At 51.9% G+C, this 68637-nt stretch overlaps 3 protein-coding genes across 11 annotated transcripts; 1 reads left to right on the top strand and 2 right to left on the bottom strand.

Annotated features, from left to right (window-relative positions):
* The first annotated feature begins 850 nt into the window (after window positions 1–850).
* Window positions 851–40615, top strand: ADORA1 (adenosine A1 receptor). 6 transcript variants are annotated; one of them, XM_074352048.1, is made up of 3 exons: window positions 851–1074; window positions 1937–2334; window positions 38656–40615. In XM_074352048.1, exons 2-3 carry the CDS (start codon window positions 1994–1996, stop codon window positions 39293–39295), a joined length of 981 nt encoding a protein of 326 aa, XP_074208149.1. In that variant the 5' UTR covers window positions 851–1074; window positions 1937–1993; the 3' UTR covers window positions 39296–40615. The 6 variants fall into 6 exon arrangements, with proteins under 6 accessions (XP_074208149.1, XP_045366068.1, XP_010944758.1 ...); XM_045510112.2 differs by having other exon boundaries at window positions 2021–2334; XM_045510102.2 differs by lacking the exon at window positions 851–1074 and adding an exon at window positions 1439–1594 and having other exon boundaries at window positions 2021–2334.
* Window positions 40616–40975: 360 nt separating this feature from the next.
* Window positions 40976–49380, bottom strand: MYBPH (myosin binding protein H). Of its 3 annotated transcripts, XM_010946491.3 has the most exons (11): window positions 49098–49379; window positions 48853–48987; window positions 47923–48090; window positions 45386–45474; window positions 44803–44998; window positions 44478–44617; window positions 43751–43910; window positions 42391–42527; window positions 42076–42262; window positions 41713–41763; window positions 40976–41214 (listed from the first exon to the last, which is right to left on the bottom strand). In XM_010946491.3, exons 1-10 carry the CDS (start codon window positions 49297–49299, stop codon window positions 41747–41749), a joined length of 1431 nt encoding a protein of 476 aa, XP_010944793.1. In that variant the 5' UTR covers window positions 49300–49379; the 3' UTR covers window positions 40976–41214; window positions 41713–41746. The 3 variants fall into 3 exon arrangements, 2 of the variants coding, with proteins under 2 accessions (XP_010944793.1, XP_045366040.1); XM_045510084.2 differs by lacking the exon at window positions 47923–48090; XR_012501923.1 differs by lacking the exons at window positions 40976–41214; window positions 41713–41763; window positions 42076–42262 and adding an exon at window positions 42937–43104 and having other exon boundaries at window positions 49098–49380.
* A 3059-nt stretch (window positions 49381–52439) lies between these two features.
* CHI3L1 (chitinase 3 like 1) lies at window positions 52440–59680 on the bottom strand. Of its 2 annotated transcripts, none has more exons than XM_010946510.3 (10): window positions 59606–59680; window positions 59230–59259; window positions 58122–58323; window positions 57549–57605; window positions 56654–56804; window positions 55740–55861; window positions 54574–54697; window positions 53798–53980; window positions 53225–53341; window positions 52440–53036 (listed from the first exon to the last, which is right to left on the bottom strand). In XM_010946510.3, exons 1-10 carry the CDS (start codon window positions 59637–59639, stop codon window positions 52896–52898), a joined length of 1161 nt encoding a protein of 386 aa, XP_010944812.2. In that variant the 5' UTR covers window positions 59640–59680; the 3' UTR covers window positions 52440–52895. The 2 variants fall into 2 exon arrangements, with proteins under 2 accessions (XP_010944812.2, XP_010944821.2); XM_010946519.3 differs by lacking the exon at window positions 59606–59680 and adding an exon at window positions 59469–59576.
* Between the last annotated feature and the right edge of the window lie 8957 nt (window positions 59681–68637).

Genomic DNA, 68637 nt, shown 5'->3' on the forward strand with positions numbered 1-68637 from the left:
CTTACACTGCAGCAGGAGACAGCTGAGCAAAGGATCAGGGTGGAGCAGAGTGGGGAGAGCTCCGTGCTGGGAGCCAGGAGCCTGTTTTCTCACTCTGTCTTGTTAGGATTTGTGTGGGGGCTTGTGAACGTCCCTTCCTTCCCCGAGTCTGCTTCTTTATCAATAACATGAGGAAATGAGATGGGAGACCTTATGGCTTAAGTACTGCTCTATGAAGAGGGAGAAGAAGGAAAGATGATGGGCACAAAGGGGGTGACACTGGTGGAGATGCCCTTGGGAAGCTGGGCCACTTCTCTGAGCCTCAGTGCTCTCATCTGTGAAGTGGAAATTACTAAGACTAAAAGGCAGTTATGAAATATACAGGAGAAAGGAATGTAATGAATGACTCAGGATAAGAGACGGCAAAGCGATGCAAAGCAATGTGTGCTGGAAGCTCCTAGGAATATTCAAGGGGCCGATTTCTTGGGAGAGCAGGGTTTCAGGATTGAGGGGTGGAGGAGGGTGCCAAGGCTTCAACTGACTATTGGAGGAAGCGGAGAAGGAGGGGCATCCTGGAGTCCTTCAGGTGAGATGCTTTGCTGTGACCCGTGGAGGGATCGCTGGAGGCCAGAACAGCCCTTCTGGGCACGTCACATTTTGGAAGGCAGAGAGTGAACCCAGGGAGGCTGCACCTCTGTCTGCTCCAGAGACTGGATTCACACATCAGACGTTGCGGAAAAGCTCACATTTTCCCGGCTTTTCTCAAGCAGAATCACCGCCTTTGTTTAGAGGAGGGGATGGGGGAGGAGACAGAGGGCCAGGAGGGAGGGGCCCGCGGGTGCAGCCGCCGCCCCCGCCCCCTCTGGGTGTGCGGAGCAGGATTGTCACTCAGCTCCCGCACCGGGGGCGACGGAGGTGCAGGGTGCCGGAGTAGAGTCCCAGCCAGCTGCCATCCCTCTGGACCTGACGGGCTGGTCCTGGATTCTCCAGGCATCCCCAGAGCGAGCGCCTGCTGAAGGCGTAGAGCGGGGAGGGCGCCTGGACAGACAGAGCCGTTCAGGTGGCTGGGAGCTCTGCCAGCTTTGGTGACCTTGGGTAAGTCTGTGCCTCAGTTCGCCTCCGGGACGTCTCGGTGGGGATGCAGCAAAGGGTTGAAAGAGGAAACCAGATTGCTCCCTTGGGGCGGGTGTGTGCGAGGGTCCCCGCAGAGCTGGACCGAGACCTGGGACTTCCAGAAAGCGGGCGCCAGCAGTGTGTCAGGTGGGCGGGCGCAGGGCACGTGTGGGCTGCACGCCGGGGAGGGGGACCCCGCGCCCTGGCCCGGTGCTGGGCTCAGTCCCCCAGACCCACGTCTGCCAGTCCGGTCCCAGGTGCGAAACAGGGGCACTACCTCTTTAAAAGCGTCCGGGCTGAGCCTCTGCCGCACCATGTGATTGCCTGAAAGGCCGGGCCGGGAGCGCTGCGGCGGGAGCCCAGAGGACCGAGAGCTGCCGCGCGCGGTGCCCAGAGCCCAGCCCTGCCTGGCGCGGCCTCGAGCCACCGGGCGGGCGGCACCAGGTGCCCGGAACTTTGGGCGCCGCCGCTGGGACCCCCCTAGCCACCGGCAGACAGGATGGTGAGCTCCCCGCATCCTGTTCTGTGGGCAGAGGTGGGCAGAGCCAGGCACGGGGGACCCCTGTGGGCTGTGTGTGTGCTGGGATCTGCCTCACACCTGATAAAAAAGCCAGCGGAGGAGCGAGTGCTGCTATTTTAAGTTGTTGAATGGATCCTCTGGGGATGATAAGGGGAGGGGACAAAGATTAGGCAGAGAAAGGGCCAGGGTACCCCACCAGCTTCGGCAGGCACTACATGTGCCAAGTGGGGCACCTCTCCAAAGGGCAGCTGGAGCTCCAGAGCTGCCTGGGCTCCCCTCCCCCTCCCAGGCAGGCCTTCCCAGCCCAGGCTTCCGTGACCACAGGTGCTTGCCTCCTGCCCCTTGGTGCCTGTCTGCTGATGTGCCCAGCCCGTGCCTACCATGCCGCCCTCCATCTCGGCCTTCCAGGCCGCCTATATTGGCATCGAGGTGCTCATCGCCCTGGTCTCCGTGCCTGGGAACGTGCTGGTGATCTGGGCAGTGAAGGTGAACCAGGCACTGCGGGATGCCACCTTCTGCTTCATCGTGTCACTGGCGGTGGCTGATGTGGCAGTGGGCGCTCTGGTCATCCCACTTGCCATCCTCATCAACATTGGGCCACAGACCTACTTCCACACCTGCCTCATGGTCGCCTGCCCTGTCCTCATCCTCACTCAGAGCTCCATCCTGGCCCTGCTGGCAATTGCTGTGGACCGCTACCTCCGTGTCAAGATCCCACTCAGGTGAGTCCAGAGCAGCTGAAGGTCCCCACTGCACCCCATCTTGGGTGGCCTGAAAGCCATCTAGAGAGGGTAAAAGGTAGAGCCTGAGACTCCAAGTGAGCCAGATATTCTCCGGGCCATTGTGCCCCAGCCCTCACTCTGCCATCCTGCCCTCTGCTCTGCAGGACTAGGCAGAACTGCAGTTGAAGCAGGACGGGGCTGGTTGGCTGGAGGAATGGGGTCCTGGGCATTGCCTGAACAGCGCTGAAACTGCTGTTGTTCTCCTGACGTGATCAGGGAACCTGAGGCTGCCTGTCCAGCCTAGAGTGGATTTGGTGGGGCCACTGAGACCAGAGCAGCGAGCCCTGGGTGGGAATGAGCTGAGCTCCACCAGTTGGAGGGAAGTGGGAGGGGCGGAGCAGATTGTTAGGCGGGGCTGAGGGCGTCACACCATGGGCAGGAGCGGTGCTCCTCCAGCCAGACCTGGGCAGGCTTCCTGAGGACACTCCTTAGCTCTTTTGTTCTCCAGACACCCTGTGCTAGCCAGCTCCGTGCTCCAGGGCTGTCCTGCTGAACCCAAGCAGTCTGATGACCTCTGCCCAGTTCCCACCTACGGGATCTCTGTTGCAGGCAGGAGGAGGGAGAAATACAGGCTCCCACTCTTAATGATTCTGTTCTGTTGCAAAAACCACAGTGTCTTCCCAGTCACAGCAGAGATGCTTATGCTGTGTCCAGGCAGCACCAGGGTGAGTGGCATAGGGGCAGTCCCCTCATGCAGGTGTCCAGTCCACACTGGGGCTCCTTCACTGGGTCTGCCAGGCCATAGTCTCATCACCAGGCAGTGCCTGGGCCACCAAGTGCCAGCAAATGCCTGGGCGCACTGCCAGGGCCAGCCTCACTGGGACAGTCTTGTGAGGCGTGCTTGCCTCCTCTTTAAATCTTCTCACCAGTAGATCCCCTTTCTCCTGGGGAGTTCTGGCCCCACTGGGGCATGGGGCCTCTGGCCCCACTGGGCATCTTGCCTGGGCAGGCCGAGTCACCCACGTTTCTCCTCTCTGCCTTACATTTGTGCACATTTAGTTTTTCAAAGCTTTTTAATGCACCCTCCCCTTCCCTTTCACCACGATCCTGCGAGCAATGTGAAGTAGGAGCTGGTAGAGGAGAAGCAGATCCAGAGAGTCTCCTAAAGCAGAGCCTTGATTCCACTGCCCTCTTCCTTCCGGATTCCCCCGTGTCCCGGCCCTGGATGCCAGTCTCTCCATCCTGTTTACCTCCCTCACAACTTCTAGGTTTCCCAGGGGAGGGGAGGTGAAGGCTGCTGGTAGGGGGAGAAGGGAAGGTAGGGGAGGCAGCCCAGAAGCCCTGTAACCTCAGCCACTGAGCGGCCTTCATGCTGCCATTAGTCCCGGGTCATGCCTGGGTTGTGCCGGTGAAGCCGGTTTCAGCCCATTAGAGTGGGCTGGGCCTCTGAGCCTGACCATTAGGCCACATTAGGAAATTCATGCAGATATGTGGATACAGGAAGGCTGCTTAAGAAATTCAGTCTCCTGAGTGTGTGCCAAGGCGAACCAAAGGCCTGGTTATGATGTAACAGAGACCATAGGCCCACAGAATGTGCCCTGCTTGCCCTGTGGGGATGGAGGTGGCTGTGCTGGCAGGACCTGGAGGCTCATTCCTCCAGAAGCCAGCTTCTGTTGCTCCTTGCTCCAGTCTGGAGGAGCTAGGGGTCTTGAGGAGCTGTCTCTGGAGGGCCAAGGGTGTGCGTAGGGGCTGAGAGAACAGGCCGGGGTTCACATCCTTGCTATGAATTCCTAGCTGTAGGTCCTTGAGAAAATCACTTATTAACCTCCTTCAGTTTTCATTTCCACATCAATAAAAGGAGACATTACTTTCTTTCTAGGATGATTGGAAGATTATAATAAACTCCTGCATAAAAGCACTTAGTAATGTATAATACACTTAGTACTTTATGTAAGCCATAAATAGTAGGTTTATGTTTGTAGTCTTATTATCATTATTAATGTATTGCTCAGAGAGGGTCTGAATATGCAAGTCCTGCACCCCCACCCTACGCATACTCATTCTCTCATGTAGCCACACATATGCCCACACACACGTGCACAGCCCCCGTGGGCACACACAACACACCACATTTCCAGGGACACTGTTAAATCGTATTTATACATGTTTTTTCTCCCTTGCTGGATTGTCATGCCTCAAGGGCAGTGACCACATTTTGTTTGTTTCTGCAAATTCTTCAGAATGCCTAGTGTAGTGTCTGGCACATAGCAGACCCTTGGTAAATGTTGATTGAATTGGATGAGTCTTCAGAGCTCACACAGCTGAGCCTCAGGCGGGCCTTCCAGGAGTCTAACTTCCATCCATCCTGCTGTGGCCGATGCCTTCCCAGCATTCTACATCAGCGGCCCCCATCAGCTCAGGCCACACGTTGGCAGTGCCTGCGAGAGGAGGCTTTCTCCTGAGTCAGAGAAAGGTTCCTGGGACCTAGTTCCAAAGCTGGACTCCTGGAGGCTGGGCTGAGGTGATGGGCCGCCCCAAGCCCTTGCTGGTCACTGCCCAGGTGGCCCCTCAGGGGGAACAGCATGCATTGCTCCCCTCTGGGCTGCCAGAGTCAGCAGGCTGCTGGGTCTGGGAGAACACCTTTCAGCCAGAGGTCCCCAGGTGCCTGGCTCCTGGCCTTGACAAGCCAGTCAGGGATGGATGCAGCCCTGGGCACCAGGGAGTAACACTGATGAAGCATTGGTGAGACATAGGTGGGGCCTTCAGTGACAGGAGTCTGCTGGGCCCCTCACCAAGCAAGGCATCCTTTGGTCAGTCAACCACAAATTTTACTTCCTTCCACTTGGCAGACAGCCAAGAGGAAAAAAAGGTTGACATCATGTAGCGTGATCCAGTTACCAAAAACCCAAAAGCTTAAACTGTTGGTTAGTTCCATGTATTTTGCAGGTTACTTGCACAGCACCTCTGCGTGTTTGGTAATTGACACCCTGTTCCCCTCAGTGTCTACTCCTAGGGAATCTCCAGTGTTCATTGCATCACACCTCTCGCCCTGGGTCTTCATGGTGGCACCTACTCCAGGGGACTCATTATGAGAAAGGGTGCCCACAGTGGGCTCCCTGACCAAAGCCCACCCTGTGGGAAAGAGACCCCTGAGTAAGATCTGTCTGTAGCCAGATGGGTTGGGGTGGGGTGAAGGGGTGATGGGTATCGGGGAGTCAGGTCCAGGTCTGTCTAACAGATGCCTTTAACCAGTGAGCCCGTGTGCGTTTTAAATCAGCCCCAAGAAGCTGAATGGAGGAGTTTCCTTAAGACTGTCAGTGGGGGTGATCTTCTCTGACTTCTGCCAGTGGTGTCTGCGCTCTGCTCCAGCCCACGCTTGGTGCCTCTCCCTCCCTCCTCACCTTCCCTCCAGTGGGCATTTGAGCCACTGGCAGCCCTGCCTCTGTCCACAGCTGGAGGCCTGCCCAACTGGGCTGCTGACCAGGGAAGCAGAGCAGGGCGTGGGCGAGGCTGGCCTGCTGGACCAGAGCTCTGGCTGGGAAAGAAATCTGGTAGATTAAGATGTGTTTGCTTTTAGGCATCAATTTGGCCCCCCCTTAAACCTCATCCCCCCCCCCCCCCGCCAACTAGCCTGGGCTTTCCTTGACAACTAAAGTACTGGTACCCCAGCAGGTGACCGTCTGTGGCCTCAGGGTCCCAGAACATTTGCTCTCTGGTGGTGCCGTCTGCTTCCAGCAGAGGTAGGCCGTCTCTAGCTCCTCTGTCTAAGGATGGAGTGGTCATCCGCCTGGGGTGTCTGAGACAGGAGTGGTAGCCAGCCCTGAAGCCCAGCTCCCTCGCACCTGCAGGAGAGGAAGCAGGCCCAGGGTTCCAGCATGATCAAGGCCACTCCGCCACAGGCCCTTTCCTTCTCCCAGTTCTGACTCTTGCTCCCTAGCCTCCGATGTAACACCCCTCCGGGAACAGAGCAGGGAAATGCCGCCTCCGGAGGTTAAGTCAGCAAATTAGTGATGGGCTTGGAGGGGGAAGTGATGGAAGGATGTCAGCTTTGTGATTAAAAAGGTAACTTCTTGGTTTGAATTAGGGACGGCTTTCAGGTGGCTTATGGTAAAGAGTGCACCGAGCAATCTGGGTTAGTGTCAGCGGTGAAATCTCCCGGTTGGCACTGGAATGGCTTCCAGGAAGCCTCCAAGGGCTTGAGGAGCAAGATACCAGGTGTGAGTGCTGCCTGGAAGCAGGGAAATGGCCCGGACACTGTCTGGAGAGCCCCTCTACTCAGAGATCATGGGGTGGGGCCGTAGAGGCTGTACCCCGACATTTGATATTTGTTTCTGAGTGTGAAAGCAGTCCAAGTTTATTGCTAAAAATTTGAGAAATATAGAAAAGAATAAAGATGGCAGAATCACCACTAATTCTATCGCCTGCAGATAACTACTGTTAACATTCTGGTGTTCCAGAAAAATTTTCCCAGATAGATAGATAAATTATTTTTACATAGTTGAATGCATCTATGATTTTTATATACCATTTTATAATACAACATAATTCACTCATGTTATATTATAAACATTTTCCCCCATGTCAATAAAAAATATTTCGTAAGGATTTTTATAATGGTATAATATTGGATTGTATTTTAAATTCATCTGTTAGGTCTGAGCTAAAACAGCCCCTTTTCAGGAGGCCTTCTGTGCCCCCCCTCCCCACCTGGACTAGGTTCATGTCCCGTGTTAAGTGCTCCAGTTGGATCTGTTTCTCCTTCCCCATCTCTCCTGGCCCAGGTGCATTTTTTTGGGCTTGGTGAACACTGAAAGGGCCAGGATCACACCTGCTCAGATACCTGCCCCCCAGGCCTGGCACAGAGTAGGCATGCTACAAACATTTTTTTTTTTTAAAGAAAAGATTACCATATTTTATTGACTCATACATCTTGACTGTTTAGAGTGTTACTAATTTTCAATTTTTATAAATAACACAGCAATGATTCCCACAATTAACATTAATTTGTAGGCTCAGGGCCAAGTCTGGATCTCTGGGTTGTGCCTCTTGGTAAACAGCACAGCTTCTATCTGTAAGGATTGTCTTATAAGGTTAAATATTTCCCAACTCCCTTTCCTCCAACTCTCCCTGCTCCTCCTGCCCAATTTCACCCGAACTGCAAACCCCAAGAGGTGCACCTGGCATCCCCCTGCCCATCTGCCCTGCTGGGCTAGGTAGGGCAGGGCTGTCTGGGCCCCAAGTCTAGTCCACACTGCCTCGTCTCTCTTCTCTGAGGCCTGAACATCCTATTTCTTTGCCTCTAAGTGAGGGGAGCAGTCCCCAGGGTAGGGAGCTTGGAGTGTGGGACTTCCTGATTGGCCCCACTTGGCAGGGTGAACACAGAACAGAGAGGAAGGCAGACACGCAGCTCCTTGAGCTGCATGAATTACCCCTTCAGCCTCAGCCTCCTTAACTCAAGCCCAAAGGAGGCTACCAGCCCCTTAGAACAAAGAAAATGCTGGCAGCCGGTGGTGGGAAGGGACAGGCAGAGGAGGGAGGGGGCTGAGCCTTGGCATTCATGTCCTTTTGGAAATACTGGCTTTGGGGGTGGGCAAGGAGATGGGGGCAGCTGGCAAGGGGCTTCCCTGCCCCCAAAGAAAAGGAGGTCGATCGGGCGTCTTGTCATGCAGTGCTCCTCACAGGTTTTTCTTCAGCAGGATTTAGTGGGGTTAGGGAGCTGGAGACATCTGTTTATCTATTTCATAAACTTGCTTTGAGCATTGATCGTGTCCCAGGCACTTTGTGGGGCCTGGGGATACAGAGATGGGCCGGCTGCTCTGGGCTCTGCCTCTGTCTGGGAGTTCTTAGCCACTGTTGAGATTGTGGATTCCTGCAGACCGAGGTGGCCAAGTATAAACCCCTAACCTGCCCCCGGTGGGAGAAAGGGTGGCCGGAGGTGCATCTGACACCTTATGGTACTTGGGCTGAGCAGCTGGCCCCAACTCCACACCCACTCTCTGCAGCCCTGGCTGTGTGGGAGAGGGCCTTTGGGACTGTCTTCTTGCCACCTGTCCCTTGGGAGAGGAGGGTAAGGAGTCACCCTGACTTGTCCCCACACAGGGCCCTAATATAGAAGATGCGTCCCTTCGGTCATGCAGCAGGACTCACTGAGTGCCTCCCACGTGCCAGGCATCGCTGCGGGTGCTTGGGGTACATTCAGTAGCAAGCAAAGATGTTCGCAGAGTCTGCGTGCTAACTGGCTGGCAGACAGACGCTAGCTAACAGACATGATGCCTAATACGTAGAGTATTTGAATGTAAGAAGAGCAGGGCACATGGGACTGGAAATGCCAGGAGAGGGTGGGGAGAAAGGTTTGCAATTTTCAGTGGGATAGTCAGTGAGGCTTCCTTGAGAAGTTGCCATTTGAGCAAAATCTTGGGGGTGAGGAGCTTTGCCATGCAGATACTGGGAGGACATTCCACACAGAAGGAACTCGCAGTGTGTGAGGACTAGCGAGGAGGTTTGTGTGGCTGGGATAAAGGGGGAGAGTGGTCGGAGACAGGCCTGGAAAGATAATGAGCTGCTGGCTTGGAGGCCACGGGAAGGACACTGGCTTTTACTTTGAGGAAAGTGGGGAGCCATTGCAGAGTTTAGAGCAAAGAAGTGGCGTGATCTGACTTAGGTTTTAAAGGCTCACTGTGGCTGCTGTGCTGACAATGTGCTGTAGGGGCAAGCAGAGGACTAGTTAGGAGCTGTGGCAGTAATTCAGGCAGGAGAAGAGGGAAGTGGCTTGAATCAGAAAGACAGCAAGCAGAGGAGGTGGTGAGACGTGATTAATTCTAGAAGTGCGTTTTCAAATGTTAACTTTTTATATCCTTTTAATGATGTAAAATGTTCATACAGTAAAGTGCGTAAGCCTTAAGTGTATATAGTTGAATAAATATTTGCACATGGGTGTATCTATGCCACCACCACCCAGATCAATATTTGGAACATGTTCAGCGCCCCAGAAGGCTCCCCTCTGTCTGTCTCCGTCAGTACTTTCCAAAAGGTAACCATTCTGACCTTTATCCCCTTAGATAGATTTTGCCTGTTCTTGAACTTTTATAAAGAGAATTGAGTAGTATGCGCTCTTTTGTGTCTGGCTCCTGAAGCTTAAAATTATGCCTGAGACTCATCCCTGTTATTGAGTGAAATAATAGGTTTTGTTTGTTTTTATTCTTTTCCTAATTGCTGTTAGAATTCATTCTATTGTATGAATGTGCCATGATTTTTTAAAATTTCAGATGTGTTTTGAAGAAAGAAAAAAATTGCTTATAGATTGGATGTAGGGTGTGGGAGAAAGAAGAGTCAAGTATGACCAAACTTTTAGTTCTAAGCAGCTGGAAGTGCAGAGTGGGCATTTCCCAAGGTTAGAAAGGCTGCAGGTGATACAAGCTTTGGGAGAAATAAAAGGAGTTGAGGTTTAGACACACTGAGTCTGGAGTATCTATTATATACCTCCATGGAATGTTGAGCAGGCAGTTGGATGGATACACAAGGATGGTGTTCAGGAGAGAGATCTGGGCAGGGGTTATAAATGTGAGAGCCACTGGCATGTAGATGGGGTTTCAATCCACAAGGTCAGATGAGATCCCCAAGAGAGAAAGTAGAAATAAAGCAGAGGATGCAGATGACACGATACTACACGTAGAAAATCCTAAAGACACCACCAAAAAACTGTTAGAGCTCATCAATGAATTTGGGAAAGTTGCAGGATACAGAATTAATATACAGAAATCTGTCACATTTCTATATATTAACAACGAAGTATCAGAAAGGAAAATTAAGAAAACAATCCCATTTACCATCACATCAAAAAGAATAAAACACCTGGGAATAAACCCAAGAAGGCAAAAGACCTGTACTCTGAAAACTGTAAGACATTGATCAAAGAAATTGAAGATAACACAAATGGATGGAAAAATATAGCCTGTTCTTGGATTCGAAGAATTAATATTGTTAAAACAACCATACTACCGAAGGCAATCTACAGATTCAATATAATTGCTATCAAAATACCAATGGCATTTTTCACAGACCTATGGCCAATAATTTTAAAATTTGTATGGAAATGCAAAAGACCCTGAATAATCAAAACAATCTTGAGAAAGAAGTAGAGAGCTAGAGGAATCACGCTTCCTGACTTCAGACTATACTACAAAACTACAGCAATCAAAACAGTATGGTTCTGGCACAAAAAAACAGACACATAGATCAATGGAACAGGATAGAGAGCCCAGAAATAAACCCACACACTTATGGTCAATTAACCTACAACTCAGAGGGCAAGAATACACAGTGGAAAAAAGACAGTCTCTTCATTAAGTGATGCTGGGAAAACTGGACAGCTACACCTGAAAAAAACGAAATTAGAACATTCTCTAACACCATACACAAACATAAACTCAAAATGGAGTGGAGAGGGTATAGCTCAAGTGGTAGAGCACATGTTTAGCATGCGTGAGGTCCTGGGTTCAATCCCCAGTACCTCCTCTAAAAATGGATAAACCTAATTACTCCCCTCCCACCAAAATAAAATAATACAATAGCAAAATGGATTAAAGACCTAAATGTAAGACTGGATATTAAAAAACTCCTTGAGGAAAGCTCAAGAATGCAGAATGCTCTTTGACATAAATTGCAGCAATATCTTTTTGGATCTGTCTCCTAAAGTAAAGGAAATTAAAGCAAAAATAAACAAATGGGACCTAATTAAACTTGAAAGCTTTTGTGCTGCAGAAGAAACCATTAACAAAATGAAAAGACAAGCACTGAATGGGAGAAAATATCTGCGAATGACGTGACTGATAAGGGATTAATACCCAACATATGTAAATAGCTCATGCAACTCAACATCAAAAACCAAGCAACCTCATTAAAAAAAAATAGAAGAACTGAACAGACATTTTCCCCGAGAGGAACTGCAGGTGGCCAACAGGCACATGAAAAGATGCTCGACATCACTCATCATCAGGGACATGCAAGTCAAAACCACAATGAGATATCACCTCACACCCATCCAAATGGTAGCATCAGAAAGAACACAAATAACAAATGCTCGAAAGGATGTGGAGAGAAAGGAACCTCACCCTGTACACTGTTGGTGGGAATGAAAATTGATACAGCCTCTGTTGAAAACAGTATGGAGGGTTCTCAAAAAATAAAAAATTGAACTACTGTATGAGCCAGCAATTCCAGTTCTAGGTATATATCCGGAAGAAAGACAAAACTGCTAATTCAAAAAGGTACATGCATCCCATTGTCTGTAGCAGCACTGTCTACAATTGCCAAGAATATGGAAACAACTTAAGTGTTCATCAACAGATGAATGGATAAAGAAGATGCAGTGTTATGTAGACAATGGAATACTTCTCAGCCATAAAAAAAGAGCAAAATTTTGCCATTTGCAGCAGCCTGGATGGACTTGGGGGGTCTTATGCTAAGTGAAATAAGTCAGGCAGAGAAAATTGTATGATGTCACTAATATGTGGAATCTAAAAAATACAACAGACTAGTGAATATAACAAAAAAGAAGAAGTCTCACAGAGTCACAGAGAATAAACTAGTGTTTACCAGTTATGGGGGGCAATATAGGGATGGGAGGGTGGGAGGTACAGACCAGTGGGTGTAAGATGGGTTTAGGGGTGTCTTACACAACACACGGAATATAGCCAATATTTTGTAGTAACTGTAAGTGGAAAATAACCTTTCAAAATTCTATAATTATTTTCACTTAAAAAAAGAAAGGAGAGGACCAAGGACTGAGCACTGAGGTCGGGGAAGAGGTGAGGCATTAGCCAGACGGACTGAAGGAGAGCCACAGGTACAGGAGGCACCCAGAGCCCATGTGTGGTGGCCTGGGAGCCAAGCACAGAGACCGGCGAGGAGAACCAGAGACTGCCCGTCACATGCTTCCAGCGGGTCAGGTGGACTGAGAATTCCCACTGGATTTAGCAAGAGCGATGTTAATGGGGTGGTGGGAGCAGAGAGCCTGATTGGAGGGGGCTCAAGAGGGCGGAGGAGTGGACCTGAAGGCAGCTCTGGCGTAGATGACCCTTTTGAGGAATTTTGTGGCAGAGCGCAGTCACTGGGCAGGAGCTGTCAGGAGAAGTGGGCGCAGGGCATTTCGTTTTGTGTCGTTTGCTAAGTTAGGAAGGACATTGGTATGTCTGTGTGCTGACTGGGACTGCGTAGAGAGGGCAAAACCAATGATGGGGCAGAGGAGAGAACTTCTGGATTGACATCCTTGTTCAGGCACGCAGGGCAGGGACCTAGGACAAACGCGGAGGGACTTGCTTTGGAGGGCGTGGAGATCATCTCACAGGCAGGCAAGCAGAAGGTGTGGATGCAGAGGCTGGAAGGTGAAGTTCTCTTCCGAGTGTTTCGGTTTTCTTAGTGAAGTGGGAAGCAGGGTCATCAGCTGAGCGGGAGGAGGCGATAAGAGTAGCAGGTGTGAAATAAATCTTCAGGAAGTGGGAGAATGACTGCACTCAGAAAGGCGAGTGTAGCTGGCAGCACTGAGGACCCCCCTGAAGTTCATGGTGATAAACTTGAGTGTTCAACTGCAGGGTCGCAGGCACGGAGGAGGCGGAGAGTTCATTTCTTCACTAACTCAGAAGGGCCAGATTCTGTGCCAGGCGTTAGGGATCTCATCATGGTCAAGAAGGTGGCCCTGGTCCCTGCCCTCATGGAATTTAGAGAGTGGAAGTGAGCCAAGACATGGATAAACAAGCAGGTAGCTACAATTACAACTTCAGAAGAAGTCAAGGAAGGAAGCCATCCTGTCGTTCGCTGTGGCTGCCCCTTGTTGGCTCCTCCAGCCCCCTGTCCGTGTCCAGAGAGACCTGTGTGGCCCGAGGGCTATGGGAGGGCCTGTAAGCCTTGTTGTTAGCGGTGCTCAGTGAGGCCTTTGAGCATTTTAAGCAGGGAATGACACCATCGGAATTACATTTTAAAAATGTCAAATGTGCTTAACAAAATGTTAGCAAATCCAATACTGTGATACATAAAAAGGATAAAACCATCACAAAATAGGATTTATTCCATATATGCAAGTGTGGCTTTAACATTAAAAAAAAAAATCAAATCGGTGTATTCACCCCATTCACATAAGAGGGTCACCCTGCCTGCTGTGTGGAGGATGGCTTGGAGGGGGTAAGAGAAGACAGCAGGAGAGCGTGGCAGAGGCGGGGGCTGGGGCAGGCTGGGAGCTGAGGGAGGAGGCGGTGGAGATGGGGAGAACGGGAAAGATTCAGGTATGTAGAGGTAGAGCTAGCTGGTAACGAACTGGATGTGCCAAGTGGGAGAAGGACCAAGTGTGACTCCCCAGGATTAAGGCTGATGCTACGGGATGGATGGCGGTGCTGTTCTGGGGGACAGGGAAGGCTGGGGAAGGGAGGAATGGGGGAGATTCAGATCCTAGTAGGTACTTGAGTGGAAGTGATGTATTGGTAGCTCCACTGGTGGTCTTTCTCTTTTTAAAAAAAAAAATTTTTAGAGAGGAGGTAATTATGTTCATTTATTTATTATTGTTAATACTGTTTTTTAAAATGGAGGGACTGGGGATTGAACCCAGGACCTTGTGCATGCTAAGCACACGCTCTACCACTGAGCTACCCCCTTCCCGCAGTATGCCCTACCCTCTCTTACTCATTCCCCAGCTTCCGTCCTTTCATGTGGCCCAGTGGATGGGCCCCTTCTTGCCTCGCACAGCCTCAAGGAAGGAACCCCTCAAATACCCAGCAGGCTCCCTGGGTGCCTCCCGCTGCTCTGTCTGCTGTTCCCACCGCACTTCTCGGGAGGCTGCTGGCTCTCCTGGGCTGAAACCACAGCAGTGAGGACATGTGGCTTTGGGCTCCCCAAAGCTTCCAGAAGGAGACAGCAGAGTTGGGGTTTCGTCCTTCCCGCCAGGCTTTATTCAGAATGAGACACGGTAGCTTCTGTGGTACTAAGGCCCTCGAGTGCCCGCACATGCTCAGTCAGGGGGGCACTCTCCCTGGATTCTCCGTGTGCACCCACAGCCTCGTCTCCCGCCCTCGTTGCTGGGACCCACTGGGGCCTGGCCCTGTGGATTGAGTTAACCCCCAAACGGTGCTCATGCCTCCCCATCTCCTCACAGCTGCTATATTTGGCACCAAGTGGCCCTGTTTCAGCAAATGCAGCAGAGAAGATGGTCAACCAACAAGCAGGCAGTTGTCGGTATGGGCTCCAGCCTCGCCCTGAGGGGCAGAGCGGGCAGGATGGGGGAGCCCAAGGCTGGCACAGGGCACACAGGGACAGGGTCGCGGTTGAATGGGCTGCTTGGAGACACGCTGTCCGCTCTTCTACGCAGAAACAATCTTTCGCCTTGTGTAGCAGAGCACGCTTTGCAGTGCACTTGGCAGGGTTGGCGCCGGCCCTGCGAGCCAGACCTCCCAGTTGTCACCATGCCGCCTGCTCTCAGAGTCCACCGGCTTCCGACTCTGCTTCCAGCCCCTGGGAGAACAGGGGCCTCGACTGCAGCAGGGCAAGAGCTGCTTCTCAGCCCTTTCTTTCTATCCCGGTGTCACCGAGGGCTCTGCTGCACAAGCCACCCAGCTGGCATGGGAACTCAACAGGCGACATTCTCTTGGAAACACAAGAGGGGAAGCTCTATTGGATAAAAGGCCCTTCTGCCCCAGATTTTTTTCTTTTTTTTCTTTTTTAAATTGAAGTATAATTGATTTATAATATTATATTAGTTTTAGGTGTACATCATGGTGATTTGATATTTTTATACATTATAAGATAATCACCAGGATAAAGTCTAGCTATCTGTCACCATACAAAGTTATTACAGTAGTATGGACTGTATTCCCGGACATCCCGTGACTTATTTTCCCCAGATATTTGTAACAATCACCTTTTCAGGCGGCGCCTCTCCCCCTGCCGTTTGGGAGGTATACCAGAAGAATGAAGGGTAAGTGCAGTCTCCCCAGACAGAGCGCTCAGGCGCTTAGAACCGTGTCGTCTCGGAGTAGTTAACCCTTCTGAACTTCCATTTCCTCTTCTGCAGAAAACAGGCTTCTTAATGCCTCCTTTCAAAGGTTGTTAGGAGGCTTAGAGAGGAGGTACATTAAGGGGCTGTCACACGGCAGGCACTCAGTAAATGGGGGTGATTACTGCCATCCGATCATCCAGACTGGGTTTTCGTTTCCCGCTTGACGTTAGGTGGCTGCTGGAGTCCCACTGGGACCAGGTCCTCGTCGAGATGAGCTGCCTGCTCTGTGAAAGCGGGTTCTGCCCATCTGCCTCGCTCATTGGCCTTCAGTTCCTAACGACACACGCCTGGCTGGCACTTAATAGGTGGCCCAGTCAGTGTCTGTGATGGGAAAGAAGCCTTTGTGGGGGAGACTGAGCAGCCAGGCGGGGAAGAAGTCAGTTGCGTATTTCACATGTACCCATAGAGGGCAAACGCAGGTACTGGGCAGTGAAGGGTTAGTTCATCAAAACACCCCCAGGAGCTCAGAGGAGTAAAGGGTCTCACCTAAGCTTACCTGGCAAATTACAGGGGACTATTCTGGTCTCCTGACCCCCAGTTCAGCTCCTGTTGGTCCCTATGACCCTGCTTCTATGAGGAAAGGGTGTGAACAGCTTCTCCTGAGCTCTGCTTGTCCCCCCTGAGGGCCTCATCCTTTGTTCCTGGAGGGCTGGCATCTGAGGGAGCTGAGCAAGGGCTCCCCTGGGGGCTGGCATCTCCATAAATCCTCTCTGGGGAGGAAAACATTCAGTGTGTTTGCGGACTCACTGTGCTCAGGAGAAACACCTGCCACACTGGCCCATCCTCTGCAGAGTAAACACACCACCCCCAACCCCGCAGTACGGGCTCCCAGGGCCGCCTTGACGGGAATGGCCCAGCAAGGGCTGGGAGGGGCACAGGCACCACGCAGAGCCGTGGTGTCAGGCCCAGGGGCTGACCGCCTGGGAGCAGCCAGCAAGCCAGCGAGGGGTGTGACAGCACAGCGCCTTCCCTCTGCCCCCGTCACCTTTAATCATGACAGTGGCTGCGGAGGCCTCAGGCTCCTAGCGGGGGTATGTATGTGTCTGTGTCTGTGTGTGGCGGAAATAGCTTTTAACTTTTAGAAGTCAGAGAATTACATCCTGGGTTTCCCGACCTCCATTCAATTCTGCTTGCTCACGCCCGCCCCTCCCATCCCAGTCGTCCATCCAAGGCCCAGGGAAGAGTCCCGGCCAGGCTGATCTCTTTCCTGTTTGTGCTCCACCCAGTCCTCACGCCCCAGCCCCACCGTCAGTCCTCCTTGACACAGGACCACAGTTTATAAGTGCAAGTTGACAAGTATTTTCTGGCCACACAAGTCCTGCCCTCGAGGGCACAGACCCACAAACTGCTGGGCAAGATTGATGGTTTACCCGCTGCCAAGGAGCAGGAGGCCTGAGCAGGCCTGGCCCACATGCAGGCATGAGGCCAGGGTTACTTCCCCAGCCCGGGATGCTCAGCCCACCCCTCCTGTAACCTGTGCTCACCACTTGCTTTCCCTGCCTTCTGGCCGGTCACATCTTAACCTGTCCAGGCCTTGGAGTTTTGGAGAAGGATGAAAGTAGGCTATTTAACATCTAAGACGGTGTCTTAAACACACACACACCCCACTCAGGAAGCTGTTCCCTTCTTGTATCTAATTCCTATTAGGAATTCCTATTAATTCTTTAATACTCAGTTTAGGTGACACCTCCTCCAGGAAGCCTTCCTTGTTTTGTTGTGTTTACAGCTCCCCCACGCTCCCCTGTAAGACAGCCCTTGTCAGATTGCACTGACATAACCTCCCTCACTGGAGGGAGCAGTGAGCAACTGAAAGGTGAGATCCAAGCCGACTCATCCCTATCTTCACAGTGCCAGCATAGTTTCTGCCCATTTTTGATATCCAATGCCTGACCCAATGACTCAATAAATGAATGGTAATAGTAGCAAGTGACTTCTGAACACCTAAGATTTGCGAGGCCCTGTGCTGAATACTTTGTATGGAGTTTATTTAAATCCTTGCACAATTTTATGAAGAGGCACTCACAGTGTTTTATAGTAATAGTTATATTACTATGTTCTATATTTTCTGAGGAAGCTGAGACTCAGAGAGGACAAACAACTTGTTATTTGTCACACAGCAGCTAAGTATAACTGGAATTGCTGAATGAACAACTGAACGAATGAAAAGACCTGTATTAAAGCCTAGATTCCAACACCTACTGCTGGGCGATTTTTCAGTAAATTGCTTACCTTTTTGGATCTCAGTTTCCACATCTATAGAATGGGCACAATTCTGATCCCTACCGCAAAAGTTGTCTATAAGACAGTGCTCTCAGAACAGAAGAGAAGAATGGCTTCATTGTTTCAGGGTGAGTTGGTTCTGGGCGTGTATGTAGGGGGAGGAGGCAGGTACCCCCCCCCCCCCGCCACCCCAATCTGTTTTCTGGCCTGTAGTTCAGAGTATGACCCAAGCACTGGCCTGCTCTGGCACTGAGGTGGCAGCAGGAGCTAATTTAGGCTGCAGGGCTGTGGGTATGTGAGTGGAGCAGAGACCGGAGGGACACACACAGCTGCTGCTGGGAGGTGAGAAGGATCGGGAAGTGGGCGCTGCCGCATGTTGGCAGAGCGGCCGAGTTAGCAGTTGGAGCTGACGACTAAGGAGAAAATGTCTTTCTTCTCGGATGTCCTGCCACACTGCCTCCCACCTGCTGGGAGCTGTGGACGGCTCCTGGCTGCGGGGAGAGGAGCGTGAGCCTCCAGGCACGCTCAGCAGGCAGCGGGCTGCCGACAGGATGGGGCCGCGCGCCACCAGCACCTCCCGGCCTCGCCCTGGGCTTGGCGGCGGTGGGCTGGCGGGGGTCGGCCGCGCAGCGGGTGCTGGGCCCAGGCCCTCCGGGGGTCTGCACAGGAGCGGGTGTCGCCTCCCCCCGCTGCAGCCCACGCAGGCGGGAGGGGCGTTCTCTGAGCCGCAGCCTTCCTGCCAGGACATGGCCTGAGTCTGAGCTCAGTCCACTGTCGAGATTTGAAGAAAAAAAAATGTTCCAGGGAAACACCTGGGAGGAGAATCAAGAACAGGGGCGCCCCCTCCCAAACCAGGGAGAAGTGATCCCCCAATTCGCTCAGTACCCAGGGAGGCTCAGAGCTGGGAACCAGGGGGCTGGAATCCGGGGCCTGGGCTGCCACCGTGCACACTGGGACAAGCCAGCTTGCTTCTCTGGCCCTGCGTCCTCATCCGTAAAGGGGACCCATGGTCCCTGCCCGACTTCTCAGGGTCGCTGCAAGGGCCCAGTGAGCGGTGTGCGTGCGGAGTCCGATGAAGGAGGGGACGCTGAGAGGCACGGAACCCCGAGTGCCTCAGGAGTCAGGCTGGCGGGGTTGGTCCCCAGTCCTGGCTCTGCTACTTGTTCTGTGATCTTGGCCCAATTCTCTGAGCCTCGGTTTCTTCATCTGTAAAACGGAAAGAATGATATCTACCTCATGGGATTGTTAAGAGGATTACATGTGAGAATAATGTAAACCTGCCATATATCCTGTATCATGCGATTTTATTTTATTTAAAAATTTTTTGATGTTTTTTCTTTTTTAACCATTTTTATTTACGTATTTTTATTTTACAATGTCATATTTTTAATTGCAGTATAGTTGATATACAATATCATGTTACAGGTGTACAATATAGTGATTCACAATTTTTAAAGGTTATACTCCATTTATAGTTACTGTACAATATTGGCTGTACTCCCCACAGTGTACAATGCATCCTTGTAGCTTACCTTATACCTGATCGTTTGTGCCTCTTCATCCTCCACCTCCGTCTCGCCCCTCCCCCTTCCCTCTCCCCACCAGTAACCACCAGTTCCTTCTCTACGTCTGTGAGTCTGTTTCTTTTCTGTCATATTCGCTAGCTTGTTGTAGTTTTTGAGATTGCACATGTAAGTGATATCTTACAGTAGTTGTCTTTCTCTGTCTGACTTACTTCACTTAGCAGAATGCCCTCCAAGTCCAGCCATGCTGTCCACCAGAAACTAATACATTTTAAGTCAGCTGTACTTCAGTTAAAAAAACAAACAGCCAACCCATTTAAAATATGAGCAGAAGAACTGAACATTTTTCCAAAAGAGGAAATGCAGATGGCCTAGAGGAGCGTGAAAAGCTGCCCCACATCACTAATATCAGGGAAATGCAAATCCAAACCACAACGAGACGCCATCCCACACCTGTCAGAACGGCCATCATCAAAAAGAACACAGATACCACATGTCGGCGAGGACGTGGGAATGGGAAGCCCTGAACACCGCTGGTGGGAATGTAAATTGGAGCAGCCATCATGGAAAATCACATGGAGGTTTCTCCAAAACCCAAAAACAGAGCCACCATATGGCCCAGCACTGCCACTCCTGGGTATATATCTGAGAAAGATTCAGTATCATAGGGTTTTAACTAGTTCTCTGGGGGCAAGGAAGAGTTATTAGCCTTATTTACTTAGTTATTTTTTTTAACTGGAGATATTGGGGACTGAACCCAGGACCTTGTGCCTGCTAGGCATGTGCCCTACCACTGAGCTACACCCTCCTGTCCTCTTCAGTGTCTTAGGGCTCCTTCTTCCCATTTCCTGCTGCTTTGTGGGAGGGAGGAGGGTGGGCGGAGAGCGGTGTGTGCGCATGTCTGGCTGTCTCTTGTGGTTGGGGTGGACAGTTGACACACCCGCCCACCAGTGTGGCTTGAAGGGTTCCTTTACATGCATGCCATGGCCTAATGGTGGCAAACTTGGCCTTGGGGAAGTGGCTGTGGCAGGGCTGGGAGGTGCATAGAGCCCTATACACAGGGACGGGTGTGCTGTGTCACGGGACAGCGCCCAGGGCACCTCCCTCCTGGCTTTAAGCTCCTCCCTTAGCCCAGGGGCTGCTGGCATGAGGGGACCCTGTGGGAGGGGACCCTGTGGGAGGGGACATGTGCTCTGGGCCACATGTAAATACCAGGGACAACTTTGGGGGCTTTCTTTGGTAGCATATTTAATTTTATTTGGCCCTGCGAGGCTAGTGTCAACACCATTTTATAAATAAAAATACAGAGAAACAGTGAGGGGGTTAAGGAACTTGAAAAGCGTCCTCCAGCTAGTTAAGTAGCAAAGCTGGGATTTGAACACCTGCCTGCCAGATACCAAAGTGAATATTGCTTGTGATACACACAGTCCCCTGGCCACTGTCCTCAGGGATTTACAGGCTGTGGGAAGCCACAGCCCTTGTCCTCAGAGAGCTTCTAGGCTGAGATGGAGGCAGAACGCAAGATTTTGGAGGTGAACAGGAGAAATCGACACAGGCCAAGCTAAGAGGGCTGAGACCTGGGGCAGAGGCTGCGGGCGCACACAGCCTGGTCTGCCAGCTGGCTTCCTTCAGGCCCTGCCTTCTTTCTCTTGGGTTCTGGGGCCTGCATGGGCTCATCTGCACATCTACCTCCATCACAGGTGCAGGGAAGCTAAATCAGGAGGTGTTGCTAGCATCACGGCTGCAGAAATAATCCCATGAGGTCCTTGGAAGTGAGAGTGATGAAGATGGGCTGGAGAGGCAGCTCTGCGGGCCCTGCGCTGGGTCCTAGGGCTGCGTGATGTGAGGGGTTCCGGGAGGCCTTCTCTGCCACCCACAGGTAGCATGTGTCCTGTAAAGAGCACTGGGCCAGAGCCAGGAACACTAGTCAGCCAAGCTGTGGCCTTGGGCAGGCACTGAACCTTCCTGGGCCTCAGTTTTCCAGTCTGTAAAATGACAACAAAATCTGCCCTTCCTGTCATGCTGGCTGATGTGTGTGAGAAGAAGGACCCTTGGTTGGAAGTTGGGTAGCGCTGTGCTGAGCCACTGTCGTTTCGCTGAGGTGGGGAGCCTCTCGCCCTCTCCCTTCTCCCATCCTGGCTCCCTGTCTTTCCTCTCTCCATACGGTGGAGATGGCTGTCCATTAAGACAAACAGGTCACACAAGTGGGCTTGCCAGGGACCTGGCACGGACTTGAGTTCTTATTTCCTGCAGAATCTGAGTCAACACCTTTCCTTTATTTCTGGGCTCCTCAGACAGCCTCCTCCCCAAACAAGGGTGGGGAGGGTGACTTTTGCGCCAGCCATCAGGCTGGTTGCCATTGAGCCTTGCCACTCACACACGGCAGTCTGAGAACTTGGACAATAAGGGGTACTGGGGAACGTAAGACTATAGTCCCCATCCTCAAGATCCTCACAGCCTCATGGGAATATCCTTGTGTGAAACACAAAACACTGGCTTGGGAGGTGGCTGACCTGAGTTACAATTCCAATTCCGGCCACCGGCTGTGTGACCTTGAGGGAGTTACCCAGGTTCCTCAACTGTAGAGATGCTGCCTTCCTCCTAGGATGACTGAAAAGAGGGAAGGAGAGACGATGTAAAGCTCAGTGCCAAATGGTTGCTATAGAAACGCCAGGAGGTGGGCTGGACAGACATCAGCTCCACGTTAGATGAGGAAGCTAAGAATCTGAGAAGTGACGCAATCTGCTAACACAGCAAGTTTGTCTAATTCGAACCTGGGGCCTCTAATGCGTGTGGAATGCCTGCCAGTGTTTTGTTCCTGGAGCCTCTTGCTTCCCTGGCCAACTGGTTTGACTCTGTCAGAGACGGCAGGCACCAGCTCTGGCGGCTGGGGGTGGGGAGAGTAGTGGGTGGTCAGGGCTTTGTGGGATTTAAAAGTTGGGGGCCCTTGGGTTGAACCTCCCAAAGATCCCAGATTATTGGTATTAATGTCATCTGGGGCAGGGAAGCCACTTCGATGTCCCTCCCTCCCCAGCTGACTGCAGTGCCCGTCCCACCTGAATGTCCCTCCCTCCCCAGCTGACTGCAGTGCCCGTCCCACCTGAATGTCCCTCCCTCCCCAACTGACAGCAGTGCCCGTCCCACCTGAATGTCCCTCCCTCCCCAGCTGACAGCAGTGCCTGCCCTGCCTGAGCCTTGCCTGGCTGAGTCCCCAAGGCCCATTATTGCCAGCTATCCACATTTTCTTTTTGCAGCTCTGAGCACAGCACTTTGAAGTTTTCGTGAATGGCGGATGGAGACAAAAAAAAAAAGGCTTTGATTTAAAAGCTTCCTCCTCTCCCACACACATCATAATGTGAGAGTCCCTCACCCAGTGTTGTGGCAGATGTGAGTGGTTTACAAGGCTGGCAGAAGGGACTGAAAATGAGGTCACTGCTCAACCCTCAGAGAAGCTGCCTTGCCAGGCCCCTGCCCTGGGATTCCAGCAGCGGCTCCACGCTGTTCCATTATCCCGGGGCAAGGCCAGCTCCTTGCCGAGAACGAGACAGGCTGTTCCCTACTCCCACCCAGGGCCAGCAGCGAGGAGAGGGGCTAGGAGGAAGTGTGGAACCACCTAACTAAATGGCTTAATGTACTAAGCTGGGTGACACAAAGGGGCTGGGTGACTGAGGCAGAACCTTAGAATGGATATGAATCTGTTTTCTTTTCTAAAAATGTTATTGTCTGCCTACTGGGTGCCAGGTACCGTGGTAAGGGCTACGAATACAACACTGAATGAGACCCGCCTCCTGCCCTTGGGGAACTTGCAGTTACATGCTCAGGCAGGAAGACAAATAATTTTCCCACGTGTGGACGAGGAGGGCACCAGCCCCCTCCTTGATCCAGGAGAGCCTCCTGCATGCTGTCCCGGGAAGGGGTATCTATGCCTGACCTGCATCTAGCCGGGCAAGCCTGGGTGCTTCCCCACCTTCCTCTGCATCAGGACCCTCCTCCCTCCCAGCCTGTCTCTGGGGCTGGGGCAGAAAAGAGGGGGAAAACATGGAGCAAATGCAGGGGGTTTGAGGGGCAGGGTGGGCGGGGTTCAGGGCTGGCAGTGGTGGCTGAACTCTTCTGTGTGCTGCTGCCTGGGTGGCTGCCCGGTTTCCTGGATTGGGCCTGGCCTGAGGCTTCATGTAAATGTTCCTGCACATCGTGGGGCTCAGTGGATAAGCACATGGTGGACACAAGACAAAGAAACCATCAAGAGACACCAAAAAGGGACGATGGACACCGCTGGGGGCTGGGGCTCTTACCACTGACATTCAGACTCCAGACCACACTGACCTGGATGTGAGGTGGGAAGAAAGGCCAGGACCTAGGAGAATATGACTGCGTCTTCTTCCAGGTCCCAAGAGCAGTACTGCTTTGGGTTGTGATGCAGCAGGAGGGACTGAAGTTAGATCTTGGGTAGGAATTCCTGATGTAAAAGTACAAGCTATGGCATGGAGGCTTGAGGGTAAGGGTGGACCCTTTCTTTGGAAAGACTTCCAAGGTGGAGGAGTCTCCCTGTCCTCTCTGTCCTCCCCCCACATCCTGCCATCTGTTGCTTCTTTTCTATAGCAGAAGGCTAGATGCTCTGAACTTTAGGGAGCCCTGAAAGCCCAGGCAGCAAAAGCAGATAAAGAAGAACTGAAGCCCTGTGAGAGCAGTTGCCTCCTCAGGGCTAGATTCCCCATCTTGCAGAACAGGGAAGGTCTGGGCGGGGCAGTGACTGTGACTCCAGGCTCTGGCCACGACAGCGACAGCGCTGTGTCTGCTGCCTGGGGCTCCCCAGGCTGCTGCCTTTAGGCTGCTCCTGGAGTCTGCGTATTGTCTCTCCAGCAGAGCTGGGTCTTGGTCCCTTGCAGGAAACAGGCCTTTAGGGGGATGCTGAGTACCGGTTCCAGACAGGCCAGAAGATGAGATGCGCAGAAGGGAGGTGGGAGAAAGGTTTCTCCCGAGTCTGCCTCCCCTGTGTCAATGACAATAGTCAATAAACAGTCAGTAACAAGAATAGAACAGAGTTTTATTTGAGCCAAACTGAGGACTATATCCCGGAAGCCCGCTTCCCGGATTACTCTGAGAAACTCCCCCGGAGAAGCAGAGTTTCAGCACAGTTGGATATCTTGTCCGAGCAAAGGACATGAAACAAGTCAGGGATACATTTCCTCAAGGTTTCGAGGGGGGAAAAAAAAACAACCAGACCAGCACATACACTTGCAGCACGAACAGTGTGGCCTTGGCAGCTGGGAAGGGAGTCTTACCATCAAAGGAAGACCACAGTGGGTCCCGATACGAAGGACATTTAATCTTTATTTTTAACACGAGCATCCTTTACTTCTGGTCAGTGTGCCTTTTTCTTTTTCCAGTTAAAAGAATTAGCTATATTCAGGCACTGGAATTCCATGTCCCTATTTATCTATTGTGTGTATAGTAGTGTGTGTCTGTTAATCCCAACGTGCCCTCTTCTTTAATAATTAAAGCAGATGTACAATGCACGTTTAATAGGCCACGAACAGGCTGTTCTAGCTGGCATAAAATTCAAGTTAGCTCATGTATAAGCCAGAATGACTTCCCCATACCTCAATATGTGAAAATTTCTTTTATCATCTGTCTCCAGCCCCCATGCTGGCCACTTAACCCAAGAACGCGTTACTGGGCTTAGCCAGGAAGTGTGGCTTCATCAGGGCCCTGCATGGGGTTTGGTGCTGGCTCAGCAAGCTCCCACATCTTCACCCACACCCCACCTGCACCCCACCGCGGACTCAGACACTAGACATATCAGGGAACGCAGACTAATTCTGTACCGAGGTTGAGTTAGGTGGGAGAGCTGGCTGTAAAACAGATTCTAAAGCCATGTGACCATGTCAATGTTTCCAAAGTGAAACAAGTAACTTTTGTTTGTCCCTGCAACCTGTTTTGTATCTTTTCAGGAGCTGACTGTATTTTCTGGTGAAGTCAGGGATGTCCTTGGAGTGTGGGAGGTGGCAGGTGGGTAGATAGGAATGGGCACCAGTTGCCACTATTCACAGAGGGTCCGAGGTAAGTTAATGCACCAGCCTCATGGTCACAGTGAGCCAGCCAGGCAGGGCTTCTCGTCCTGTTGTGCTGAAGACAAAACCAAGGTGCAAAGAGTTGTTCTTGGTGAAAGCCGCAAGGTGTTAACTGGAGTCAGATCTAACTCCAGGGCACTTTTCATTCATTGATTCACTCACTCACTCACAACAAATATTTATGTCTCTTTCCATTCCACGTGGCTCCCCCATCTTCCTCGCCACGGGGTGCACGGCTGGAGCGCGCTGTGAGGAGCATGCAGTCCTCAGCGAGGGGGCTCCCTCCTCGGGAGCTGTATGCTCCTCTCAGCTGCTGCCCCTGGGTTCCTCGCCCGAAAACTGGTTTTCAGTGCTCCCTCCCTTCTGTTAGTGCCAAGCTTACCTCTCCACCTAAGACGATTTGACACGTTCCAAAAGAGGGGAATCTGACCTTTCAGAGCTCAGGAAACACCTCATTCAGTCTCACATTATCCAGGTGAGGATACAGATGCCCCAAATGGGAGGAGTTCCACGCAAGGCCAGCTCGCTCCCTCCTGGCAAAGCCTGGACCAGAAGCTAGGTCTCCTGGCTCCCATCACAATGAGATACTCCAAGGGAGGACTACTTCTCTCCGGGAGGGTGGGGGGGCCTCACATTGCTGCTGTCCACGCAGAAACCTGGATGGGCAGTGGGGGACCCTGTGCTCTCGAGCCCTCACTTCCAGCTTCTCCCTGTTCTCGCCCTCCCAATGTGCCAGCTGGGCTGCAGGACTCCCTGCCACCTCTTGAAAGTGACCGCTCTCTACAAAGGCCAGAGAGGCCTGAGGGGGGTGATTCAGTCAGCTCCCTCCCTTTGTCGTGCCAGGCCTTTCCACTTCATTGGAAAAGGAATTTGACCCCCTTTACCACCACGGTCATCCCATAGGGCTCCACTGCACCAGCGACTCATAGGTCATTAAATCTATACTCAGACAGGATGGATTTTTTCTGTCCCATCAAATGAGTCAGAAAGTCTCCCACGGCTGGCGGGGTCATTTGGCCGTGGTGTTTCAGCCATCCTGGCCTTACCCCAAGAGCTGGAGAGAATCAGATCTCAGGGCAAGACACGGCCGGGAATGCTGGGGTCTGGGTCCAACTTCCTGAGTTTATGGTTCAAGTCAGACACCCTCCTCCCTGAGGACCAGCCTGTCTCTGGGATGTGGGCTGTCAGAGGGCTGGGGGTGGGGAGGAGGTGGCTGCGTCTTAAAATTCCCCATGGGATTCTGTCAAAGCGCAGCCCCTGGGTCTCCCATTGTCTGTGGGGGGACATTCTGATGTGCTCTGACTGGGTGGAAGATTGAGGGACCAGAGGCAAGTCTACTTTGAAAATATGCCTTCCCCAAACCTGAGAACCTCCCTCCCGACACCCCACCCCTTGTAGCCTCCTGTGGATCAGATTCCCTGAGTAAGTCCCAACCCCCTCTTCGTAAGGATGAGGGACACCCCTGGTGATGAGAGGCACTTTGTCACAGGTGCACAGGCCTATGATGGAACTTGTGAGGTCAGTTACCTGTGCCACCGCTGAGCCTGTGGTGGACGCCAGGAACTTCGGCCTTGTGTGCTGTAGCTCGGGCTGCTCTCCCATCAGACTGGGCGCGCGCGCTGCTCAGGGGCTACACCCTCCCTGCCAGACAGCGCGTCCCTTTAGGGCAGGGGCCGCGTTTCTTCTGCTCACTCCCAGAGGCAAGGTGGGGCTCTGAATCTGAAACGGGGAGGGGAGGGGAGGTTGCTCAGAATACATACATAGACATCATTGTTTTTCTCAACAGGCCGGGGAGCTATTTGTCCTCAGAGCATGACCACGAGTTAATTTCAAGGCTCATTACACTAATAACCTAATTAATCAATCCAGATCTGTTCTTTCAAGGAGTTCAGTATCTGCCCACCCCCATCGCCTGTGGTGCTGCAGACTAGCCCTGAGGGTGTCAGACACACCCCGCTTTGGGGGATTAGGGACACTGATATGCAGAGATGACAGGTGATGCCACGTGGCCTGAAGCAAGCCAGATTCAAGGCAGGGTTATTAGGACCCAGACATCCTGGCCCCTCCCCAGGGGCCCTGATCCAGACTCCCCTGGGCAATGTTACTATTAAATCCGTGGCCTCTGGAGTGTGCCCAGCACCTTTGATTGTATCGTTTCCTGTTCTCCTCTGAGAGGAAGACTTTCTCTGCAGGAAGTAGTTTAATAGTCTGAACGCCTTACTCCCCTGGTCTTGAGATCCAAGTTCCAGTGAAAGTGGCTGAGGTCCTTGATAAGAATCAGGGCCAGGAAGGAGATGGCTAGAGGTGTAGACTATGGCTCCTTCTCAGACGTCAAGGAAGGGGGTAGGGGAGAGAGGAGTCAGCCCCCAAGTCTCCCAACGGCAGGTTGCGGAAAGAGGCAGACCCGCCTTGGGCCCCCACCCAGCCTGCACGCCCAGCACCTTGGCGAGGAGCAGGTGACAGGAGACAGGGACAGCTGGGCCCGAGCACCCTGCCCTGGTCTCAGCAGATCACAGGACACTTCATCACCCCTGCCTTCAAGCAGAACCATATTTAGCCTTTTTCAGACCCGCTCTGATTATCTCTTCCTCTGAGTCAACACATATTTATTGACAGTCTGGTCAGTTCTCTCGTCCCTCTGGCGGGGAGAGGGGGGCGATGAGCTGTGATGACTGACTTCAACTCTTCCTGCTGTAGCTTCACTCCATTGAGTCTAACCAGGAACACAGAAATCACTTAGGTATTTACAACTGAGAGCTTTTAATGCCAGGAATTGGTCACACAGTTGACGAAGCATCTGAGAAGCCAAACGGGATGGTGAGGTAGCTCAGATGGACAGGAAGCCACCCCTAGGCTGAAGGACAAAGGGAGCAGGTCATCCTGGAGCCCAGGGGCTGCAGGGGGCTAGTGAAAGCCGGAGCCATGGTGGGCCTGGCTGGTGGGACGCAAGAGAGGTACCCGCTGTCGGAGACCCACATGCTGCAGAGAGAGAGGGGTGGAAATATTCTTCCATTCTGCACCCCACCACCCCCACACTCCAATGCCTGGCGTGAACCTAGATGACTCAGGAGCTTGGGAAATGCAGCCAACAGGGGTCGAGGTCAGCCCCCTTCCCAGTTACCCAGAGCAGCGCTGGGAAAGCTGAGGACAGACAGCTTCAGGACCAGCACGTTCCAGTCTTGCTTGTGCACTGATGGAGTGGCTCCTCTGAGTACCTTCCTCTGTTGGTCAGTTCTCAGTCCACTGAGGAGAGTTTTTTAAGGAGCTCTAGACAGCCCCTTCTCTTTCCTCTGTCAAATGCTTCTTTCCAGCCTAGGTCCCCTGGTCTGTTCATCACCTGATGGCCTTCTGACCTGTTCCTGTTCTAAGGAGGCTTGTTGTTAATGTTCTCAGAGTCAGCCTAAAAATCAGTCCCCAGCGATGTCCGGGAAGGGTGCTCCTCTGAGGCTGTCGGCAAGGGGAGGCCACCCCTCTGTGCACAGTCAGGCCTCCGACTGGGAGTGATCTCATCCATGAAAGGGGCCTATTCATGAGGCCAAGAGCCAACAGAGAGCTCAGGCACACTCATGGCTGCTGCTTGAGTTGGAGACATGGCTTCTCTGGAAGACTCGGGGAGGCTAGTTCTGGCGGGGGGAGCCTCAGCTGGTATCACGGTGTGCAGGGACAGCTCTGGGGCCCAGGGCTGCCGTGGATGTGCTGGAGGCTGGCTGGCGGCCTGGTGGCACTCGCTCATACACCTCATAAGAGGCCTTCATCAGAGCAACCTAACCTGTCACAGGGAGTAAGCAGGGGACCGGGAGCTGTCTGACTTAGCAGCAGGCGCCCCGCCCCTTCTAACTCAGTGGAGTATGGGCAAGAAAAAACTTTCTCCATCCAGGGCACTGTAATTGGCACTGTAATTGCTTATCTTTATGTATTTTATTTATTTTTATTTTTTATCCTATTGCGTTATAGTCAGATTACAATGTTATGTCAATTTCCAGTGTAGGGCACAATTTTTCAGTTATACATCAACATACATATATTCATTGTCACATAATTTTTCACTGTGAGCCACCACAAGATCTTGTATATATTTCCCTGTGCTATATAGTGTAATCTTGTTTATCTATTCTACATTTTGAAATCCCAGTCTGTCCCTTCCCACCCCCTTCCCCGCTGGCAACCACAAGTTTGTATTCTATGTCTATAAGTCTGTTTCTGTTTTGTATTTATGTTCATTTGTCTTTTTCTTTTCTTTCTTTCTTTTTAGATTCCACATATGAGCGATCTCATATGGTATTTTTCTTTCTCTTTCTGGCTTACTTCACTTACTTCACATTCTCCAGGGACATCCACGTTGCTGCAAATGGCATTATGTTGTCGGTTATTATGGCTGAATAGTATTCCATCATATAAATATACCACCTCTTCTTTATCCAGTCATCTGTTGATGGACATTTAGGCTGTTTCCATGTCTTGGCTATTATAAATAGTGCTGCTGTGAACATTGGGGTGCAGGTGTCATTTTGAAGAAGGGTTCCTTCTGGATATATGCCCAGGAGTGGGATTCCTGGGTCATATGGTAAGTCTATTCCTAGTCTTTTGAGGAATCTCCACACTGTTTTCCACAGTGGCTGCACCAACCTGCATTCCCATCTGTAATTGCTTCTAAGACTACAGTTATGCCTTTCTAGTTTGACTGTCTCTAACTGAACACCTACCATGTAGTCATTATCTCTGCTTCCTGAGATGTACTCATATGGTAGGTCCTCAATCAGTGATGAGTGACTGAATAAGTCATTTTAATTTATCATTGAATAAAATGTGTTTATCATTGAATAAATAAATGTATGGATTTATGTATCCACTTTCAGATGTATTTATTCATTCATTCAACAAATGATTTTTTTCCTTTTTCAGTTTTATTAGGAAGAATTATTACAGTCTGCACATGCACATTATATTGCATGTAAATACATATACACAGTATACTGCACACTTTTTTTTTAGTTTACAGATACATACTGATCATTGTTTCAAGAACAGATTAGAGCTTTAGAATTTTTTTTTTTATTTACATTAGTTTTACTCCTGATGTGCATTCTATGGGTTTTGGCAAATGCATAATGACATGTAGCCACCACTATGGTCTCATACAGAATAATTTCATTGCCCTAAAAATCCATTTTGCTCCATCTATTCATCCCTCCCTCCCTCCTTCTCCCCAAACCCCTGGAAACCACGACCTTTTTATTGTTTCCGTAGCTGTGCCTTTTCCAGAACGTCATTTGGTTGGAATCGTACAGTTTGTAACCTTTTCAGACTGGCTTCCTTCATTTAGTAGTATGTCTTTTAAGTTTCTTCTGTGTCTTTCATGGCTTGATAGATCGTTTTTCTTTTACTGCATATGTATTCTTAATTTACATATATGTACTCTTCATTGTTTCTAAGAACGTTTAGAGCTTTAGCTTTTTAAACTTACACAGTTATCAAAGAAATAAAGCCAACCACAAAATAAGAATCAACAGAATGCGGTAATCTGGTCATAAAGGACAGTCAAATGTGCTTACACATACTCAAGAGATCAGTCATCTAAGTTATAAATAATAAGTAGTTCATTTGTGTCCTTATTTAAAAAATTTTTTTAGAGTCCACTATAAGTGATATCATATGGCATTTTTCTTTCTCTTTCTGGGCAACTTCACTTAGAATGACGATCTTCAGATCCATCCATGTTGCTGCAAATGGCATTATTTTATTCTTTTTTATGGCTGAGTAGTGTTCCATTGTATAAATATACCACAACTTCTTTATCCAGTCATCTGTTGATGGACATTTGGGTTCTTTCCATGTCTTGGCTATTGTCAATAGTGCTGCTATAAACATTGGGGTGCCTGTGTCTTTTTGAATTTTATTTTTCTCCAGATATACGCCCAGGAGTGGGATTGCTGGATAACATGGTAAGTCTATTTTCCATTTTTTGAGGAATCTCCATAGTGTCCTCCATAGTGGCTGCACCAATCTACACTCCCACCAACAGTGTAGGAGAGTTCCCTTTTCTCCACACCCTCTCTAACATCTATCATTTGTAGACTTTTCAGTGATGGCCATTCTGGCTGGTGTGAGGTGATATCTCATTGTAGTTTTGATCTGCATTTCTCTGACAATTAGGGATGCTGAGTACTTTTTCATGTTCCTATTGGCCATTTGTATGTCTTCATTGGAGAATTGCTTATTTAGGTCTTTTGCCCATTTTGGATTGGGTTGCTTGTTTTCTTAATATTAAGGTGTATGAGATGCTTGTATATTTTGGAAATTAGTCCCATCAGTTGCATCATTTGCAAATATTTTCTCCCATTCTGTAGGTTGTCTTTTTGTTTTGTTGATGGTATCCTTAGCTGTGAAAAAGCTTTTAAGTTTAATTAGATCCCACTTGTTTATTTTTGCTTTTATTTCCATTACTCCAGGAGCTGGTTTAAAAAATATATTGCTGTAATGTATGTCCACGAGTGTTCTGCGTATGTTTCTCCTAGGAGTCTTATGGTATCTGGTCTTACGTTTAGGTCTTTGATCCATTTTGCATTTATTTTTGTACATGGTGTTAGGGAATGTTCTAATTTCAGTCTTTTACAGGTGGCTGTCCAGTTTTCCCAGCACCACTTATTGAAGAGACTGTCTTTTCTCCCTTGTGCATTCTTGCCTTCTTTGTCGTAGATTAATTGACCATAGTTTATGGGTTTATTTCTGGACTTTCTATCTTGTTCCACTGATCTATGTCTGTTTTTGTGTCAGTACCATACTGTTTTGATTACTGTAGCTTTGTAGTATAGTCGTCTGAAGTCAGGGAGTGTGATTTTCCCCAGCTCTGTTTTTTCAAGATTGTTTTGGCTATTCAGGGTCTTTCGTGTTTCCATACAAATTGTAAAATTTTTTGTTCCAGCTCTGTGAAGAATGTCATTGGTAATTTGATAGGGACTGCATTGACTTTCTATAAATTGCCCTGGGCAGTATGGCCATTTTAACAATATTTATTCTTCCAATCTAAGAACACGGTACATCTTTCCATTTGTTTCTGTTGTCTTCAATTTCCTTCATCAGTGGCTTACAGTTTTCAGCATACAGGTCTTTTGCCTCCTTGGGTAGGTTTGTTCCTAGGTATTTTATTCTTTTTGGTATGATGGTAAATGGTATCGTTTCCTTAATTTCCCTTTCTGCTATTTCATTGTTAGTGTATAGCAATGCAACTGATTTCTGTATGTTAATTTTGTATCCTGCAACTTCCAAATTCATTGATGAGCTCTAGTAGTTTTCTGTCACTTCTTTAGGGTTTCCTATGTATAGTATCATGTCATCTGCAAACAGTGACAGTTTTACTTCTTTGTTTCCAATTTGGATTCCTTTTATTTCTTTTTCTTCTCTGATTGCTATGGCTAAGACTTCCACAACTATGTCAGTCAACAAATAATTATTGGGCACTGTTGTAGGTGTTGGAGATGCAGTGAAGAACTTGCAAAATAAAGCCTCTGTCCTAATGGAGCTTACATTCCACCGGGGAGAAATAGATAATAAATTCATGAAAAGCTGCCTGTCTGTACATACATCTATATAGAGAGAGGAAGAGAATGACAGGTGGATGGATGGATTCAGAGAGTCAAGAAGTGATAAGCTCGCTCAAGAAAATTAGAAACAGCAGGAGGCTACAGAGTGACAAGGGCTCCTTTTGCAGGGTGTTCAAGGCATCTCTGAGGAGGTGATATCTGAGCTGAGATCTGGATGTGGGGGAAGGAGCCTTCCCAGTCATCTCGGAGAGGTGAGCAGGAAGTGCAAAGGCCCTGAGGTGGGAGGTGCCTAGAGATGCACACAAAGGACTGCAGCAGCGCCGGGAGTGAGCTAGTAGGGGTTTGGGAGTAGGGGAAGGGCCCCTGGCAAGGGAGGAGTCAGCTTCCCCTCAGTAGTCAGGATCAAAACCTGAGCATCATCCTTGTGATTCTTTCTCTCACCCAGACATCCAAACTCAGCAGCAGGTCCCCTTGGCTCCGTCCCCAAATACATCTCAAAGCCATGCACTCCTCTCCACTTTCCACTGCCATCAGCCAGAGCAACCACCTTATCTCTTCCCTAAACAGCTGAAATGGGCTCCCGTGGTGTTCTCGCTGCCCCTGGTACACACCACGCGTTCTCCACCTGCAGCCCTTTGAAAAACAGAAATTGGATTATATTAACTCCTTTGTTTACGATGGCTTCCCCTGCACAAGAGTGAACCTTGAAACCTTTTTTTATATATAATTTTTTGTTGTTGCATTTCTGTTTGTTTTGGGGGTGAGGATTAGGTTTATTTATTTATCTTAATGGAGGTACTAGGGACTAAACCCAGGACCTCGTGCATGCTAAGCATGCGCTTTACCACTGAGCTATACCTTCCTCCCAGCCTCACCTCCAGCCTTGGAACTTTTCATGTGACCTGCCCAGCCCTGGGTGGCCGTCCCTGACCACATCTCTGACGGCCCCGCCCTGGCCCTTGCCTTCACTCCCGGGACGCCCCTCTCGAGCTGCTCTGCTCCTTGAGCTCACACCGGCCTCAGGCTCTCACCTGCCAGTACCTTCCGCCTGGCTGTTCTGAGTGATCATCTCTCAGCTCGGCGTCTCCTGCCCAAAGAGGAGGACTGGTCCCGCCCACCCACCCAGTCCAAGCCAGCGGCACCCGTGCCCAGCCACTCGCTCTCAGGGCATCCTGTTTATTTCACTTGATAGGTCTTTTCACTCTCTGTAACGATCCGTCTGTTGGTTTATGATCTGTTTCCTATCCCCTGCTTCTAGAACATTCCTGTCTTGAAACCCTGTTCTCTTCAATATTCCTGAACCCCAACACTTAGACCTTAGCACGATGACTGAACGGCCAAGCAGACCATGAATAGACCAGTCTAAGGGCTGCAGAGAGGTCGGACTTGGAGGGCACTGGGAGGCTCCCGGGCAGGTCTGCCACCACTTTCAGAACCCGTCAGACTACGGAGGTTTCCTGAAGCAGGTGAGGCCCACCGTGACTCCCTTCCTCTACGCTGGACTCCCACCCTCAGAGCCCCCCTCCTGGACTGGAACAGCTGGGGCCCAGCATGGGCTTTGGATTTGAACAAATCTCAGTTGTAGAAATCCCATCCCTGCCTCTCACTAGCTGAGTGACCTTGGACATGTTTCATAATCTGAGGCTCATTTACTGCGATTTGAAAATGAGAATAATAATCATAATAGTAACTAACTACAGGGCTGTCTGTAAAGTCAGTGCCAGCACACGGAGAGCATCTGTAAATGCCAGCTGTCATTAGTATGGTTATTGTTATCAATCAGTTAACCATGATTTTTGAACCTCCCTCCACCCCTGGGACAGCCCTGCCGGGGTGTCCAGGGAAGTAGCAAAAGCCTCCTCATCTTGCCCTATTTAGGTGCAGGGTTTGTAGCCCCTTTCCTAATTTCTACCTCTAAACCACACTTACTTACTCCTGCTGTTATGTTATGAAATACTTGTCTGTTCGGCTTGGCCACCTCTTGGCAACAGTAGACTTTTCTACCTCTTTCCTTAAGCTCTCCCTTCCCCTCTCGGGGTCTCTGCCACCCCTGCCCTAGGTACCCAGTTTTTTTCACGTTATCATCATCAGTAAGAAGACACTGACTAATAGGGAGAAGGGTACATAGCTCGGTGGTAGAGCGTATGCTTAGCATGCACGAAGTCCTGGGTTCAATCCCCAGAGCCTGCATCTAAAAATAAATAAATAAACCTAATTATCTTACCCCCAAAAAACAAATAAATAAATTGTACAAAAAAAAGTATTCTAAAAAAAATAAAAGAAGATACTGACTAATAAAGTAATTCATACTATGGAGTTAGTGTTATCTTGGCTTTAAAAACAACACAGAGAAGATGATTCTTGACCCACAGGAACAGCTCACCAGTGGCTTGTGCACTGCCAGGGAGGTGTAGGGGGCCAGGGGGTGGGCTCTCCCGGGGCCCTTCCATGACACCTTTAAGGAGCTGCCTACCCTGCCTGCCTGAGGACCAGGCTCCGCTTGGTGTTTTGGTGCCTCCATTCTGTTGCCCGAGACTGCACACTCCTGAGAGCAGCCATCTCTCTGGCTGGTTCTCAGCATCGCCCAGGGAATGATGAGGCCTTAGACCGCGATTTGAGAGGGACATGCATTTAAGGCGCATTCAAGACGCCCTACCCCGTGCACCCCAGAACTGCTTCTCTTCCCCACGTGTAGGGAGAGGTGAGTTTCTCCCCCAGCCCTGGGAGGCAGCCCTTCCTGTGAGAGCCTGCCCCACCTCAGCCAAGGTCCTGGGTCCAGCCCTTTCCCACCATGGAGAAAATAGCAAAAAAAAAAACAAAAAAAAAAAAACAAAAAAAAACCCAACAAACAGATGAGAACTGATACCCTAAGCGGCAGGGTCTGCTGGGACCTGGCCCTGGAGGAGCCCCAGGAAAGCTTTAACCTCAGGGCTCCTGGCTGTTGGGGAGGGTGAGGGGAGGAGGGGAGGGGGGCACCTCTGGCTGCAAGTTGCCTCCTCCTCCTCTCCCACCTGAGACACTGTCAGTATTCGCCTCTTTTCTCGGTGGGTCGTCACGGCGGAGATGTGCGGCCTGGGCTAGGACCCCACTCCCCGCGTCCTCAGGCTGACCGGCAATACCAGAGGTCACCTTGCCCCGTCCCCTTTCTCTGGGCGGTACCACTTTTGTATTCTGACGGGGAGGGAATTAAGTTTCTTCATTGATTTCTGCTTGGAGGAGGTTCGGGGATTGGACCCAGGACCTCTTGCGTGCTGAGCACGCGCTCTCCCGCTTGAGCCGTACCCTCCCCGCGGCGGTACCACTTGCGGGGGGGGGGGGGGACTGGACATTCCCGTTTTAAAGCTTGTAAGAAAATGACATTCCTAACCTGCCATCCACCCACACCCGTTATCAGCCCGGGGCCGGAGGAGAGCTGGTCTTGGAGCCAGGAGACCTGGGCACGTTATTGCCCATTTCTGGACCTCACGTTCCTAGTCTGTGAAATGGGGATTCCACGGTGTGCTGTCCTGACCTCGCAGGGGGGCTACAGGGATTACCTGAGCTATGAGTGAAGAAGGGCTTTGTAAATGATAAACATGATGTAAAATACATGAATATGATGGGTCGTGATAGGGGGGTGCCTGGCCTCCCTTTTTCCTTCTGTAGCTGCAGCCCCATTTGGTCCTGCTGAGGCTCATCCTGGGGACGTGCCTTGGGAAGCTATGGCAGTGTGTCCCTTGGCCGTTTTCTCTTTTAACAGAATGAGCTGTGCTCCTTTGGTCTCGCTCCATAGACTCGCCCCGAGCTTCTTCCGCCACAGGACATGTGGGGAGCACTTTGAACTCATCAGAAACAAGCCCTGAGCCAGATGTTTGCAGAACCATTAGGCTGTGTTTGCTGAGCATCCAGAGATACCAGGGTTTCCCAGCTATGAGTGTTTCCCCGGGGCATGGAGGGGTGGGAAGTCAGGAATGTTGGTGGGGTGCTTACAGAGCATTTCACGTATGTTATCTCATCTGAAGTGGGTCCCACAGTCTCATTTTACAGAGGAAAAGCTGACCTCCTAGACTGCAGACCCAGAGCCCAGATATGGGTCTCTGACTCCAAAATATGCACCAGGCTGGCTGTCTTGCTAGGGAGCCAAGAGGCAGGGATGGGCTTTAGTTAGAGCAGGAGAGCAAGGATTAGATCCAAGACAACTTCAGGGAGGCGCAAGCAAACTGGGCAGCTTTCAAGGCTCCTTGGAGCTTTGGGGACACAAGGACCTTGTGATTGCAGAGGAGGGGGTGCACCACACCGAAGGTGCTGGAATCCTCTAGAAGCCTCAGTCTCCTCATGAGAATGCTGTGATTGGAAACACGGTTCCCAATGTCCCTTCTAGTGCTTGCTTTCTAGATGAGGAAGAGGTGGGGTCTGGTTGCTCTCAACCCCCAAGTCGTTCCCCTTCCCACCCCTGTAGAGCCTTCAAAAAGCAGTGGGTTTGAGGGGAGGCATTGAAAGATGTCCAGGATGAGAGGGACCTTAAGTGTTATTGCTGTGAAGGAGAGATCACAACAGATTCTGCAGGCTTGGGACCGAAGAGAACAGAGTCTGAAGGAGGTCTCCCTCTTCACACCCATGGGACTCAGTAGCTGTTTACATGCTTAGGAGGGCACCCATCCATCTCGGAAGCTGCACTGGAAAATAACTCACGGGCAAGCACAGAGCTGGGAGGGCTCTGCCCTTGGCACTCGCTCCAAGGCCAGTGTGTGGGCAGAGGAGTAGCTGGCTGCAGGCTGGATTGGCATAAAGGGAAGCGGGGAGCCCCCCGGGGCACCCCTTCAGCTCTGGGGAGGTGGGTGTGGGTGCCTCACCCCTCGCCCGAGGGCAGCCTCATCCATTCTCTATGTCACCCAAATGTTGTCGTCTTCTGTGTGTGTCATGACATTAGAAAAGATTGGAAGCTCTGTCCCTTGATACTGTCCTGTTTACATCCTTCAAAGGACATTTACCAGTCTCTAATTGTCTTGTTTATTTCTTTCCTTACTTTAGTGTTATCTGTTTTTCCCCCCAAAATGTAAGCTGTGTAGAGGTAGGGATTCTTTATCTTATCCCCAGCACAGAGACCAATGCTTGGCCCAGAAAGCGCTAAAAAACGAAGGAACGGACCCATGCAGGCAAGCATAAACGGGAGTCCCTTATGTGCAGTAAATGCTCAGCGAACGTCGGTTTTCTTTGCTGAGGATAATTTCCAACTAGCTTGGGGGTGGAGAGCTGGTTCTTGAGATGAACCCCTCAGGAGATAAGCACTTTGCAGTGACTGAAGCGGGGAGGGGAGGTGGGGATGGAGGTGGGAGATGGGGGCGCTGGCAGGGCTGGGACAGAGCCAAAGGGAGGAGGCTGTGGGAAGGTGTTTTATGGCAGTGCATTAGCTGGCCCAGGGAGGGGTGGGTTGTGAGTCACCCGGTGGTTGCGGTCACTGTCGACGTGTGCGAGGAAGCACAGGACAGGGTGGCCACCTTCCACGTGGTCTCGGGCAGGACCCGTGACTACGCTGAACCTCCGTCTCCTCAGCTGTCAAATTGGCACTCATTCCGCTGCTGCTTTTCTACCCTGTGGCGACAGTCACAAAGCAATGGTGAGGTCGCCAAATGGGGGTGTGCCAAGCTCACGTGAGGGGTTTGTACTTTGATGGTTTTATGAAAACTCTAAAAGGAGGTCATTGTGTTCATTTCTACTATGATTTTTATTATTAACCAGGCTTCCCACCCCCAGCAGGAGCCATGAGCCAGTGCCTTGCAAGCTCTGGCCTAAATTTTAGACCCCGAAGACTTGGTTCTCTAGTCAAAGACATGCCCCTCCCCACTCACTGGGCCGTGGTTAGGCAGAGGGCCTCCCCTCAGAGACCCCCAGAGGCTGGGTGAATGGAGGAGGGGCCTCACGCTCTGCCCTCCCCTCCGCTCCCCCAGGTACAAGACAGTGGTGACTCCCCGAAGGGCTGCGGTGGCCATCGCTGGCTGCTGGATTCTCTCCTTTGTGGTGGGCTTGACCCCCATGTTTGGCTGGAACAACCTGAATGCAGTGGAGCGGGCCTGGGTGGCCAACGGCAGCGTGGGCGAGCCCGTGATCAAGTGTGAGTTCGAGAAGGTCATTAGCATGGAGTACATGGTCTACTTCAACTTCTTCGTCTGGGTGCTGCCCCCGCTGCTGCTCATGGTCCTCATCTACCTGGAGGTCTTCTACCTGATCCGCAAGCAGCTCAACAAGAAGGTGTCGGCGTCCTCAGGCGACCCCCAGAAGTACTACGGGAAGGAGCTGAAGATCGCCAAGTCTCTGGCCCTCATCCTCTTCCTCTTCGCCCTCAGCTGGCTGCCGCTGCACATCTTTAACTGCATCACCCTCTTCTGCCCTTCCTGCCACAAGCCCACGATCCTCATCTACATCGCCATCTTCCTCACACATGGCAACTCGGCCATGAACCCCATCGTCTACGCCTTCCGCATCCAGAAGTTTCGGGTTACCTTCCTTAAGATTTGGAACAACCATTTCCGCTGCCAACCCGCACCCGCCGTTGACGAGGACCCTCCAGAAGAGAGACCCGATGACTAGACTCCAACTTCTGCTCCCACTGGCCTGCATCCGGGGCGTCATCTCAGCCCAAGTCCTCACCCCCCTGCTGTCCCACCTGTCTCCCTTGTGTCCCTGACCCTTCTCTGCTGGGCTGTGGGCTGGGGGCCCCCTGCCCCTCCGGGTCCTGGAGGACGTTTGGGAGGGCAGTCCACGGGGAGCGAACCGGGCGACCGGAGGGGAGGAGGAGAGAGGCTTGAGCCTCCCCACCTGCCTGCCCATCCCACGGGCAGCCCAGCGCACCAGGCTGGGGTGCCCTGGGAGACTGAGGCTGCCGATGGGCCAGGTAGGCCGGGGGGCAAGCCCAGCTCCCACAGTGGCCAGGGGGGTCTGCACGTCTTAGGTGGTGGTGGTACAGCCCTGGGACCACACTTAAGGAGGGGAGAAGATCCAGTCCGAGATGGAGGGAAGGAAAGAAACTGGCTCTCCTGGCCTTGCTTCCTCTCCTGTTCTGTGGGAGCAGGTGGCCAGAGCCATTGACGGGCAGAAATCAAGGAGCCTCAGTCCGCACCTCGTAGGACCCTATGTTCCCAGCTGTGCTGGGTGTCAGGTGCCTGCTCTCCATGCCCTGGGGACCCCAGGGTTATACTGGGAGAGGCAGAAAGAGCGGGTCCAGAAATAGTTTCCACTACTTGCTTTACTCTCTACTAACCCTTGGACCTTGAGTAGGGGCTCCCAGCCACCTGGGAGCCTGTGTGGAATTGTAGGTGTGGGCCTCAGACGGCCACTAGGCAGCAGCATTGGGCCCTCAGTCTTGTCCTGAGCATCCGAAGCAGGCAACTGGCGTGTAACTAACTACCTGTCATCTGGACCACCAGCTCTGCCAGCCTCCAGTGATGGGACGGTACCCTCCTAGGTGACACCCATCTCTGCTGCTTCTGAGACAGACAGAAAGCAAAAACTCTTGGGAGCGTTCCGCCTGCCTGGGGAGGGGACGGACAGAGGAAGGCGGGCTGCTGTGGGCACTCTGGGATGAGGTGTGGCAGGCTGGTCACGCCAGAGGCGACCCTCCTGTGCGTGGGCAGGAAGGGCTTACTGGCATTTAAGTGCCCTCAGGAGTCCTGGCGCTTAGCACAGTTTTCACGGGCTTTGGGGTTGCAAAGTCTAGGCCTTTAGACCCTTGGGGAAGGGGCCACTCCCTGCTAAGCCCGGAGCTCCAGATACAGAGGGGTGGGGGGCCAGCTTCTCAGTGCAAAGAGCAACTCCAGGCCTCGGTTCCAGGCCCTTCCCACTCTCGGGGGTGGGATGTCCCCTGGCTCCCGGGGAAGGCCACCTGACTAATAAAAATGGCTGTGAACCCTCTCGGAGAACACACCCCATCACTGTCTGAGAGCAGCAGACAACCTTGGCAGAAAAAAAGCAGTGGTGGGGGCGGGGGAGAAGCGAAGCGAGGGGGGCTGTGGAGGCGTTTGGAGCAAGGAGGGCTGCGGAGGAGGCCGTGTCTCTGCCTCGGTTCCCCTCTTGGGGTAGCAAACCCTAAATGTGAAAGCGAGGTCCTGAGAAGTGTCGTGCCGGGAAACCCCGATGCCTCGAGCCCCCTCCACTCGCCCCTTCCTCGGGTGTCATAGGTGGAGACGCCCTCATGGTGACACGTTCGACGCCCCCGGCGGTGACGCAGTGCCGCCCCCATCTCGATGGTGCTCGCTGGCACAGAGGCCCCTGCACGCTTAACAACACACACCTTTATTCAAGTGTTTCTCGCCCAGCAGGGCACGCCAGTCTTTGTGGTCAGGAAGCCTGGCCTGGAGCCTGGGAAGCCCACCCCCGGGGGAAAGAGGGAGGCTAGGCAGGCACCAAGGAGCAAAGAAAGCCAGCAGCCGTCACTATGGAGACGGAGGTCTGGGGCATCCGCGGAGCTGGATTCTGGGCCCGGCTGCCCTGAAGTCTCAGGCCTATGGCACCTGGCAGAGAGCATGTCTCATGAGCCCCTGGTGTACAGCAGAGCTGGGCCACGCGTGCCCTGCCGAAGGCTGGGGTGGAGCAGCGGAAGCAGACCCGTTTCCCTTCCCAGGCCTCCCTCCCTAAGGGCCCGGTGCCCGGTCTGAGCTCTGCCCCCTGCAGCTCTAGGGTACGTTGTCCCTTATCCAGAGCCTCAGAATCCCCTGGGGAGGGTAGCTAGGGTGTGGTTGTTGTGCCCACCTCTTTGACTGTGGAAACAGGTCCAAAGGAGGGCCCTGGCCCAAGGTCACTCAGCCAGGACTAGACCCCGTCCTGTGTCCATCCTCTGAATCACCCCCTTCCAGGCCTCACCAGCGTCACCTGCCCTGCGGCGTTTCTGGAGCACCCCAGGGCAGTGCGTGTGCATTGCCTGGGACCGGGATTTGTACCGGAGCTGACTGCCACCTTCCCTTCTCCGCCCACCCCCAGGGGCAGCAGAGGGAGTGCACTGGGCCACTTACCTTTCTCCTCATCACAGCCACCTCCAGCCGCCCTTCAGTGTGTCGCTGAGGCTGCGAGAGATCCAAAGGTTAGAGCTCAGGGAGGGGGTGGGTGTCCGCCAGGGACCCGAGTGGGGAATGAAGGTGGGTGAGGGAGGCTGACTCCCTTACCCCAGTGATCCGTCTATCTGCAAGGCAGACTCGACCACCTTTTTTCCTGCACAGTGAGCCATCCTCCCTCTTGGGAAGTCCTTCTGACAGCCTGACCTCAATCTTCACTGTCTTGCTTGTCTTGCCTTGATTTTTCTGAGCTCAGCCTGGTCTAGTCCAGCAGGAGAAGTGGCTTCTGTTTTCCCAAAGGAGTGACCCCTCCCTAGCCCTCACCTTTGACCTCGAGCCGGCAGTCCACGGCTGCCTCCCCCAGCGCATTGACTGCCTTGCAGGTGTAGACTCCGGAGTCGAAGGGGCTGGGCTTCCGGATCTCCAGGGTGCAGACGCCTTGCTCAGAGAGGGCACGGTACCTGGGGTCGCCCTGGATGTCCATCTTGTTCTTCATCCAGATGATCTTGGGCTGGGGGAGCGAGGTCACAAGACAGCTGAGAAGGTTGAAGGCCGTCCTCAGGCATGAGCAGAGACTTCTGGAAAGGTTCTTCAACCCCGCTGCCCCCGCCCAGGGCACGGTAGGACCCTGCCCCTCACCTTGGGCGATGCTCGGACGCTGCAGAAGAGCTGAGTGCTGTAGCCAGGGGTGGAGGTGTGGTCAGCGAGGGGCTGGGTGAATGAGGGGGCTTCGGAGAAGTCTCGCTCAACAAAGCTTTTCGGCTTGGCCACAGTATCTGAGGAGACGATATTCAGGGGAGAAAGTGGGGTGAACTTGAGGTTTATAGGAGGAGGCCTCTTAGGACTGACTGAAATATTTCCCTAAAATAATCACTACAGCTTACACTTGGCTGTCTCATTTAAGCTACACAGCTTTCCTCTGCAAGGGTAGGCTTCTCTTCCCGGCTGACAGATGGGAAAGTGAGGCCCTTCACGGGTGAGTTAATTCCACTTGGTGAGTGTGGGGCGTAAGGTGTGGAAGGTCACATGATGACACAGAGCGGGTGGTCCAGAGGAAGATCTTAGCATCAGGAGGGTGGGTGACACTCCATTTCATCCACACCCCCTCCTCTGGACCCCCAGGGCAGGACCCGGGGCTCCTGGGGTCTTTGGGAAGTCAGGCACAACCATCCCATGGGAACTTACAGGCAGAATGTCTCAGAGAGGCAGAGGAAAGCCGAGACCATGGCTGGGTGAGTCACGGAGGGGATCAAAGAGAGGAGTGGGCAGGAAAACCAATAGATGAGATGGCCAAGCAGCCGGAGGTACCACATGTCATTTCTGTTTGTCTTTGGAGACCTGGCTGGCTTTCCTCTGTTAAACAAAAATTTCTTCCTAATTCTGTGCAGCTCAGGCTAGCATCAGAAAGAATGTGCCTTCTGGAGCCCACACAGACTGCGTGGGGGAGGGCCTTGGAGACCGCAGGGTGACAGGGAGAAAGGGCCTGGAATTTCACATTTGACGCAAGAGGGTCATGTGCCTGCGTGGAGACAGTAAATACCCATATCTCTCTTGTCCATCTGTGTGGTGTTATTTTAGGGTCCGGAGGTTTGTGCTTTCAGCAAACTCGCCAGTCTACCTCTCCACGCACGTCGCCCTTCAGAGTAGCTCCCGTGGGACACTGCACATGCGAGTCAGTGACCACTGGGATGTTGGCAGCTACCCGACATCTTTAGAATAAGTGCGCAGCCTCCCTAGGGTGCTTCTCACTTGCATAGGTGTGCGCCGGTGTGTTCGTTGCAATCAGTCAACCACATCCATCTCTTTGCAGTCACTCCACATGACCATGTGTGTGTGGCTGTGAAGTTGGGTGTGGAGGGGCAGCAAAGGTTCCATCAAGGGGCCACCCACGAGAAGCCTAAAAGCAGGGATGCTGATGCCCCAAGGACAAGGCAGAGACAGGGAGAAGGGCCAGCTTGGCCAGGCCTGGCTTGGTTTCCGGTCCTGGCCCCGGACTCACCTGTCTTCTGGATGTGGGCCAGCTCCTTGGTGACGGCGGCCGACTCACTGAGTCCACACAGGTTTTCCGAGAAGACCCGGAAGGAGTAGGAGTTGCCCACGATGAGGTCGGAGACGGTGCAGGTGGTCGGGTGGTAGCGCTCCAGCACTGTGAACCATTGCTGCAGGGAGCCTGCCCTGTCAGCCTCACTTCTCGTCCCTGCCCCCATCCCTGCTCCCGTGTGGCCCCTTCCCCGGGGCAGCTTGCTCCATTCCCCGTCCCTGGGAGGCTGAGCCAACGAGTTTTGGGCCTGAGGGCCTTTGAATTGGGAGAAGGAGCCCCTATTGGAGCAGGTGACCTCTGGGGTCCTCAGAGAATTCTAGAGACTTATTGATCAGAGTGTGGCCCGAGGACCTGCAAACTAAGAATCTGGGAACTTCACGGAAGTGCAGGATCTCAGCCCCCACCCGAGACCTACTGAATTAAGATCTGCATTTTAGCAAGATTCCCAGGTAATTCATATACACGTTACACTTCCAGAAGCACTGCTCTAAAGCGTGAAGGGCCAGAGGGGGAAACTGAAGCCCAGAGAGGAAAAAGATTCGCCAAAAGCCACCCAGGGAGTCAGGCTAGCAGTGGGTAGACCAGAACTCCTTGGTCCCTGCCCAGCCACCCAGGCCACTTCCTCCCACCCCACCCCGTCCACTCAGCCCTTGCTCCTCCCCGCGCTGGCTCCAGCGGGCCTCACCCCTGTCTTTTTGTCTGCCTTCTGCACTGTGTAGCCCAGGAGCTCTGTGCCGCCTGTGTCCTGGGGTGGTGTCCACTCAAGGGCAGCGTTGCAGCCCCAGACGTCCAGGAGCCTGATGGTGCCGGGGCATCCCGGTTTCTCTGCAGGACCAGAGTGTGAGGGAGAGTGAGGGTCGGGGAGGGGGCTGGGCTTGCTGCAAAATCCTCCTACCCACGATCTGGCTCCTGTCCTCCTCCCTCAGCCTGACCCCGCTGGCCATCAGCTCAGGGGTAGCAGGTGGACTCTGGGTCCCCAGCAAGTCAGCTTTGCCTCCCTGACCCCGTACCAATCACCAGGACGTTGATGGCTGCCTTGGCCTCCAGGCCTTCCAGCTGCGCAGTGAGCTCGTAGCAGCCCGAGTCGGAGCGCTGGGCTGAGCGGATGAAAAGGATGGAGTCCTGGTCCCCGGTGCGCACATTTACCCGCTGGCTGTCCAGGGCATGGCCGTTGTGGGTCCACGAGGCCTGAGGCTTAGGATTCCCCTGGGAGGGAGGAGTGCTCAGGGTGGGTGCAGAAGGTGCCAGCACCCCCAACCCCACACAGATCCAGGGATTTCTGGAGGTGTGCCCAAGGGATCCAGTCCCATCGGCCCTTCCTAGGAGGGGCGTCAGAGGCTAGTGCCACAGGTGCTGCCTTGAACCTGATTTCCCAGGTGTCCATCCAGCCCCGGGACCACCTACTCTGTTCACAGGCTGGAGAATCACAACTGAGTCATGGTCACAACAGAGGAGAGCTGAGCCCATCTTAGTGGGTGGGACCCAGGCAGACCCCCCACAGGGACACTGACATTTCCTGGCTCCTCCAACACACCTCAGATGGGGGCCCTGATTTCCACACAAGCTCTTATCTTGGGCTGGGGGCGTACCCACCTGGAAGGGGATTTGCAGGTTAATCGTCTCTCCCACCTGACGGATGTAGGTCTGACGAAGGTGGCGGGGGACACGGATCTTGGGAGCCTCTGCATTAAAGAGAGAGGCTAGGCTTAGCACAGCAGGGGGAGCTGCGGACTGGAGGCTTCCCGGCAGGGGTAAGGGACAACTGCTGAGGCTGCTGGCTGGGTGGGAGGGCGCCCAGTTGTGCCCCGAGGCTGCCTCCTTGTGGGAAGGGCCAAGCTCACTCCTGAGATCCAGGGGCCCAGATACCCTAAGGCCCTTGGGGACTTGAGAGCCAGGAGGTTCCGGGAGGGCGGGGCCTCCGCGGTGTGAACCGGTAGGCATCCCGGGCACTCCCTTGGCGCCCCGACCCTGCCAGCCTGGGATTTGCCCCGCTGCCCAGGCATTCCTGGGCTCCAGCTGGGCCCCGGCTGGCTCCCTGGCTCCACCTAGCGGGGAGCAGGTGCTGCACCTGTCAGCCTGCATTCCCAGGGAGGGTGGCAAGGCTGTCTTCTTCCTACCCCTCTGCCCGCCTGCCCCGCACCAGGCCCAGGCCTTCAAGAAGCCCCTGGGAGACCCATTTGCCCATTGCTCTGGCTCCAGGCCATATGGGAGGATTGGGGGCTCTCCTTGCCTAAGTGAAGCCAGAGCAGACATATCCCCCTCCTCCTGTCCCCCTTTCCACTACCTTTCAGTCTCGCAGTTGGGAAGTCCTCCCTGACACCTCACTTCAGCCCCATGCTAGGGTAGAGAGCTACCTCCCTGATCATCACCTAGCCAGGTGCAACCGCCGAGGCTGCTGGGTGTTCCAAGGGAAGGGGCCAGAGCGCCTGCACTGTCCCCTGGGCAGGGGCGGGGTAGTGGCGGCTGAGGCTCTTCAGTGGCAAACAGGTGGCAGCAGTTGGTCAGTGGCATGCCGGGCGGAGAGGGAGGAGACAGTGAGAAGGAACACTGTGTCTCCGAGGATTAGCTGGGCAGGCACTTGGCCCTGGGAGCACGGGGCGTGGAATGTTCCAGGGGCAGCTGCGGGGGGCCAGGAATGCTTGGTAGCTCCAGGTGGCTGGGGAGGGACAGCTGAGCAGCCGAGGATTCTGGACAGGGTCCCCACCCTGCCCTGCCCTGAGGAGGGCCTGGCTGCTCCCTGCGTATTCTCGGCCTCCTCCCCATCTTCTCTCCAGGAAGGCCCCTTCTGTCCTGCCAGAGGAATTTTAACAGAGTAGTGGGTGCTGAGTCTGGCTGGCTCCTCCAGTGTGAGGCTTTGAAGCAGAGGCCGGCGCCTGCAGCCTCTCAGAGCCTGTGCTCTCTGTACCCAGGGAAGGTCCAGGATGCCTCCCTCACCAGGAGGACTTCCTGGCGCCTCCAGGCGAGAGTCAATGTGTCCATGTTGAGCTGCCAGGTGGGGCCACTTCTCACCCAGACTCAAAGGATGGGAATGACCCTCTGGTTCTGAAAACCCCCAGAGAAGACACCTCGTCGCCTGGTGGGACATGGACAGTCCTGTGTGGGAGTCAGGTCCTGGGACTGCCGCTAATAGGCTGGGTGACCTCAAGGAGGTCTCGGGGCGCCTTGGGACCTGCCTGGCTTGGACGGCTGAGCCATGACAGTCTACACATCTAAGATCCTAGCCCCGTGGCTCCCACATCTCTCAGGCCTTAGAGTTGAAAAGTATTTCCTTGAATCCAAACTTGACCCCTTCGGTGGCCATGAAACCCCCTTTTACTAGAGGCCTTGTCTGGAGCTTTGAGGTCCCCCTCTGGGTGCTGAGAAGGGGGAACAAGAAGGAAGGTGAAGAAGACCTCAGGCCACCTGCTGGCCTGTGTCTCTCTTCACCCTGGGGCTCTGGGCTGTCCCCAGAGACCTCGGATCAGCCCAAATGACTCATTGCCACTAACAGACTGAAACCTGATCAGTCCTGGGAAGGGAGCAAAGGCAGGCGTGAGGCTAATGCACCCTACAAATAGAAATCTTAGCAAGGGGACAGCAGCTGGTTCCCAGTGCGGCGCTGGCCTCTGGGGATGGAGAAACCTTCACGAGCTTTTGCAGGAATTTGCCTTCCTCCCACTAGGGACATGGGGCAACAGGAGGCAAGCAAAGACTTCTCTGTGTTCCAAAACCTTGGCGAGAATCTGGAAGCCAGGCCACATGAAATGAGCAGAAAATGAGCTGCCATGGCCGCTGGAGGGATTAAGATCAGATGGGAGGAAGGACGGAATGACTCCAAGCATTGGGCCTGAGGCAGGTGACCTGGGGGGCTTGAGCTTTCATTCTGGGGGGTCAGGAAGCCCCTCCCCACTATGCTTGGAGCTGGACCACTCAGGAAAATGGCCTCTTGGACGTCCAGAGGCCCCCTTGCTGCTGAGGAACCTGGACTTTTCTTAAGGCAAGGTGCAGACAGCAAGGTGTCATGTTCACGTGAGTGTGGGATGAGGGGACGACTGCCCTGTTCGTTCTGCCCTTTGGCTTCCGTTTCTCCATCCATTAGGTAAGGTGCCTGAGGAGGGCTGGGGAGCAGGAGGTGAAGGGAAAGGCTTTACCGATGGTCTCTTGGATGTGGACAGGCTGGTCCAGCACAGCTGGTGGGCCAGACCCTGCAGAGTTCACCGCAGCCACACGCACGAAGAACTTGTCACCCAGAGCCAGGTTCCGCACAGTCTGCTGGGTCACCATCATGGGCCGGGCATTCACAGGCACCCACTCCGAGGCTGAGGGAAATGAAGAGAGTACGCGTCCGTGGCCCCATGGCCGGAGGCAACCTTCTCAGCGGGGCTTCCCTGCTCGCTGGTGATCTGAGGAAGCTGACCTCCTTTTCTGGGTTTTATTTCCCCCTTGCTCTTCCTTCCTGACTTCTCATTGTCAAATGGCATCAAAGACATCTGATGTTTGAGCCCCTGAGCGGTGGCCAAAGATGGGGTTGCTGAAGCCCAGAGAGGGTTGGACACATTTGCCAAGTCACACAGCAAGGTAGAGGCAAAGGCAGAGTCCAGGCTGAATTGGCTGCCATGGAGGTGGACCACAGGACAGTGGCATCAGGAATTTGGCCAGAGTCCTCGTCCCCTATTTCTCTTCACTGTCTCTTGCTCTGACTTACCCGCCACCCCACCTCAGCTTCCTGGCTTTGCACGTCCCGCTTGCCCTCCCCAGGCAGGGCCCTCTGAGGGTCAGCACCTCCTTCCTTCTCATAGAGCACTGCCCCAGCAACTTCTGCCCTCTGTCCCTCACTCAGGGGCTCTCTGGAGCTGGAGGACAACGGGCCTCCTGAGGTCACTTGGACACCCCCCTTTTCTCAGAGGTGTGCTGGTGGAGCAGAAGCTGGGGTGAGTGGGTTGAGGGGGCTGCTTCCACCTCCTCTTTCTGTATATCCCCTTGGACTGAGCCAACTGCAGGGTCTGGGGGCTTGTCCCTGCCACCGTGCAAGCTCCCCTCCCCTCTCCCCATGTATATGCAGGGCTCAGCCCAGGGCTCACCTCCCTCTCGGCGGAGCTCCAGCACGTAGCCCTGGAACCCCAGCTTCCCTAGCCTCTCGGGGGGCTCCCAGCTCACAGCCACCGAGCTCTCGCTCACATCCTCCACGGCCAGCAGCAGCGGGGCGCTGGGGACATCTGAGGGAGAAGTAGCAGGAGGTGAAGTTCGGGGTCCATGGTGCAAAGCTCTACCCCGCCACTCCCTGCCGTGCCCACCTCCCTCCTCCACCTGCCCTGCCTCTTGTCACCTTCACTCGGAGGGGCAGGTTTAGTGGCTGCGGGGGCAGGTGCCTGAGGGGCAGGCTCCTGTGGCTTGGGAGCCTGGTCTCCCCCAGTAGACTCCGGTGCTGCCACCTTTCCAGAGGGCTCTGGGGGGCCCACATCTGCAGACTCAGAGGCGGTCTCCCCCGGACCACGGGCGGGGGCCTCCGAGGTGGCTTTTCCTGTCATTCTGGGCTGGGGGGGTCAGGCTGGAGAGTGCAGGGATTAGCCGTGGAGGGTCTGTGCTGCCAGGGCGCCGGGACACCTAGGTCCTGGCTTATATAGTCAGGGGACTGCCCCACCCTCCCAAGCAAATGATTCCCAGCTGTGCGGTCAGGTCAGGCAGGGGGACTGGGGGGGGGCAGGCAGGGGGACTGGGGGGGGGGGCAGGGAGGCGCCTCCGAAGCCAGGAATAGCTCTAGGGGAGGAACTGCAAGGGTCCCTTGAGGAGCATGCAACCTCGTCCATCACCCTGACTGCATCTCAGCAGCCAGTGTTCTGGTGCCCAGATGGGAGGAGGGACAGACGGGCGAGACGGGACATTGCCGGGAGCCTGTGCCAGGGCTCAGAGCTTCCATCTGGAGAGTAAGCCCAGACCAGGCTGCGTGTTTGGTCTTTGTGAGGCCCAGGGCTTTTCAGCTTGGGTGCTGGGGTCCAGACAGCCTGAAACGGCCTTCCCTGGGGAGCACTCCCAGCTCCGTCCCTGAGGTCCCACCATCCCCTGGTCCTCACATTCCCTGGGGATTCTCACTTATGCTGTATGAGGTTGAGGGCCCTAGGGAGAGACTGAATTGGGCTGCCCAAGATGGGGTTGGTTGGAGAAGGTCTTCCAGCAATGGGACTCCAGGGAGGACATCGAAGACCCCTGTTTACCCAGCTTCCGCAGTCCCTGCTCCGGGCCTCAGTTTCCCCACCTGTTACAGAGAGCACTGCCACAGTCCCCTCGTCCTTGGGGGTCAGATAAAGTCATAAGGCAGATCTGAAAGAGGCTTTGGAGGAGGACATCTCTCTGAGATGTTTAGACTCTTCGAAGTGAGACATGGTATGAATATTTGCTTGCCATGGGGGAAATGAGGCAGATCCAACCAAATTTCTGGCCTTTGATTCGTTCGTCCAATAAAACATTCAGATTGGTAATGACTGAATAAGTCTGAAAATAACATGTGTCAGGGAAGGGGGAAGTCAACAAGAACTCCCGTGGCTGGTGGGAGCATCGACCGGAGAAATCTCTTTGGAAAAAGTGAGACAGTATCTGGTCAAGTTAAAAATGTGCAAACGCTATGACCCAGCACTTACACCCCCAGAAACGCTCTCCGCTGTGCCCCAGGTGACGTGCTTGCCAGCGTTCACCGCAGTGGCGTTTGTAACAGCCGGATATGGAGAACGCAACTCTCCGTCCCCAGGGGACAATGAATAACCGTGGAGTATATACGCACCTATAAACCAAAAATGGAATAAAAGGGACAAGCTTCAGCGGCACAGATGATCCAATAGGCAACGCTGAGCGAAAGGAGGCGGTGGGGTCTCTCATTCGTGTTCAATTCAAACGCGGGCAACACCAGCTTTCTTCTTCCAGGGGCATCTCCAGGTGGCGCGACCACAGAAGAAGGCGGGAAAGTCGGGACAGTGCTTGTCTTCTGGCGGAGGGCCTGGGATGTACGTGACTGTGGAGTTTTGTGGGCACTAGTGAGGTCTCATTTCCTGTCCTGGGGTGGGGGTTGGTGGCTACACAGGCTTTCACTATTCAGTAATTCTTTAAATTAAACAAATACATTTTATGCACACTTCAGCATGCATGACGTATCCCACAATTTAAAAATAAATACATGTGTAATCTATTTAGGGCTCACATGCTCACCCTCCCCCTTCCCCGGGGGCCAGGGGCACCACAGCGAGGCCACCTCTCATCCTAACTGTCCTTGTTAGGGAGAGGCAGTGGAAGGCCTGGGGAGCCTCCAGATCCTGCCCTGCTTGGGTGCTGTGCCCTCTGCTGTGTGACTCAGTGTCCTGCCGGGCAAGGGGCCGGCCCTGGAGACCCGATCCCCATCCCTGGCCTCTGACTCTGCAGCTATAAGTGACTGTGACTAAGTCTGCAGGACCCTGAGTCAGCCCTGCAGAACCTGTCCCAGGAGGATGGGGGAAGGGTGGCCAGGGGAGGCGTGATGAGGGTTGGCTGCCCTGGAGGACTCACAGCCCCTGGGGTTTCAAGCAAAGCCTCCTGTGTGGTGAGGTGGGGAGGAAACGCTTGGTCCACTGGCCAGCAGCAAAATGCCAGGTACGCCCCTGAGGCTCTGGCCAAGTTCTCGCTCTCTTTGCCTTTAGCAGGGTTCTGACCTTGGGATCAGCTGCATCTGCCGAGCTCCAGCTGGTTCAGATTTCAGGGACGCCAATAGGTATTTCCTTCCCCACACCTCAAACTAGTGTCACAAACCACTAGGCCAAGTCACAGATAATCCAAACACCAGGGAATCCACAAATAAATTCTCTTTGGGTTTGGAGTGTGCACCTGGACTCGCTTTGGACACACGGCATGTCCGGGGCTCTGGGAATTCACAGGGACTGGTGAGAACAGCTCCACTCCATCAAGGCTGGAAGGCGGGCTGGTCTTCTGAGCCCATCCGTGAGATCCGTCTCATCCCGTCTGCCCTCCACCTCCTGTCCCAGGCTGAGCCAAGGAGCCCGGGTCTCTGCATGGGCTGAGGGGGGCTGAGTGTGTTCGGAGAGGGGGGAGACGGAGGGCTGGGCCGCAGCCCTAGGACATCTGACAGACCCCAGCCCAGCAGTGGGAAGGGCTCCTTTAAGGCAGTGGGCTCCTGGTCACCGGGGGTGTCGGGGGAGGGGGCTGGAAGGCCACCTCTCAGGGCCCTGCAGAGACTCCAGGCCTGGGATGGAGGGAGGGTGTGTGAGAAATTGGTGTCTCCTTCTAGCCCCGAGAGTCCAGGGCGGGGCTCTCTCACCTGGCCCCTGTTGGCCCTTACACCTGCTCAGGGTGAGAGGAGATGAAGGGCTGGGATTAAAGGGCTCCCTCCCTCGTGCCTGCCGGCCTTCTGGAAACACAAAAGGCTTCTTTCAGCAAGTGACTGCGTCGTGAAGTCTGGACAACAATGACCTTTAAGATCTGAAGGTCACCAGCCCTCTTGGGTTAAGTCCACGGCAGATGGATCTGGGGGTGTGGGCCTCCTTGGGGGACTCCCTGGGGTCTGGCAGAGGACAAGGTGGCTTCACCTTCTGCAACTCAGGGCTTCCAAGCCTGAGAGGGAGGAATCCAGAAGAGATGCGGGCAGTGAGCTCAGCGGACCCACAAGAGACTGAATCAAACGTCAACACGCTGGTGAGCCGTGGTGCTTTATTGAGCAGCTGCAGAGTGAGGAAAGGGAAGTGGGATGGGGCAGGATTGTGTTCCTGGGGGGACGTGTCAAGTCGGGCTTTGCAGAGAGTATAGTCAGTGTGGCCACTGCTTCTTGTAAGATGTTTGGCCCTAGGGTGGTAGGGCTTGCCCAAACGGTGTCCCGAGGCAAGGGGGCCTGGGGGTGAGGGGATTGAAACAACTCCCCTTGCGTGGTGCTTGGAGTCACTGAGCAGTCTCACTGATCAGCAGGTATGCTGGCCCCACGGCCTCACCCCTACCTGCCTGTCCACCAGAGCAGGGCTCAGAAGGGACGGCTGTGGCCCTCCGCACGGGCCCACGAGAGGGGACTCGGCAGGGCAGGGGATCAGGCTTCCGGCCAGTCAGAGCCAAGCCGCGAGGGGTGCCCTGGCCCCACCGTGCGCTGCAGGACAGAAGGCTAAGCCGTTGCAAGCGCGTCCTTGATGGCACTGGTGAGAGGGAAGTGCAGGTTCTGGCCACAGAAGGTGCCCTGGAAGTCGTCCAGGTCCAGGGCCCACACCATGGCGCCAGCCAGCTTCCTGCTCTTCAGGTACTTTGCCTGGTGGGGGGACCCGGAGGGGCAAGGCTGGGTTCCCTGGGCCACGGTCTGCATGGGGTGGGGGGGCATGCTCTCTGGACGCCTCCCCAGGGGAGAGCAGAGCAGGTGCCTGAGACCCCAAATGCCCCTGTAAACCAGGCCTGCCCTCAGAGTGGGGGGCTTCCCTCCCCCTTTTCTTGGGAACGCACCTTGTTTTTGACGCTCTCCTGATCATCATAACCCACCCACTGGTTGCCCTTGGTGGCATAGGGGACCTGCTGGTCCAGGAGTCTCTGGACCGTGGCGCCGTGGAGGAATTCACAGATCTGAGAAGAGAACAGGGCAGGGGTGGTGTGGGGAGCGGTGCTGAGCCTTTCAGGTCACTGGGGGATGCCACTCCCCAGGTCCCTTTCAGCCCCTTGCTGCAGCCTGTAGGCCACATCTGCCCCTGGAAACCGCAGGCTTTGTGTAACTTTCCTTAAAACACGCAGATATCCCAGGGTTCTGTGACTGCTGTACCCTGAAGGCATTAAGGGGGCTGGACAGACGCAGGAAATGGGGGGTTGACACTGAGGACTGGCCCAAGGCAGCACGGAGCAGCAGAGGCTGGGCTGATGCAAAAGAACCCGCCTCCTGGACATGGTTCTGCCCTGGGCTGGAAGGCAAGGTCCACTGGAACTTTTTTCATTCCCAAAAGAGTAAAAGTAGGGACAGGGTGGGAGGCTCACCTTCCCCGGGACTGCAGGTGCTGTGGGAACATTGACCTACTCCCCAGCTCATACCTCATAGTAAGCGAACATCCCTTCCTCCTTGGTGAACTGGCCTGGTGCTCCCGGCCCCGAGATCGGGGCTCCCACATCTGTCTTGGAAGAGGCCAGGGTGAAGGTCCTCCCAAAGGTGGGGATGCCCATCACCAGCTTATCGGCCGGGGCCCCCAGCCTCAGCACATAGCTCACGGCGTAGTCCTGGGTGTGGGTGGGGCAGGACGGGTCGGGCAGTTAGACACTTGGTGGTGCGAGAGGGAAAGATCGCGCAGAATTCCCACTGCTGCCTTGGGAAGTGGAGTTCCAGGTCGAGATGCGTCTGGAATTCCCTTCCTTCTAGGAACCTATAATGTCAGCCTGAAGTGCACTGTAGAGTTTCAATCTCGAAAAAAATCCTCTTAGGTATAGGAAGGGGCTGTTGCTATTTGATAGTTGCAGAAATCAAGTGATCGGCTCGGGCCACACAGCCGGCGAGTGGCAGGTCTAGACTAGACCCGCACCTCCTCAGCCCCTAGACCCCTTTGTGCTCTCTCCAATCTGCCCTCTGCCTTCGCTAGGTCCACCCTTCAGGCCCATTGGGAGATGTCCTGATCCTTTATGGAAGCACCACCTCCTCAGTTGTCGGAGATGTGGAGAACGCATAAACTTCTGGCCTCAGTTTCCTCATCTGTGAAGCGGGCTCCATGACCCCACCCTTGCAGGATTACTGAGGAGTGGAGAGGTGGGGTGTGAGCACTGGCAGGTGGCAGGTCTCTATGGGCCCCTCCTGGCCCTGCCTCCTTCAGGGCACTCACAGCATTGTTGAATCTGTCAGACCTTGGATCCTTCTGGCCTCGGAACAGGGGGCTGGGATGTCCTACGGTCTGGCGCCAGGCTCCATGAAAGTCGTAGGTCAAAAGGTTGATGAAGTCCAGGTGTCTGTGGAAGAGGGGATGGAGGGCGAGGCGGAAAGTTAGAAAAGCTCTTGGTCTCACATGCATCAGCCCAGTGGGACGGAGCAGGAGAAACAGGCAGCCAAGAGGCAAGGCATCAACCCCAAACCCAGGAGAAGCCGCTGATCTGCCATCCTGGTTGCTGCACCACCTTTCCCGAGCCACACCGGGGAGTGGGCTCAGGGCCCCACAAGAGCTTTTAAGGCAAGAATGGGGTTCTTCTGTTCTGCCCCCAGCACACAGTTGGAAGCTGGCCTCCATCTCACCTCACCCCCTCCACCCTGGCCATGTTCATCTTGGTGAAAGCAGATTAGAAGTGGCATCAACAGAGCCTGCGGGGAAAGAGCAGGACCAAAGGATGGCCTGAGCCTGAACCTATGATCCCTTGGGGTGCGGAGCAAGGTTTCCACACACACACAGGCGGGAAGTCTGCAGGTGTTCACTGCATGAACATGCACTCCAAGTGTTTGGGGCAAATGGTTGAGAGCCACCTCTTTCCCACCCTCTAAGGGATCAGTTGAAGCACTGAGTCGACACCTCCCGGAGACCCTAAAGACAATTCTAAAGTCAGAGTGAAGAAGAGCCTTTGTTTCTACTCTTGGGTTTCCTAAGCCCCGTGGCCGGGGACTGCTCATTCCCGCATGCATCTGGGGGCGGGGCAAGGAGGGGCGGGGCACCTTGAGGACTCTCAGCAGTTAGAAATGAAAGGTTGGTTGCTTCTGCAGAGACTGGTGCCCCTCGGCTCAGCCTGGCACGGAGAAGCGCCTGTTAGTGACTGGCTGGTTTGTATAACGTTTCCTACTTCCCTTTCCGCAAATACATACATTCATGGCAACTTTCTCAGCAGAGCAGCACGATACCCCTAGTGACAAGGAAGGACCGGGATTATTACGCCCATTTGCCAGAGGAGGAGGCTGAGGCACAGAGAGGACAAGTGACTTGCATCAAGTCTTTGGAGGAACAGGGACTGGAAACCCGGTCTTCTGAGTCTGCATGGAACACGGGGCAGAGCAGGTAGGGTGACTCACTGGGAAATCTGGGCGATGTCGTAGCCCGCGTCGATGGCCACCTTCCCCGCAGACACTGCTGCGCTGAGCAGGAGCTGCTCTCTTCCTCCCTGGGCTTCCCTTGCAAACTCAGCCTTCATTTCCTGGTTGGGGAGAGAGGCAGGTGCATGAGAGCAAGCCTCGTGCAGAAAGACTGAGCCTCCCACAGGCCTTCCGGGTCTGTTGCGATCCCCGGCCTGACCAGGGCTCGGCGGGAATGATAAAGTCGCCCATTCTCAGGCTCATCCGTCCTTTTCCTGGAAAACGGTTTAGATCAATCTCATCCCTACACCCCATGCGTACCCATCAACACTCAATTACTCTCTGTCCTGGAGGGGCCGTGAAGATAGAGGGCGATCCCACTTGGCCCACAGAGGATGCTGGGGGAACTTCGCCTGTTGTTCTGTGCTTTGTTCAAGCACGTACACGAGAACACAAAATTAAAGTGGTTTATATTGGTACCGTGAACAATTTGTTTAAATGGCCACTCTGCCCCTGGGGTAACTGGGGATGCTCGGGCTGCCCCGAGACGGGGCCGAGCACCCCCGAGCAGTGCATGCTGGGACGTGGGCAGCGCCAGTCTGGGAATGAATAGTGGCCAGTGATGCTCTACTAAGTGGGCAGTGAGGAGCGGGCATTCTGCTTAGCGACCTCTGCCTCTTAGAACCGCACCGCACTTCCCACTGTCGTCACAAGATATCATCCTTGCTGTGTAAGCTCTCAGGACACAGGCCAGTTCATCTTATCCCTGGTCCAGATCTCAGGATCTGCAGCAAGGGGGCTTCAGTCTCCCTTTGCCTGCCTCAGGAGAACATCCCTGAAGGCAGCTTCTACCCAACCCCCGACTCCCTGATACCCCCCTAATCTTCTGCCTTTTTCCCCGACCCAACCAGCACCTTGACCAGAGTGGTGAAATGCTGTTTGTCTCTCCATCCAGGGAAGAGCCAGGCTAGGTCCAGTCCATCAAAGCCATGGGTCCGCAGAAATGTTGGCACCGACTTAATGAAAGTTTTGAGACTCTCGGTGTTGGAGGCTATTCTGGAAAATCTAGAGCCAAAATCACCCCCAGAAAACTGCTCAGCACCAGTATGCTGGGTGCCTTGGCTCTCTGATGGGGTCCCTGGGGCACGTGGAGCTGGGAGCCTGAACCCACACAGCTCTAGGAGGGTGTGGTTGGAACAGGACCCACAGCCAGGCATCTTAGAAAGATGTGCTTTAGAACCAGTTATCCCTGGCTTTATCACCTACTAGCCAAGCCACTTTGAGCAGGTTGTAACCTGAGCCTCAGTTTTCTCATCTGTAAAATGGGCATAAATACATCTCCCAGTGCTGTTGTGAGGATCACATGTGATAATGGCTGGACAGAATGCCTGACATGCTCAACAAATGGGAGCAATCATGGCCATACTTTGTTCCCTTTTTAAAGCCTGGTCCAACTCTACCCACTCCAGGAAGTCCTTCCAGGGTCTCCACTCCCAAACTTTCCCATTCTTTCAGTCTCTCTCCTTCCAGACCTTAGGACAGTATCCCCCGGAGGATGTTTGTTGTCAGGTCTGAGAAGTAGTAAAAAAGAGCATTGACAAGAAATCAGAAGATCCGCTACCAATTTGCTGTGTGACTCTTGGCAAGTTCCTTTCCCTCTCTGGGCCCTGATTTCTTGATCGTACGTGAGGCAGGCCCCTGACAACCCCTGTGCCTGACCAGTGTAGAGTCCCTGTGACCCCCATAGAATGGGTGAGGAGAAACCCATGCCTCCTTCAATTCCATCATCCCCTGGGGAATGCGTCCTACCTTTGAGAACCAAAGTTCCACCCTCCAACAGACAGGAGGGTCTTCAGGTTGGGGTTCCTGTGGGGCACAGGGAGGCAGAAGGGCAGAGGTGGAGTGAAGCTGTTGTGATAAGGGGTAGCCCCATGTTTGGGAGGCTGTAGCAGGTTTCTGGCCAAATCAGGCCTCTGAGGTCCTTCCAATCCTGAGATTCAGTATTCTAAGAGGTAGAGACTTTGTGGCAGCTACTCTGAGGGATGCTGTCCATTTTTGTTCCCTCCAGTGGAGAAGCCAGGATATGGCAAAACAGAGTCATGAGCACTTTCCATGCGTTGTGGAGAGGGACCCTCAGGGATGGAGGGGGCTGCCTTTCTCAGGGGAGCTCAGCTGTGCCTTCTTCTCTGGTCTGCCTCTTCCAACACCCCAACACCTGCCCTCACCACGTTTTCCCACTTAAGCCAAGGCTCTCCTGTCCTCCACCCACAGGTGAGTACTGGGGGCCCCACCCATCCTCTTGAGCAGAGGCGCCCTGCCCTGACACCAGCCCTGCCATGCTCCCCACGCCTTCCTCCTGCCCTGGCCAGCCAGTGGCCCAACCTGCTCTTGAGCACGTTCAGTGTGTTGTAGAGCGTCACGTCATTCCACTCCCAGGTGTCAATCTCATTGTTGCTTATGTTGGCAAAGCTGTAGATGACGTGGGTGCAGAGGAAGGGGTCGATGGCGTCTGGGAAGCAGCTCCCATCGCCCTCCCGGTACTGGGACCAGCTGGTGTAGTAGCAGACTAGCTTGTATGCCAGGCCTGAAAGAGAAGCACAGGGTGGGGCCTGAGCCAGGACTGAGCCAGGGACCCTCCGGCTGGCCCCGATCTGGGCACCCACGGGGTGTTGGCGGTCTGGTGGGTGGGCGGAATTGCGAGCAAAAGTTAGAATTCTCAATGAAAAGGGCCGGCTCAGTTCCCTCTACCTCAGGGGGCATTCCTCGCCTAGTCTGAAAATGCTTAGAAAAAAATCAAAGGCGGTGCATGAACATACTGCAGACTAAGGACAAAACGCTGTGTAGGGGGAGGGTGGGGCTGAGGAACAGAGATGAAATGGGACTTGGCGCAACTAAAGAAGACTTCCTGGAGGCAGCGGCTTTGAAGGAGAGGAAGAACTGAGCCTAAAACAGAAGACCCTGGCCCTCAGGGGAGAGCCTTGCAGGACCTTTAGCGGAGCCTTGATCTTAGAGACATCAGCCCGTCTCTTCTCTGCCAAGCTGTAACCCACTCAGAAGGGCAGTCCTCAGGCCCCCCAAGTCCATCCCCCAAGCTGGGGCACAATATCACAATAGACCAGGAAGTTCTTCCTCTCCCCTCATCCTAATTTCTTCTGCGGCAAAGTTGGCCTTTCCTGACCTCTTGGTTATGGAGGACCAACAGCTGGCCTCACTCATCCACACGGCTCCTGGCCTCTGGCTGGTGGCTCCCACCAGGCCCTTAGTTGAAGCCTTCACTGAATCTGAGTCTTTGAAAGTTTTTCATTTTGAAAAATCTTAAATAGACAGAAAAGTTGCGCATAGTATAATAAACATATCTATATCCATCACCTTAGTTGAACAAATGCTAATATCTCAGTGTCATTTGGATCACAGGAGAAACGGGGAAGGTCTCCCTCACACAGCCCTCCCCACACCCCCACCTCCCAGGACGTAAAAAGGGGTTACTTACAGCTCTGGAGCAGCACCAGAACCACGAAACCTGAAGGGAAATCCAAGGTGAGACCCCTTGCAAGTACCTCCTGCCCTTCCTCCTGCTTCCTGCACCCCTCATCAAGGAATCAAGGGCCTCTCACACCAGCCCCTTCCCCTCTGCCTCCCCTGGCTCTGCTTCCCCCCCACCCGCCCCTCCCCGACAGCAGGTAGGAGTCCAGCAACTCTGTGCCGTGGCTCTGTGGCCAACCCTGAGACCTGCTGGAGCCACCCTCAGCCCCATCCTGGCTGCAGCAGAGGGGGACACGGTGTGGCCTCTGCCTGCGTCCTCAGGCTCCTGGTGTCCAGCTGTCTAGACCAGATGGCTTCCCCAGACCTCACACTTCCTCTTATACCTGTCCCGCTCCACTCCCCCGCGCCCCAGACCATCTCATTTAGGGGAAATGAGCTGTGTGTCAAGGAAGGAAATACCGGGCTGGAAAGTGGCGGGGGAGGAGCGCTGCCGGCCAGCCAGGGAGGATTGAGAAACCCTGGAGAGTTTTGAAAACTTGGGCCAGGTCTTCCTGAGGCACCTGCCATCAGAGCCACCATCAGGGTGCTGTCTGGGGGCTCCGGGTGAGTGACTCAGCCGCCCACTCTCTTTTCTCAAATTTTTTTCCACCGGCAGTTTCCCAGCTCTTCTGGCAGCCTCTGCCTTTGCCTCCCCAGCCCTCCATCCAGGCCCTTGGCCAGGTTGAAACAGGGCGCAATTGAGTTTGTGACCCACAGAGCCCCAGACAAGGCCATTATTTACTCTCTCCCTGAGAGCAGTGCCCTGTCTGGTCTCCTCTCCCCTCTCATGCTGTTTCCCATTGCCCGGGTCAAGTGGGAAACTGTCTGAGCTGTTTCACAGCAACTGATAAGCTGAGTATTTTAAGGACAAACTGGGACGGAGAGGGAAATTCCTGAGACCTCTCTGAGACCTGGTACCTGACATTTTTGGAATGTCAGCTAAAAAGAGCGAGAACGAATCTGCAGCAAGCCTGGGGGAGTAAATCCAGGAGAGTCTCAGTTTCCCCCAGGAGCAGATAATCTCAGAAGCTCAATAATCTCCATCAGCTCTGCTCTCAGCATCTCATAATCTACATCATCTCAGCTCCTCTCTTTTGAAACCCAAGCCTAATGATGTCACCCCTCCCTAAATCCCTCAGTGCCTTCTTAGCACTCTTCAGAGACGAGCAAAACTTCTTAACAAGGCTCTGCATGCTTTATTCTCTGTGAATGCTTTTTAAAACTTTTTGGCCAAAGATCCTGGACAACTCCACACTTTGCAGGCTATCCATTAATTAATAGGCAGTGAGTGAAAAGTTCAGAATTCCAATTCCCAGAATGGATCAGAGGGCTTCTCAACAGGTACCTTTAGTTTTACAAAAACATTAGGAAATAATCCGATATTAGCCTCGCTGGTTTCACAGCCCTCTCTTGAAAGGGCTCTCCCTCTGTCCCCCTTCTCTTCCTTTCTCTCCCTAGAAAATTGAAACAACTCCTCCTCTTTACTGTAAGAGAAATGGACAGAAATTGATTTGTCCAGAGCCAAACACGTGAACACTGTAAGGGTCGCTGCTTCTCCCGGTTGCAGCAGCTTCTCCCCGTTGCAGCGGCTTCTCCCCGTTGCAGCGGCTTCTCCCGGTTGCAGCGGCTTCTCCCGGTTGCAGCGGCTTCTCCCCGTTGCAGCAGCTTCTCCCCGTTGCAGCAGCTAGCCTGCTTTCATACCTAGATGACCTACAGCAATCGAAGTCTGTGATAACTTGCCCTTGTCCATGGGGGTGCTGGGAAGTGGAACTCCTCTCATCTCTAACAGAGGTATCACACAGTAGCATGCATGCAAAGATTTTCATAACGGTGAAGATGTTAAGAAAACCCCTATTTTCACTCTCTTTCTTTGTTAAATATTGTTTCACGGGGTCGGATTGGCCCAAGTCTTGTCCTGTGCTCACCCAAACCCAGTTTATTAATCCCACGTGTTCCGTGTGATGGTGGCATTGTCGTAACAAATGGCCAAGACATCCCACATGCCTCCCTCTGCAGGACTGGCGGAGGATCCCAAGGCATATCGCCTCCCTGCTCATCTCACGCCGTGCCCCCTTCACTCCCTGTCACCCCCGTGCATGCCTTCTTTCAGATCCTTGTCTTTGCTCTCTCCTGTCCCACCAAAGAGCCTTTTTATATGCCATCCCCTCACCTGTCCATAACTAGGAAAGGCCTGAAATTTTATAGTGCTTGCGAGCTAATGAGGTAGACAGCCGTAGTCTCACGGGTTCTGGTAGGAGATACGAGAATCCTAGGTCAGAGACAAAGCACTTACTTGTAACACAGCAAATGGCATGAATTTCATGTTGGCGTCACTTCCAGTGATAAGAAAACAGCCATTTTTGCCAGGGTTGCTGCTACGGCATTTGCTTTACATTTCCCAGGGCATCTTTTTTTTTTTTTTTAAATGTCTCTTTGTTCCTTTTATTTTACTTATGAATTATTTTGGGGAGGAAGTAATTAGGTTTATTTTCTTACTTATTCATTTTAACGGAGGTACTGGGGGTTGAACCCAGGACCTCGTGCGTGCTAGGTGTGCACTCTACCACTGAGCTACACCCTCCCGGCTCCCAGGGCACCTTTTAAAATAAACATTTAAAGTTGAGCCTTTGGAAACTTAGTGACTGCTCCCCAACCACCTTAAAAGTAAAAGGTGCTTGCTGTCTGTGTCCTACTGGTTTGTGACCTGGAACAGCGGACTGCCCCTCCCCGGTTCATTGTGCACAGCACCCCACACACAGAGTTTCTAGGATCTGTAAGTAATACATTTTGTTACTTTACTACCTTTGTGTGGGTGTATTGAAACTGTGCCTTCAATCAAAATGGCCCCGGGGATTTTTATTTTTATTTCCCCAAAGGGGAAGCTCGGACAGTGGGGGAGCTACTGGCCAGCCCTGTGCGATGGCTTCTGCCTCCTCATTCAGAGGGTCATAATCTCCGTATTCTTAACACACCAGCCGAAGCCCCGCCCCCAGCACACTTCCCTCGGCCTCAGGCTGCAGGGGGCGACGCCGCAGCAGCCCAGGAGGGTGCTGTGCATGCGGTGGGCCGCACCACAGCAGAGGCACTCTGAATGTAAGGAGCCCCAGTCTTCTGGACTGAGCTAAGCTGGCCTCTCCTTGACCTGGAAGGGAGACATTATCTTTGTTATACTGGACAGTAAACAAATCTGCCTTTTGCTCCAGAGAGAAATGCTCCTTCTATCTGCCAAGGCTGTTTGCTCTACAAATACCTTTGAAAAAGTAGCTTGGAACAAAGACAGCCAGAGCCTCTGGCCATACAATGTGCAGAAATGCAAGAGACCCATTGAGAGGTGTGTCTGGATCCCGCCCTTCTTTGGCCAGTTTACCCCTTTACAGCCCAGCAGGGTTCAGAAAGGGCGCTTACTTTATTAACATGAGTGAACTGATTTTCTGCATATTTAACAATGTATAAAATAACCAACAATTTTCAAATATATTACTTAACCAGCTATGCCTGATAGCAGAAATGACTTTTCACAGCCAATAGAATTTTTAAATGTTTCCATTAGATACCAAATAATATCATGTTCCATATAATAAACATTGTACTGCTGTAAATGACAGAATTAAATATATTTTTAGAAGCCAATTTGTGTTATTGACCCCAAAAAAGTTATTCCTTAAGTTGTATATAAATATATAATTCCACTTATGCCTTAGAGAATATGTCTAAAAAGCATTAAACAATTAGTCAAAGCAACTGATATTTCAAAGCCACTGTGGAGTAGATATATCTTAAATTATCAAAATCCCTTTGGTCCCAGTCTACCGGAAGCCAGTAACGGAAGCAAGGGTGGAACTGGATAGAGAAGGAGTCTTTGTTTAGTCAAATATCCATCAACTGCACTAAACCACATCCAAGTAAAATTATACGAGTCAAAGTATTGTTCCTGTTATGTGAACTTAATATCAAGGCAAGTGTCTCAGGTGCCCCTTTCTGACGACTGGGTCTGTCTTATTCACCTTTGTACCATCCCTAGTGGTTGACACATTGTAAGTGCTTAATAAAATACGGACTGAGTGGCTGAATAAATGAATGAATGATCTCAAGATGGTACACAGATCTTCTATCTCGAGTTCGGAATCTGATGTTCTAGAAATTTCATCGCTTTCAATAGTTCTTGTCACATGTAAATAACCAACCTAGGAGGTACCATGGGACCACAGAACAATCATCCTGACTTAGTTTTGCCCTGATCCAGTCTTTCTAAGCCCTCACACTGCCCTCATCATTCATCTACTCATTCAACCAATGCTTGCTGGGCACGTCCAGTTGCCTTGCACTGTAGGAAGTGGTGAGGCAGAAAGGTGAGTGAAAACAGGGAATCAGTGCCTGTCCTCATGAAGTATATGGTCTGGCAAAGAATATGGACATTAACTAAAGACTCACATAAATAAGTAATTTGTTACAACAGTGAGAAGTTCAACAAGGCAATTCTGAGGGTTGGGAGACTGTATAAAGGGGTGCAGGTGGTCAGGGAAGGCTTCCTTGGGGAGTGATGCTTTAGCCAAGGTCAGAAGGAATGGTAGATAGTAGCCTGGCAAAAGCATGTGAGGCAGGAGAAATGGAAAAAGCCTGGGGTGGGAAGAGGCTGCCATGTTCCAGGACCCAGAAGGATTCAAGGGTGGTTGAAGCACAGAGTGGGGGCAAGGAGGGTACAGATGAGGCTGGATCAGGAGCCTCTGGATGGACAAAACCACCTCAGAGTACAAGTTCCTGCATCCCAAGAGCAGCCTCTCAGGCATAACCGTTTTGAGGACCCCTTCCTTTTGCGTGGAGTGTCAGAGCAAACGAAGGTGGTGGCAACATCCTGCTAAATATTTGAGAAGTTCTTTATTTACAGGTAGATCTCTTCCTCCAAGTTCATTTCCAGCTCCTCTGCTCCAACATGATGTTGGTGTCAGCACATAGGAGATGCTGCCAAAGACTCAGCAATAGTTAGACATGAAAACAACTTATTGCAAAAAGGCAAAGGGAGTCAGTCCGACTTCAGAAAGAAAGATTGGTTTGCCAAATACAAAACATGAAGGGGAAAAGATGACCAGGGCTGCCGTGTTCGTGGTAGAAATCAATAGCTTTCTCATGTGTCCGTCATATTCACAGTTTATCTTCACTTGTTAGCAAGTAAAAATCAGGGAGAAAACGATCTTTGTCAGAGAGCCCACGTTTATAAGAAGTAGTCAAGGTTTATTATTTTGGTGTCCTGAACAGGGCAGGATAGCCCATTGCGTTTGGTTTCTCTCCAGATGCACAATGTCCGTATCCCCAAACCCCCAACCCTGAGTGGTACTTAGTCATGAATGAAGCAGAGCAAAGTGTCAGGTTTTGCTTCTGCAGTTTTTCTTTTCTCGTGGGCAAGTTCTTGCCACTGAGAAAACTTAAGTTGATTAACAGTATTCTGACTTGGTGTTACTAAACTGATAATTCGTTGTATTTGGCTTAAATTTATTTCCACAGGCGTAACAACAGCCTTAATGTAACACTTCCACTTTGAATGGCGAACAGAGCTAGAGACACATAATGTTGAGGCTTGACAGACAACTTCTGTCTGGAGGCTTGCAAAATTCCTGGGGTTGGGAATTTCTTTCATCTGTCAGAAGAATTTTTAGCATCCTCATTAGCACAGTTTTCTCTAAGATTCCCATATTTGTTAATATTTCTGGCCTGCCAGGAAATGAAATGTTTACTATCTGTAAGGCTGGAATTTCAAGTCATAAAGCCGTCCCACAGAAGTTTTCCTGGGAGGACTCCATAGATGTCATTCTCACATGTGAAATGTAGTCTTTGTTCCTTAATAAGGGGGTGATCACACCTAATCAGTGGAATTTTTGGCATAGTCAATAGTCCGTTATAGTCCGGTAGAAAAAAGGACATATTCTTACTGAACCCATACAAATAACCTACGTGCTCCCTTAGAGATGAATGAGCTGTATCAATTTGTTTGGTTACATTGCTTCAAATTTATAAAATAAGAAATTTGGCCATAAAAAGTATAGGACTACAGTAAATAGTGCTGCTTTGAACACTGGTGTGCAGGTGTCTTTTCGAATTAGAGTTCCCTCCAGATACACGCCCAGGAGTGGGATTGCTGGATCATAGGGTATGTCTATTTTTAGTTTTTTGCCGAATCTCCATACTGTTTTCCGTAGTGGCTGCACCAAACTGCATTCCCACCAGCAGTGTGGGAGGGTTCCCTTTCTCCACAGCCTCTCCAGCATTTATCGTTTGTGGACTATTTAGTGATGACCATTCTGACTGGTGTGAGGTGATATCTCATTGCAGTTTTGATTTGCATTTCTCTGATAGTTAGTGATATTGAGCATTTTTTTCATGTGCCTATTGGCCATTTGTATGTATTCACTGGAGAATCGCTTCTACCCATTTTTAGACTGGGTTGTTTGCTTTTTTCTTATTAAGTTGTACGTGCTGTTTATATATTCTGGAGATTAAACCCCTCTCAGTTTCATCTTTTGCAAATATTTTCTCCCTTTCTGCAGGTTTTCATTTTGTTTTGCTTATGGTTTCCTTTGCTGTGCAAAAGCTTATAAGTTTAATTAGATCCCATTTGTATACTTTTGCTTTTATTTCAGTTGCCTGGGTAAACTGTCCCAGGAGAACGTGAGCCAAGACATGGAAGCAACCTAACTGTCCATCAGCAGGTGAATAGATAAAGAAGTTGTGGTATATTTATACAATGGAATACTACTCAGCCATAAAAAATGATAAAATAATGCCATTTGCAGCAACATGGGTGGAGCTGGAGATCGTCATTGTAAGTGAAGTAAGCCAGAAAGAGAAAGAAAAATACCATATGACATCACTCATATGTGGAATCTTAAAAAAAAAAAAGAAAAAGAAAAAAGAGTACACTAATGAACTCATCTACAAAACAGAAACAGACTTGCAGACATAGTAAACAGTCTTATAGTTACTAGGGGAAAGCGGGTGGGAAGGGATAAATTCGGGAGCTTGAGATTTGCAAATGTTAACCACTATATATAACAACAGATAAAACAAATTTCTTCTGTATAGCTTGGGGAACTATATTCATATCTTGTAATAACCTTTAATGGAGAAATATGAAAATGAATATATGTATATATATGCATGACTGGGACATTTTGCTGTACACTAGAAGCTGACACATTGTAATTGACTATACTTCAATTTAAAAAAAGCATAGGAATTTAGAAAAGGCACTTTCTATATTATTTAACCTGTGTTATCATTATTTTGTAGACAAGGCTAATCAACGCATGTCATTATGATTTACAAAGTCATTCTTCTCAAATTGTCCTAATGATATATTAGCTTGTAACCTATATTAAGATCATTCACAGAATATTTTTTCCTTTTGAAATTTCAACATTCAACTGGGACAAAGTGACATACAAAATGTGTTCAATGGGCTGTAACTATAAAAATAAACACTGGATTTAAAATAAAACTGAAGATACAGAATGAAAAAATGTAAAATATCTCATTAATATTTTTAGATTGATTACATATTAGAATATTGATATTGTGGATATATTGGGTTAAATAAAATATATTATTAAAAAATTTTTAAAGGACTGCTTCATTTCAGTTGTCTAAGTTGAGGTCAAGAAACACATTTAAAAAGAAAAGGTTTTTTTTTAGCTCAATTAATATAAATAATCATTATGAAATCAATTCATTTAGTTCTAGGTAATTGATTTTTACTTAATGAAACTGGGGTTGGATACTCTACTTCTACAAATTTGTGTGCTTTTGGCTCAGCAGTGCACTCCGTGTGCAATCACTCAATCTGCAGCTGTAGTGGGAAGGCAGCCATAGATAATGCTGACTCTGTGGGTGTGGCTGTGTTCCAATAAAACTTTAGTTACAAAAACAAACAGCCGGTTGGATTTGTCCAGAGGACCATAGTTTGCTGACCCTTCTGAATCTAGACCAAAACCACTCTAGGGATTCTGGCCCACTCAACTGGTTTAGCCTAACAAGTCCATGGTCACAGTGTCCACTTGCACAGGGAGGTCTGCTCCTGTGGGCAGATAGCCCTTGGTGTCCAAGCCAAGAACGCCAGGGTCAACTCTTTACTCATGTTCTTTTGTTATTTCAGAAGACTGAATTCCTGATCTTCGGCTTTCATCAGGGGCCTTAGTAGATGCAAGAAAAAAGGAAATCTCATCTATAATTATAAGATTAGTTATCTTCTGTAATAATAAGATTAATTAGTTCCGATTAATCCACAGATTGGGGGAACATGGAGCTTTTTTATTAAAGTATAATGTGTGATCAGTTTGTATAAGAGAGAGTGAGGACAAGAGCAAATCTCCAGGGCCTTTATTTTATGCCATAAAGTAAGAATGTCACCAATTGACAGGGATATTTGAACCTAGGGAGAAAACTTAATATAAATAGATGTCTTGGCAATTATTGTGTCAGTTTCTGTATATGAACATCAAAATGTTTCTTTTCAAACTGCAATGTGAGTATGACTGTTTTCAATGGAATCACTGAAATGTTTAAATGAACACATTTTACTTATTAATACTTAGCTCTAGAAAGCGGAATGTTTCTTTTTGATGAGCAGAACGAACAGGATGGCTTTAACAACTATGTTGAGCTAATCAGTCGTCTGGAGAATGTCAGATATAATTATTTTTCATATCTCAACTTGTATAAGGTAAAAAGTAAATTCATTATTTTATTCTTTTTATGGCAGAGTAGTATTCCATTGTATAAATATACCACAGCTTCTTTATCCAGTCATCTGTCGATGGACATTTAGGTTGCTTCCAGGTCTTGGCTATCGTATATAGTGCTGCTATGAACACTGGGGTGTATATATCGCTTCAAATTAGAGTTCCCTTGGCTATAAACCCAGAAGTGGGATTGCTGGGTCATATGGTAAATCTATTTTTAGTTTTTGAGGAATCTCCATACTGTTTTCCATACATTCCCACCAGCAGTGTGGGAGGGTTCCCTTTTCTCCACAGCCTCTCCAGCTTTTATCGTTCATGGACTTTTGAATGATGGCCATTCTGACTGGTGTGAGGTGATACCTCATTGTAGTTTTGATTTGCATTTCTCTGATAATTAGCAATATTGAGCATTTTTTCATATGCCTATTGGCCATTTGTATGTCTTCATTGGAGAATTTCTTATTTAGGTCTTCTGCCCATTTTTGGATTGGGTTTTTTTGTTGTTGTTGTTGTTAAGTTGTATAAGCCATTTGCAGCAACATGGATAGAACTAGAGATCGTCATTCTAAGTGAAGTAAGCCAAAAAGAGAAAGTAAAATACCATATGATATCACTCATATGTGGAATCTTTAAAAAGAAAAGAAAAG

The sequence above is a fragment of the Camelus bactrianus genome, chromosome 23 (assembly GCF_048773025.1).
Source record: "Camelus bactrianus isolate YW-2024 breed Bactrian camel chromosome 23, ASM4877302v1, whole genome shotgun sequence".
In the NCBI taxonomy this organism is placed as follows: Eukaryota; Metazoa; Chordata; class Mammalia; order Artiodactyla; family Camelidae; genus Camelus; species Camelus bactrianus.

What these genes read in the sequence shown, in the direction of transcription:
- ADORA1 (XM_074352048.1), top strand. Translation starts at nt 1,994, where the DNA reads ATGCCGCCCTCCATCTCGGCCTTCCAGGCCGCCTATATTGGCATCGAG. An exon ending in CGTGTCAAGATCCCACTCAG is followed by an intron (nt 2,335 to 38,655) that starts GTGAGTCCAGAG and finishes CCGCTCCCCCAG; the next exon opens with GTACAAGACAGTGGTGACTC.
- MYBPH (XM_010946491.3), bottom strand. Translation starts at nt 49,299, where the DNA reads ATGACAGGAAAAGCCACCTCGGAGGCCCCCGCCCGTGGTCCGGGGGAG. An exon ending in ACCTGCCCCTCCGAGTGAAG is followed by an intron (nt 48,988 to 49,097) that starts GTGACAAGAGGC and finishes CTTCTCCCTCAG; the next exon opens with ATGTCCCCAGCGCCCCGCTG. An exon ending in GCGTCCGAGCATCGCCCAAG is followed by an intron (nt 42,263 to 42,390) that starts GTGAGGGGCAGG and finishes TCGCTCCCCCAG; the next exon opens with CCCAAGATCATCTGGATGAA.
- CHI3L1 (XM_010946510.3), bottom strand. Translation starts at nt 59,639, where the DNA reads ATGGTCTGGGGCGCGGGGGAGTGGAGCGGGACAG. An exon ending in ATTTCACCACTCTGGTCAAG is followed by an intron (nt 55,862 to 56,653) that starts GTGCTGGTTGGG and finishes CTCCCCAACCAG; the next exon opens with GAAATGAAGGCTGAGTTTGC. An exon ending in AGGAGAGCGTCAAAAACAAG is followed by an intron (nt 53,037 to 53,224) that starts GTGCGTTCCCAA and finishes TCCCCCCACCAG; the next exon opens with GCAAAGTACCTGAAGAGCAG.